At 44.9% G+C, this 70,509-nt stretch overlaps 3 protein-coding genes across 4 annotated transcripts in view; all 3 read left to right on the top strand.

Moving 5' to 3' along the window:
* The window catches only part of CPEB4 (cytoplasmic polyadenylation element binding protein 4), a 42,046-nt gene extending 40,720 nt beyond the window's left edge, over positions 1-1,326 (top strand). For both annotated transcript variants that reach the window (XM_027901217.1, XM_027901226.1), the window contains one exon: positions 1-1,326. This exon is cut by the window's left edge and continues 3,110 nt beyond it. The gene's annotated coding sequence lies outside the window, so the exon portion shown is untranslated.
* An 8,746-nt stretch (positions 1,327-10,072) lies between these two features.
* On the top strand, positions 10,073-16,183 carry CUNH5orf47 (chromosome unknown C5orf47 homolog). Its single transcript, XM_027901204.1, has 5 exons — positions 10,073-10,344; positions 11,258-11,349; positions 12,744-12,846; positions 14,901-14,947; positions 15,321-16,183. The coding sequence occupies exons 1-5, from the start codon at positions 10,116-10,118 to the stop codon at positions 15,345-15,347; spliced, it is 498 nt and encodes a 165-aa protein (XP_027757005.1). The 5' UTR covers positions 10,073-10,115; the 3' UTR covers positions 15,348-16,183.
* A 9,357-nt stretch (positions 16,184-25,540) lies between these two features.
* Positions 25,541-60,571, top strand: NSG2 (neuronal vesicle trafficking associated 2). The gene is made up of 5 exons (XM_027901193.1): positions 25,541-25,671; positions 26,260-26,410; positions 39,491-39,610; positions 56,913-57,023; positions 58,665-60,571. The coding sequence occupies exons 2-5, from the start codon at positions 26,282-26,284 to the stop codon at positions 58,854-58,856; spliced, it is 552 nt and encodes a 183-aa protein (XP_027756994.1). The 5' UTR covers positions 25,541-25,671; positions 26,260-26,281; the 3' UTR covers positions 58,857-60,571.
* Positions 60,572-70,509: the final 9,938 nt, after the last annotated feature.

Genomic DNA, 70,509 nt, shown 5'->3' with positions numbered 1-70,509 from the left:
CCTTTGGTTACACTTCGATTTACAGGGCATAAACAATTATATACATTACTCTGTGCTTCAATAGCGATGACATGTCCTTCTGATTCCATGGGGTTTGTAGTTTTGGGGTTACCATGTAGCTCCAGACGTGATTAACCTGTAATTAGGTACCGGTCGTGGGGTATCCCTTCGATGAGCAGCGGGGTCGGGGAGCGTGGAGTCGGATCCCCCTGGCCTGGCTCTGCCCAGGCCTTTCCAGTGTAGTTACAGAGTAATTACATGGTTATTTTTGCAATGTAAAATAAAGTGTTTCTGATTATTTTATATGTAAAGGAACCCCACTGCCCCGTGCTTTTTGGTATAGTCTCTACTTCTCCATACACAGACCTCTGCAGAATGCAAATTTCAACCTTGCAGTGACTGAATTTAGCGTTTTATAAGGATGCTGTTGGAAAGACTTGATAATTCACCCCTTGTGTTTTTTGAAGAGTTAAAACCTTCTGTTCAAAGGTGATTTAAAACTTGAATGTGATGAATTGTGGCAAGTTAACTTCAAGTTATGTGCAATACCTATTTCAGACTTCTGGAAGATCTTTGCAGTGTAATTCTTTGTTTTTAATTGCAGACATTTAAAAATGTCATTTTCTACTGTTCTAGTAAATCCTCTTTCTTGCTGGTGTTTCTAAAGAAAAGAATCAGAAATCAATCTTTCTACTAATGTAAATTTGAGATTATTTTTAAAAAAAAATGGAATAAAAGGTTTTGGTCATTTGCTTTATTTTATTATCTTATTTTAAAGCTACTGTGATAGCATTGTAAGAATTGGGACAATATTGTATTCAACTGTTTTATTTTTTATATTTTTAAATTTTAAAGTATAATTAGTTTTTATAATTTTCATCAGATTTTTTGTTATATTTTTTGGAAGTGAAACTTTTAGCAAGTGGGTGTCTAGTTTTTACTAATCCCTAATATGTTTTTCCCCCAATGTATTGCTCATATTATCAGAAGGAAAAGTTATTTAAGTATGTCAGTTAATTGTACTACTTGGCTGAATTTCCATATAGTTTTTACTGTGTATGGGGAGGTTGTAGTATTTATTATAGCATTTTAAATAAGGGTAATTCATTTTTTATTAAAGTCATTTTCACGTTTAAGTTCATATTTTTGTATGTTCTACTCTAAGTTATATAACACAAGTTACTTTTTTTAAAGAGTTCATTTGTTGAAGTGCTAGTGAAAATTAATGTTATTAAATAGTTTGCAAATGACTATTTATACCAGTATGCATATAATTTTTAAATATTTGTAATGTGAGATGTTGAATGAATAAAACTTTTAACTCAATGTTTCTGCTTAACCTTTTTATTTTGATCTTCCTGTAGACACTTGTTCCTTTGCAGCTGAAGCTCGTGGGTCCTGGGGAACGTGATTTTGACAGAGGTTATGGTGCATGTGTGGCTGTGTGAGGGGAAAAGGGCTTTAGGGGAAGTTCTGCTACCCTGTTCTGGCCAAAAAAGTGCAGTGAGGTTTCCTTGGGGAGGGGAAGGAGGGTGAGAGATGCCGAGAGCCCTGAACGCTGCACCCAGTCAGTACCAAATCCGTGGGCAGAGCTGCACACCAGGAAGGGCTGCTCTGTGTTGAATCTGAGAACCCTCTCCACGGCTTGGGTCCAGGTGTTGAATGCTAAGTGTTTATTGTGGTGAATTTGGTGCTTGTTGAGTGTTCAGTAGAAACCTTCTGGAAGTTTGGAGAAGCCTTTCAGCAGTTCCAGCACTGCCCTTCCTATTCTTTGCACAGCCTTAAGTGTGTCAGCCTGGCCAGGTAATTGTAGTCGGGTCACTCGTTTGTGCTCAGTGTTCTCTGCAGCTCATCCAGAGAGGTGAAACCCAAAACACAGCTGGGAAATCCAGGTAACTGTGCAGGTGACTGTTCAGTGAGGAGAAAACCCCTGAGGCACCAGGTAATGCCAGAATGGTTTGGGTTGGAAGGGGCCTTAAAGATCATCTCGTTCTAACCCCCTGCCCTGGGCACTAGCCCAGGTTGCTCCAAGCCCCGTCCAACCTGGCCTTGGACACTTCCAGGGATGGGGCAGCCACAGCTTCTCTGGGCAACCTGTGCCAGGGCCTCACCACCCTCACAGGGAAGAATTTCTTCCCAATATCTAATCTAACCCTACTCTCTGTCAGTTTGAAGCCATTCCCCCTTGTCCTGTCACTCCAGGCCCTTGTGAATAGTCTCCAGTTTCCTTGTCAGCTCCCCCTCAGGTACTGGAAGGCCACAATTAGGTCACCCTGAACCCTTCTCTTTTCCAGGACGAACAATCCCAATTCTCTTTAGCATGTCAGTCAGAAACCACCGTGCAGCTGGAACAAGCAGATAACCAGACTGGGGCCAGGGCAGAGCCCAGCAAGGCATGGACAGACAAGGATTCTTTTTTCATTGTCTCATGGTTGTGATCTGATAGATACAGAAGGAGGACAACTGGCATTTTAGAGAGCTTGCTTGTTTCAGTCTTTAATTTAAAATATCTAAATTTAAATATCTGAAAAGCCCTATGAAGTGTTACAGCCTTATGTGTTTGCTCTTCAAGGATAGGAAGCAGGAACTGTGCTGAAAGAATTTAAGAGTTTTGTCACTAATCTCATGTGCCATCAGGAAAGGAATGGTGGTGTAAATGTTAAGTAGATGGTGAGTATCTTTCTTTTGTGTGGGTGCTCCAGGATATGCAGATCTTGCTGCTCTGATGGGATTAGATCTGCCAGAGGCTGATTGCATCACTTGCCGTTGGCTTCAGAGGATTCCCACCTAGGAGCTAATGCCTTTAGAAACTAGTTTTTAATGAGAATGAAAAGTTTCCCTGGTTGCTCGGTGCAGGTACTTCCAATCCCTTAAAATGACTGTTTAAATTGAAAAGCTGGGATGCTTTGGATGAGAAATAGAGGCTGGAGATATCCAGTGAGTCAGGAATTCCTTAGCGCTGCCCTTTGTGCCAGCCAAGGAGCACCAGACAGCATTGACCAACGTGACTTGGCCGGAAAGTGTTATTCCTCCATTCTCTGCATTGGGACTGTTAGGAAATAGTCATAGTTCAGCCTCTCTGATGTGTTAGCAAGTTCCTGACATTGTTTTCAAGTGCAAATGGTGCTTACCAGAGGTTTATCTGATGTTTTTTAACAAGTATGATAGATTTGAAATGTGGTCCTAGAATATGGAGGGTTTAAGTCTCTGGATGCCGCGGTGGTGGAATCAGCAATGTCCTTCACAAACAAGGCATTCCCTCACTGGCTTCAATTCAAAGTGCTGTAAACTTAGAGGTGTTTATCAGGATCCAATATCTGATTTACAGTTGGGGATGTGCATATTCAGTCTAAAATTCTTCAGTTCTGAAGATTGCAAAATACTTTGAGAATGTTTAATAAATGAAATTTTCTTATATAGGCAGAGTCTAAAACATTCAACTCAGTAAGGTGAAATGCCAAATCTCTGGAGCATTCAAAACTCCAGATGATCACTGTTGGTAGTGATGGCTTTGCTGATTCTGAATTGCTGGGAAGTTACTTTCTGGGACAGATGATGTAACAAATCCTCTTTGGGTTCCAGTGTGTCCTGAAGCTATAGATAAATTGTACAGACAGACTCCAGAAGATGGAGGTTTGCCTGCTGGGTGAAATTCCAGAATTTCTACAGTATAGAATCCCAGCTCTTTCAGCAGAAGCTGCCTGAGCGCAGTCACCACCAGCTCTCCCTGGTGCTCCTTGCACTAATTGAGCTGCCACATTCCACTCTGGTTGGAGGTGGATATAACCCATCTCATTCTGATTTAAAGGCAGAGGTGTATCTTCAAGACAGTCTCAGCTGTCAGGTTGTAGCTGGACAGTTTCTTCTGCCAGTCCTGATCTTCCAGCTGCTGTTTATTCGCTCAGCCCCAGCCCAGAGTGCACAGTGCCTGCCTACAGGAAATCTGGGACAAGTAATAGCCTCAGAAAGGATAGATGAGGAAAAACACTGACATCTCTTCCTCTGTGTAAAATAAGCTGATTCAGTCTGTCAGTATAAAAAACAGCCTGTGGGATAAGAATATACTCACAGCTGTCTGTGCAGCCATAGAAATTGGAGGGGGTGAATCAGTGCTCTGAATGCATCACTGAAACTCTTCCTGAATCCTGATGCTCTGATTGATGCCATCAGATATCACCTGTTTTCATGACACAGGAACTACAGTTTCCTGACTTCTTGTACAACTTGCCAGAGAGACCATTTGATACTAAATGTTGATTTATTTGGATATATCTATCACTAAGGGAAGCCTTTCTCAGTCGCCTTGTTTGTCGAGCTTGGGAGACCGTGTTCTGTTAAGGTTCCATCTCAAAATCTGCTGGTCAAAAGTTCTCAGTCCTCCTGGTATATATGAAACATAGAAATATATGAAGTCTCTGTTTGACTGTGCTTCCTGAAATTTATTTCTGGTAAGTCATGAAAGCTGAGATTAAATCCTCTGAACACTGTGCAGGTAAAGGGTAACTCTGAGGACACATTTTGGGGTTCCCGTTATTCTTTATGTTTTAAATGGACTTCGTTTTATTGCTCTCAGCTATGTGGTATTTTTTATTCCAAAACTGTAGCAGGTTGAATTGATTTGCTTTTCATGGGACTGAAGAACATTGTTTTTAAATGGCAGAGTGATGGGGTAGATGCAGTGGACACACAGTGTGTGCCTTAATAACTTAGCCCAGATGTGCAATCTGTGGAAGGGTAGCAATGCACTAGTAGTGCAATGCATTTAAAGAAAAAAGAAGTCTCTGCCAGCCTTCTCCAAGCCAAGGCTTGAAAAAAAAATGTTTACTCATTGTAAATCACCATCTGACAGTGCTGCTGACTCATGGACCAGGATCAGTTTGCTCAGGGATTGTTTAGGCCTTGCTATGCATTAAGTTGTCAGTTTAGCCGAGTGTCACTTTGCAAGACAGTGCTTGTGGCTTTAAGCTCATGCCCAGTGCTGGTTTGGGTTGCAGAATGCTCATGCCAAGTGTTTCTGAATTTTCTGTCAGTGACCTAAATGCAATTTCTTAGGTTTTTGAGGAATTCTCATCATTAAGCAGCAGGCAGTAGCCCCCAGCTTTGCTTCAGCAGGCCAGCTGTGCACAGGCAGATGTTGCTCTGTACACACTGGCAAAATCAACTCAGCTCTTCAGTCAGCAGCAAGAAAATTTGCTCAAGCATTGCTTTTACGGGGGGGGGGGGGGGGTGGCTTTGGAGGAACGTGATGGCAGAACAAAGCAGTGACTGCTTCAATTTTCTCTGCAGAGTGAGCAATCCATGGAGACAGGAGCCCTGCTCAGGTTCCTTTTCTGGCAGCATCCTGATGTCTCTGCGGGTATGGAGGGAGGGAATGTTTGGTATCTGAGTTCTGCAAAGGCCTCAGTGCTATCACAGAGTGGCCTCACGGCTGAGAATCACAGAACTGAGATTGGAAAAGACCTGCAAGGTCATCGAGTCCAACCTGTGACCGATCCCCACCTTGTCACTGAACTTTCTCAGCCATGTGTTCACACAGGGTCTGACTGCACATCCCCCAGAACAGCAGGAGGAACTTTTAATATTTAATTTCATAGTCTCTGCAGCCTAAAATTTGGTAAAGTTTTCCCATCGCTGATTTGGAAACAAAGGATGTCATCACTTAATACCAATAGCTTGCATATTTATGTGGAAAAACAAAACCTGAGCAACTGAAGTCCTTTCCTGCTTTTTGCTTTATCCACTTGACTACAAGCCTTCCCTGGAAATCAGGCTGTTCAATTCTGGTGTTATTTCAGGGCTTGTTTTGTCTTTTTGAGTTTTCCCCATAGTTTCATTTCCAACTGGCGATCTCTGTTTAAATATTGTAACACGAAGTTCTTCTAAGCCAAGGGTTTTGGTCTCATTGACTTGGGTTTTGATTATAAAGCCCATGGATCTTCTCGGTGATTTGGAAATCTCTCCAGGGGAGGCTCAGCCTTTTATGTAACAAACTGAGTTTACAATCTGCTAAATAATTTTATGCACAGTATGAAGAGATGGGAAAATAGGTCTTTCCTTATGAGTGGTGTGGAGGAAGTGATTCCTACGTGTATGGTTTGTAAAGCAGTTGGAGACGTGCAGGTTCAGTGCTGTGAAATCCAGGTGCATTCCAAGGGCAGTTGGCCATTTTTTCTCTCTGCTGCCCAGCCATTGCTCACACAATTAAATGAGAGCCAGGGTAAATGATGAAATTATGCAACTAAGCAGAATCTGAAGGCAAATGCATTGCTTTGACTTACCAGGAGTGGTGACTTTTGTTTTTATAATGACTCCTGGTTACACTAATAAATGGTCCCCAGTGTCTTCTGGAGAGTAACCGCATTCTAATGAAATACCTCAGGCCAGTGACTCTTATTAAATATTCTGTGAAAATGAAAGTGATAGAATGATTGTTTGTGCTACTGCTGAGGATATACTTAACGAGGTTCGAGTGTAGCTGTTGTCAGAATTAGCACACTTTTCATGTGAAAATCCCTGTTCACGGTGTTAGATTCCTATTTCACCTGTATTCACTGTTTGCAGTTGATCAAGATAATGTAACAGTTAATGAGCAATTGGCCTTGCCTGAGTTATATTGAATTTCAGGGTAAATTCTGGTTAGGTGTATGGAAGAAATTCTTCCCTGTGAGGGTGGTGAGGCCCTGGCACAGGCTGTCCAGAGAAGCTGTGGCTGCCCCATCCCTGCAGATGCTCAAGGCCAGGTTGGACAGAGGTTGCAGCAACCTGATCTAGTGGAAGGTGTCCCTGCCCAGGGCAGGGGGGTGGAAATAGATGGGCTTTAAGGTCCCTTCCAACTCAAACCATTCCCTGATTTTATGAATTACGTTGAATCATGTGAGTACTTTGTTGAATTCCACTGCAAAGAATGCTCAGAGAAAAACAAATCTCCAACAGCAGCAGACGGGTGGGGTTTATTCAGGGAATCACTGACTGTGTGTGCAGCAATATCCCATGAGCTCCTTCCTTCCTTCTCCTTGGCATGAGCTGTAGGTTTGCCACCACCAAAACCTGCCTCATTTTAAAACCTTTGTCTGGGTTCACAGATGAAGGCACATACTTGTCCAAAGTAAAACTGAAACAATGGAATTCAGGAACCAACACAAGTTCTGAGCTGGAGGAGCTGACATTGGAATACAAAACAAACTCGATGAGGTGCAGGCTGAAAGCTGGAATCTGAGCTATTTTTAACTAGACAGTTGCAGCTGTGGTGAAAAGCTGAGATGTTTGTTCAGTGATAAATGTAGAGATAGTGGCCAGCTGGTAGTCAATTCACAGGTGTGGAAAGGTGGATGAAGAGCAGCGTGCAGCTAAAATAGCTGAACTTGACAGATCTGCAGATAGATTTTAGGTGACGTTGATTTTTCTGAGTAGCAACAGATCCTAAAAGGGATCTGAGCTGAATTTGCATTTGAGATCAAAGTCCTGGCAATGTGCTGTTGGGAAAAGTGGACAAAATGTGCCACACGAGGCATGTGTGTTTGCATTAGCAGGGTGGAAGCATGTTCCATAAATACAGGTGCTGAGAAAACCACTGATTTGGCAGCTGTGGTGCCCTGACGAGGCTGGAGGAAGGAAGCATCCTGCCAGCTGGGAAAGGCAGCTCCTGCCCGGGAAGATAAAGCAGCAAGTGTCCCTGCAGAGTGTGGGAACAGTCATGGAATGAATACAGGGCTGGATAGGTTTATGTGTGAGTATTCAGTGGGGGGTTGTGGTGTGGACTGAGGTGTATTTCAGCTAAAGGAGGGATTTCTGGGTACAGGATGTGTGAGTGATGGATTTGGGGAAGTTTGTACACCAGGATCTGTTTTTAATGAAGGTTTTGGGTTGCCTCTCTCTGAGTTTAATACTCCCAGACTGAACTCGTTGGCTGCCACTTCACTGGGACAGTTGGTTAGTGCAGGTCTTTGCAGAGGAGGAGGGAAGTTTGGGCTTGGGAATGGGTGGAGTTGAGAATCGTAGAAGCATAGAATATCCAGAGTTGGAGGGGAACAACAGGGATCTTCTAACTCCAACCCCTGGCCCTGCACAGGACACCCCAACAATGCTATCATGTGCCTGAGAGCATTGTCCAAATGCTCCTTGAGTTCTGTCAGCCTTGAGGCTGTGACCACTGCCATGGGGAGCCTGTTCAGTGCCTGATTACCCTCTGGGGGAAGAACGTTTACCTAATATAGGAGGTCATAGTTGATATTTGAGGTCACAGTTGATCTCAAGGCTCCTGACTCGGTGGCTGTGTCATATCTATAACCTCCTTTTTAGTCCGTGCCCTTCGGAGCCTCCAGAGGATGCCCTTTTATAATTGGGAAATAACAAATTACTCAGGCGAACTGTCAGGCTGTGCCTCTGCAAGTTGTTTTTTTCTCCTTTCCAGCTGCATGCACAACATGCCTTTTCATGACAGTGTGTACAATAGCTGGCGATCCAGGGATGCTTGGCAGGACCGTGCCGTGGGATCTCTCCCGGCCCGGCGCTGCGGGACCGGGACAGCGGCGGGTTCCGTGGGAGCGGCCGCCACCTGGCGGGGCCCGCCCGCACTGCACGCGCCGGCCGGGAACACGGGATGTGGGAATCACGGACTCCTTGGGGCTGGGAAACACCTCCGAGATCAGCGAGTTCAACCTGAGACAGATCCTCACCTTGTCAGCCAGCCCAGAGCACCGAGTGCCACGTTCCTTGAACAGCTCCAGGGATGGGGACTCCACTGCCTCCCTGAGCAGCCCCTTCCAATGGCTGACAGCCCTTTCCAGGAAGAAATTCTTCCTGATGTCCAACCTGAACCTCCCCTGGCACAGCTTGAGGCCATTTCCCCTTGACCTGTCCCTTGTTCCCTGGGAGCAGAGCCTGACCCCCACCTGGCTCCCCCCTCCTGTCAGGGAGTTGTAGAAAGCGAGAAGGTCCCCCCTGAGCTTCCTTTTCTCCAGGCTGAGCCCTCCCCCCGCTCCCTCAACTCAAAGGACAGATTCTCCAGACTCTTCCCCAGTTCTCCTGCCCTTCCTGGACACACGCAGGGACCCTCAGCCTCCTCAAAGGCTGGGAAGGACCTCAGTTTGCCTCGTGGTCTCTTTGGATCCATTCCCAAGGGTGACCCATTGTCAGCACCATTCATACTGCTGGTGTTGTTAAAACAATTAGAAAAAAAAAAGTTTTCATAGAATTTATTGTTTCTAATTCACTATGCTGCCCCTCCTCTGGGCAGCCAAGGGTGCTGAAACTCCGGGAAATAATCCAGAGCAGTATTTCAGTGTCAAAGAAAACGCAAGTGGGACTTGATGTAAATTTTTTGCTGTGAGGGTGGTGAGGCCCTGGCACAGGTTACCCAGAGAAGCTGTGGCTGCCCCATCCCTGGAAGTGTTCAAAACCAGGTTGGATGGGGTTTGGAGCAACCTGGTCTAGTGGGAGACGTCCCTGCCCATGGCAGGGGATTGGAATGAAATGATGTTTAAATCTCTTCCAACACAAACCAATCTATGATTCTACGACTTGTGCTTTTAAGTGGTTTCAGAAATCCAGTTGTCGCTGTCCATATCCAGCAAATCCACTGCTGCAGTGGGACACGTCTGTCTCTGCTGACCACCTGCACTGGCTGGGCTGACCACGCTGGGCATCCTCTCCGTGTCACTCAGCTGCTGCTGCCTGAAGGACAACACGACAACAGGTATTTAATGTTTCATTACTGTTCAGCAAGCGGCTGGAGCAGGTGGACTGTCTGGAGTGAAATTCATTCTATCAGGGCAGGATCTGCAGCAGCACCCGCACCAAGGAGGTGCCGCTGGTTCCTCCGCTCTACAGACAAACAATGCGTCAACCAACCTTCAGCCCGGAGTCCGCCTATCACCGGCAGGAATAGATCAATATCTTGCATGAAATATATCCATGCATGGCTTCGGGCAGCAGCACTGTGTGCTAAACCCTAGTACTGGCCGGAGGAAGAGGGACATCCACCTCCGCCAGCCCCGGCTCCCCTCACCGACCCCCCGGCTCCCCTCACCGACCCCCCGGCTCCCCTCACCGACCCCCTGACTCCCCTCACCCCCCGGCTCCGCTCAGTCCCGGCCGCCCCCCCGGCCCCGCCGCAGATGGAGCGCGGCCGCCGCAGCCGCCCACCCGTGTCCCTCGTGTATGTGAACAGCTTCGGCTCGCACCGCTGCGGCTCCGTGATCCGCCTGGGCCGGAGGCCCCGGCAGAGCCCCGGGCAGAGTCCCCCTGGCCCGGCCGGGAGCCCCAGGGCCGCCCCGGAGCCGCAGGACGAGCCCAGCCCCGGCCCGGGGAGCCGCCGTGTGGGGAGAGCCGGCAGCCGCCCCCACGGTGGGTGCCAGAGATCCCGGGCACGGTCAGCACAGGGCTGGGCTTTGGGTATTGTCCCACCGGGGCTTCCCTCGCTCTCTGAGGGGTGGAGGTGGCTCACAAGTATTGTCTTAATTGTCTGAATCAGCAATAATGTGGCAGCAGGAGCAGGGCAGTGATTGTCCCTCTGTGCTGGGCACTGCTGAGGCACCTCAAGTCCTGTGTCCAGTTCTTCCCCAAGGAAGGGCAACAGAGCTGGGGAAGGGTCTGGAGAGTCAATCCTGTGAGGAGCGGCTGAGGGAGCTGGGGGAGCTCAGCCTGGACAAAAGGAGGCTCAGGGTGGACCTTCTCACTCTCTGCAACTCCCTGACGGGACGGTGGAGCCAGGTGGGGGTCAGGCTCTGCTCCCAGGGAACAAGGGGCAGGACAAGAGGAACTGGCCTCAAGCTGTGCCAGGGGAGGTTCAGGTTGGACATCAGGAGGAATTTCTTCCTGGAAGGGGCTGCCCAGGGAGGTGATGGAGTCCTCATCCCTGGAGGTGTTCAAGGAATGACTGGATGTGGCACTCGCTGCTCTGGGCTGGGTGACAAAGTGGTGTTTGATCAAAAGGTTGCACTCGATGATATTGGAGGTGTTTTCCAACCTCAATCATTTTGTGATTCTGTGATTTAATGTGCCCAGCACAGTCGGACTGGGTGTTAAACTTATACTGGTGAAAAATTCAAGAGAATGTACAATCACAGAATGGTTTGAGTTGGAAGGGATCATAAAAATCAGCTCATTCCAACCATCTGCCATGGACAAGGACACCTTTCACTAGACCAGGTTGCTCAGAGCTGCATCCAACCTGGCCTTGAACACTTCCAGTGATCAACCACTTCCTTAGGAATATATTGTAAGTACTCAAAAAATGCTTTCTAATTTCTCTTTCTAGGTGACCAAGAGGCTAAGGCTAAAGCTCACCCCTTTGACTTTCCCATCCCTTCAAAAAATGTTGATAAAGTCATAAAACGAAAGAAGAAAAAGGTATAAAATGGGGGAGCTAAATTAGCTGCCTTGGAATTTGAGAAAACTGCTTCCTCCTTGTTCTGTGTGTTAGAGAGCATGAGGGAGATTAAAAGATGGAATTGGTAGCCTGTTCCTGAAATCCTTACTTACAGAAAAGAAAAAATGGTATTATTTTCCCTCTCTGGAGGCTTTAAAATCCTGGCTCTTATTCAACAAAGCACTTAAGTGTGTGCTTACCTTGAAAAACGAGAGTACGCTGTTGACTTAAAGCCTGTACTGAAATGCTTTGCTGGATTTGGGCCAGGGCGCTGCACACCTTGTGGGTGAAACCCAGCAGGAAAAAGCTCTGCAGCTCCTCTTCCTCTCTTGTTTTAAACAAAGCAATCCCACAGGTTACAAATAAGCGAAGGCAGGAATCAGAGGTATTAACACCGTCCCTGTAGCAATGCAAAATTACTTTCTGCTTCACAGATGTATTTCTGTTCCTGTTCGTTAGTTTTACAAATGCTTGAAATTTTAGAAGGGACATTTATTTAACAGTAACTTGTTATGAGATTTTGTAATGTGTGAAGTACAAGTAAGCAGCCAGAGTAATGTCATAGATACTTCATTTGAAAACAGCAAAATGCTACTGACTGCAGAGGAACAGCTAATAACATCCTAGATCATCACTCTGCTGGTACATCAAATAGTCTGCAAGAAGAATGAGGAATATGTGTTATGTTTTAGCTATAAATGTCCACGAGAAAGGAACTATCTTTAAACTAGATTCACAAATGGGGTCCAGCAAAAGTCCAAACTTCACTGTGTCAACAGCCATTTCTGTTTGTTAGGCCACCTCAGTCTGGGTGCCTTTATCAACAGTTCCAATGCACAAGTTTCAAATGTGCCGACTACAGACAGAGCTTTATGCCTCTAAAATAAAGGGAATCAACATCTATAAAACAGATTAATGTGGATTTGATATGAAATAAGCAACACCACTCTGGAACCTGAGAATGGGGCCTGAGTTATGCTGCTGTTGAGGTATCACATGGGAAAGTTTTTGCTCCTGGAAAAATAATCTTTTTTCCCCACTATAGATAACTTTGAAGAGAGCTTAATGGCTCTGCACACATTTTCATAAGCTTTTCTTATCTAGAAGGGCACTTCACAAGTCCTGGATAAACACAGAGTTCTAGGCAAGAAAGGAGGAAGAGATCTCATGTGGAAATTCGTGGAGGAATTTATGGCTTTGATTTAGAGGCAACTCTTCCAGTATCCCACACATATATCCCCTCTTCACTTCTTCTTTCCAACCCTCAACAAAAAAAAACCCACCTGGGCTTCATAGTCATTGTCTAGAATTTAAAGTTCTGCCCTATAGATGTTTTAATGCAAACTTTTTATATGCTTCACATTTCATCTTTCAGTCCAAAGTCTGGCATAAGGTCTGGAAAGTCATTTCAAAAATGCTTGAAGAAAATGAAAGGTTCAGAAGTCGACTGTTGGCCTGCAGTCAGCTGGATGGAGAAGGTAGGAAATGAACTGAAAATGTTTTATTTTACTAGAAAAATTATTAATACAACTGGTTTGACTCAAGATCCCAAAGTTTAAGGTCCATTCAGCTGTTTGTTTTGGGTAGTAGGTTTTACAACTCACAAATAGAATTCACTGTGTACTTTAGACACTTCCAGCCTTATTTGAAAAGCCCCTTATGTTTCATTGAGGGTCTTATACGTATTAATTTGGAGGAAGGATGGTGGAAGTGTTTGCTGCAATCTGACATTAAAAATATGAACATAAAACATCTGCAAGTTGTACTGAACATGTGAAATGTGCAACTGAACTTAAAGATCGGGCCAAGGCACTACTTGTATGAATAATAATTTATTTTTCCACATAGAAAAATAGTGGCTGGTTTCATACAGACAATAAATAAAGGAGATGCTCCCCAAAGGCTGCTGTAACACAATTTAACATAACCATCGAGCGTGTTCTCACACTGTGCACTGAATTCAGCTGTTTCATTACTGGAAAATGACTCGGGAATTGAAACTGGTGCTGTGCATTCAGCCAACTTCAATTAGAGACATTGTAGTTGCTGCACAATTTAAGATAATACAGTGTATGCTTACAAATGGAATTGGAATTTCTGGCCTCACAGTCTGATGAATTTTTAGGAAAAAGAATATGCTAATCCATGAAGAGTTATCAGGCAAGTTACAAAATGACATGTACACACAACACTTCTGCTTCGCTGGCATTTGTGTTGATGGAAGTTTTCCACACGGAGGCACATATATCCCAAAATGTAGGCCCATTCCTGCCAGTATCTTATTTTGTAGAATGTTAGATTAGATTTCCACCTAGGTGACAACCAAATACTCCCTCAAAAATTTTCTTCTTGAGAACAAAAGAAGTGCAATTCTGGTTCAGAACAGAAATCTCTACCCCAGTGAATGTCCCCTGCAACCTACAGTGGGTGTTACTGGATTAGGAGAAGAAATTGCACAATGTGCTTCAACCATGTATTCTGCACTTATATTGCAAATATTCTGCATTCTGTGGAAAAGCATTTCTTTTGTTGGCTATAATACCAACTCCTGATTAATTCTGGAATTATGACATGCTGGGTGTTCATTCTGTGCTATTCACAGATCATTGCACAAGTGTTTGTGCACAGCTATGAATGTATATGTTGGACAAAAACATATATGTAACACACACACATCTATGGATTTGTAGGATAGTGAATTTCAAAAAAAAAAAATCTTCCTGGATTTTTGTTTGTTTGTTGTCAAGAAAAAGGAGAACAAGGGACAAGGAAAAAGGAGGAGAAATCTTCAACAGGTTATTGCCTCAAACATTTCAAATTATTGAAAAACAAACAAACAAACAAAACCCAAAATTCTGTTTACGGATGATATTCTTACTGTAATGGTTTCTCTGTTTGTTATGGATGCACAATGTGCTGATTAAGCTTGTATTTATAGACGGAGCCTGTTTCCTTTTCAGACACTCATTTCTTTTTTTGAGGGAGAGCATTTTCTTTATACATAATTCCCAGTGACTTAAAAAAACCCGCCAACCAACCATCCAGCCAAACCCTTTCCCCTCTCCACTTACTCTGTCCGTAATTGTAATTGTAATTGTACCTCATTTTTCTGGAGCTTCAGCTGAGAATCTGTTATTAAGCCCTACTTAGGTGAAAAGCATCAAGTCTAATAACTTCTTTCTAATTAGCAGATTTTGCACAACATCAAATCTAGGAGATAATTCTCCTATTGATCTGAATTTTTCATTAATCAAGAAGCAAATGGAATCATATGAGCAGACATTTAGATATGGATCAACAAATTTAAATAAACTGGGTTCATTTTTATTGTTTTTTTTTTTCCCTGGATTAATGACCCTAGAAAATTAATGTTGCATTTTATTGTCTCTATAAATGGGTTTTCTTGAGGACAAAAAAAAAAAAGTCTACTTGAATTCTAATGCTCCCTATTTACTCTTGGAATGTTGAAATTAAGATTAGATTCAATGTGACTGAAAATGATGATTTGCTTCCACATAATGTTCTCCCACAGGCTCTGGTATGAACCAAACTTCACAGAATGGGGCATACCTGGACAGGGTATGTATACAGTCCATTAACTGCCAAGCAGGCTTAAATACTGAAAGAAACAAATTAATATTAAAAAGATGTATTGATCTTGTTTAATGTTATAATAATAAGTGACAGTTGGAAAATTAAATATTATTGACACTGAACTCAATTTTTTTTTTTTCCAAGATTTCAATGGTGTTTGGGGCCTAGAACAGCTCCATCCTCACAGAAAGGACTGTGTGCTTTGCCAAGGCTGGGAGGTGGATTTTGTCTTATTATTGTGCTAAATCCTAAAGTAAAATCTGAGGAATCTGAATATTCTTTATTTGACACACTTTAAATAGAGTTTTTTTCTATTAAAGGAAATGCGCCACTTCTCTTTTGTCACTTTTTTCTTCAGGAGGAGTCCATCTTTGGCTGGGTGTAGCAAGAAAATAAAGAAAGATTCAGTGGAAAAGGAAATATAAAATAGTGAAAGCTCTTATTTTGATCTAGTTCTTCCTGAAGTCAGCAGTGAGTCTGCAAGTGACGGTTCTCTGTTGTTTGGTTGGTGTTTGTGCTTCTGCTGTTTAAGAGGTTTGTTTTTACAGTGGCTTAAACAGCTCTGTTGCAAGATATTTATTTCAAGCCATTAAGTCTAGTGTTTCACTGAGCTATTAGTTTTTGAAAGCTTTTTAATGAGCATAATATTGTGACAGTTTTCTTGCAAAAGAAAAGATACACATTTAGTGTTGTCTCTGTATTTTTATCTTTTATTTTTGTAGCTTGTCAGAATAATAAACACAAATTCAGTAAGGCAGAACTCCACACATGATAGAAACCCTACTTTTTTTTCTTACTGATTTGAATAAATTTGACTTTCTTATATTGAAATATTACACAATAACCCTCTCTGGTTATTCATCCATTTATACATGAATCTCAGCAAGTATTTTGAATATGAAACCAGGTGAATGTTTTCTGTTACTGACTCAGTGTTACTGTTCACTGGGAGGCACACAATGGTATAATCATAATCAGAAGGTGTTGTTTATCTATCTGTCTTCAATAACACAATACAATGTTCTTGTGTTATGCAATTTAGTACTTGAACTCTTGATTGACTGTTAAAGCCTTTAAAACCAGCAAATTGAGTAAATGGAATGTGAAAACTGCATAAAAACAGTTATGTATATGGATTTCATCTCTTGAGCTAAAACGTTCACCTGTCACAATTAGACATCCTTAGTTTCAATAAAGGAATTGTTTTCTCGTGGCATAATATCTTGGTGTTTGCAGATATAAAGACTGGAATGTCAGAGCGTTGAGCTTTAATAACATGCTGGTGATTGTGTCATTAAGCAGCAAAGCATTTGGAAGGGTTTCTTCTCTGTTTTTTAATAGTAAAACTGAAGGTGTATAACTGCAATGTGCCTTTTTGAGCACAGCTCTGGCATCAAGGTTCTTTTTTGGTTTGTGGCTGGGTAATATTCTGATTTTACTTAAAATAGCTGACATTTCAGCTTGGAAAAGGAAATGAGAAGGCAAAGTATTCAATCAAGACGTGGTCATTTTTCTGGCAGAGCAAAAATGTCATAGTTCTTTGGTATTTCAAAAATACGTGTTTGGAGTCACACATGGGGTTTTGGTGTTTGGTTGTGGTTTTTTTTTTTTTTTTTTTTTGACTAAATGAGATGGTTTCCCTGTCCCCACAGTTCTATCAATGAAATATTTGTGTGGGGAGTTTTTAGTTTATAATCCTGGTTTGTAAATTGTAGAGTTGTTGCTCTAACATTTCTTTTCTTGTAAACCACAGCTGCAGATGGTACTTTTACTGGCACAGACTTAAGGGGCCTTGGAAACAGAGCTTTTCTTCCAGATGCATAATTGCTACTTTCACAGGATAGATGAGGTGCATTAACCTGAATCTCTGAATGAAGTTTAGCCAACACATTAATATTCTTTGGATAAATCCAGACCTCTGTCTGTGGGACTATGCTAAATCATTTTTAAAGGAAGAAATTACAAAAGATGAATATGGCCCTAGATTATCCCTATGAATTTACCTCTTGCAGTCCCAAAAGGTCTGTACAGTGATGATGATATAATTAATTGGTTTGCATCTACTAATTGAAAACAACTTTCAGCTGGCAGTACTTTGAAAGGGCTCTTACATTTCACATCTCTTTGGGCCACAACAGCTGTTTGCAGTGTGGCAAAATGCTGATTCAGGTTCCATTTCTAACTTGGGTGATGAAGTGCAGCTTTCTACTGTGGTGACCAGATTGCAAAGGTACAGTTGGGAACAAGGGCAGTCAGAGCAGTTAAACTGCTGAGAAAAGGGTCTGGAGAAGAACCCATCTCAAGCTTTACAAACCAGACAGCCATCCCCATCCATCCTGTGCATTCTTTTTTTAATTCATGTGACCATTGAGTGTAAACTGCAAAAGAAAGTAATTGTAATGTTGCATTAAAATCTCATATATGGTCCAAGTAAGTAACGTGTTCAACAAGGAAAAAAGAAACGGTTGGTTTATACATGAAAAACTTTATTTAAGCCCTCTTTGTTAAAAGAAGTCAGAAATAAATAAGGGAACCTCAGGGCACTGGATTGTACAGTAGAGATTCAGAAAACAACTGTTTCTCCTCTGAAGTCCTTAATCATCACTGCAGAACCAAAAGCAAGTGTCACATCATGCTGTCCTGCTGTGGTTCCTGGGCAGCAGTTGTTGTTCCTTCACATTCTTCAAAACACAGATCAGTCACCTGAAGTTTTTAATAACAAATCTCACTTGGAGTGTGAACTGAAGCAGATGTGCAAATACAGAGGTCACACTTTGTCTTTGCCTTGCTTTCACTGCATAATTTACCTTTCCACAAGGAACACAAACTCTAGCTTATTCTAAAAGTTTGAAATTTTTTCATCTCAACTCTGTGAACAGTTGCCAAGAGATCTGAGGAGGTTTCTTGTGGTACAGAGGAGGGGGGAGGAAATAACCAGGGCACACAGAGGAGCTGAAGGCATTGCTGCTGAATTCTTATTATCCATAAATAATGGTGTCAGTCAGTTGTGTCAAGGTTTAAGGTCTAAAAGTTGCTCTGGGTAAGTGCTTTTTCACCTGTGTTTCATAAATACAAATGACTCTGTATGAAGGTAAGCGATGGAGAATAAGGTCTTTGGGGCTTATATCACTATTCCCTCCTAGATAGGGATTTATTGGTCAAAGTTTAGCTGGAAATAGCACATCTTCTGGGCCTGAAATATTTTGGTTGAAGTTATCCCATTTGGGGAGTTCTTGCCAAACTGAGATCCTCTGGTTCCTGGAGCACTTGGCAGGTCAGCCCAGGCAACTCAGTCTTGGAGTTCTCTGTCCACTGGCACCAAGGAGTCTCCAGGGCGTTGAGGCTTGAAACTCCAGCTGGTGGTCTTGGGCTTCCCCTTCCAACCTGCTGTAAAGCTAAAAGCAAGAAAGTCCTGGGAGCTTGAACTCCACGCTGATTTCCATGTGTGGAAGTGGTAAGAGGCTTGGCTGAAGCAGGGCTGCAGGAGCTCCTGCCCTCCCTGACATGGAGCTGGGACTTTGGGCAGGCTTCCCAGCGTGTCCTCAGCATCCAGGCTGCACGGGAGCCAGAGAGGCTTGGGAGCTCCCACAGCTACTGTGTGGGGCTGGTGTTTGCAGATGCTGCTGCTGTTGCCAGAGGCTATGTCAGTGATCAACCGCAGCCTTGGGAACTTGGGAATTGTGTTTTGGAAGTGTTTGGATGCTTCTGAAGTGACCTTTCTGGGAATTTCCAGTTTGTGGGCATTTTCAAAAGGGTTTGTTTCCTGCTTGATTTGGACCAAAGCCATCAATTCAGATAAAACCTCATTTCCTGCAGACTGGAGGATTGGCTTGGCAGGCCGTTCTTCTGCTCATGCCTCATCTGCTCTGGAGTTGGGATGAAACAGATTCCTCTGCCCTAACAGCTGAGGTTCTGCCGTCCCATGACCACTGAGGTCATCACTACTTGGCCATTACAACGTGTTCAATCACCAAGGTTAATAATATTTCCCTGCTGATTCCTTCAGTGAAAAGATTTCAACTCTTGAGCAAAAGTTGAGAACAGGAGTTGGAGTTTTCAAGATGGTCAGATTTTGGGAAAGTATAAGGTGACCTTTGTCTTCACTGAACATTTACATCCAGTAAATGTCTTTGTCTTTAGGGCCCTCTCTGGTAGTCAATGCTCATGTTTTAACTTCAGAGCTTCTAATACAATTTTGCATGGACTCTGACTGAAGAATAGCCTTCAGCAGGCAGTTGAATTATGGTTTTCTTTTTTTTTTTTTTGTGAGGAAGTGGCTGAAAGCAAACTTTGGGCTTACATGACATTTTGTGTGTGCACTAGGTCCTTAAATATAAAGCAAAACAGGATGAAACTTTGATTTATAGCTCATGTAAATAATTCTCAGTGACATGGGCAGGTTTGTGTATCACGTGTATTTTTATTGCATAAGCACTTATATAACTGTGATGGTAGGAATTTGTATAAAAATCAAAGCAGCCATGCTTGGAGGGGTTTAACATGGGCTTTCCAGCAAACTGAAGTATCAGGAGAGCCTATCACTTAAGTGGAAGTTTACTTTAGGGGGAAAAGAGCAAATTTTATTGAAGTATATTAAATCCACAGTGGATTTTTAATAAATAATCACAGGAAGTTTCTCATTTATTAGTGACAGCATCAGGAGCCTCTGATCTGATGCAGAAAAATCCACGTTTGAAAGCTGCTGCCTAGTGAAAATTAATGTGTGTAGCTGCAGTTTCATTTTGTTGGAAGCAAAAGTTATGGAGGCCCCTAAGGGAGAAGGGTGGATGCCTTGATCCAGGCAGGCTGAAGGTGCTGGGTACTTTGGCACCCCTTAGACTGGGCTGTGTCATGTCTCTTGTGCTGAGCATACAGAGCAGATTAATGAGAGGATCTCCTCTTCTTCCACTAATTTGGAACCCGCACATGTGTTTCATCTGAGTGTCTCAGCTGAACTGTGGATGTTGTGGGGCTGCTTGTGAACATGTCTGATTTCTGTCATCTCCCAGAGCTCATGACAAGAACTCATTTGTGCTCCGACTGTGTGAGATTTATTGCGTTCCTGCAATAAATGGAATGGAGGCAGATTCAGAGCTGTGCAGGAAGGTTCAGCAAGGCACTAACGAATTCTCCTTCTCTTCCAGAATCTTTGTAATCTCTTGTATTTTGAAATGAATCATAAATTAACATGGCTTTTTCTTTTTTTTTCCCCCTGTCCTGCTCTATGATTATTTTCTTGTTCCTAGTGAGTGTGTGACAGGAAGTCAGTGGTGCTGATGTAATTCTGTATAATGGATGAGCTTCTCACAGCAAGGACTATGAGTAGTTAACCCCAGTTTAAAATAGACCTGATAACTTTTTACACCCCTTGATATTCTAAATTCCTTTTCAACTACACAGAAGGTGAAAAATTTCAACCATGATGCTAATTTGTCTGTGGAGTGTTCTGGAAAAGAACACAAATGCCCCCCTCACTTGGCATTTTTGTCCTAAACTAAGCCAAAAATGGGGGATGAGCAGTAAGGAGCAGTTTGGAGCACAGACAGCCAAGGTGGATGATGTTATTCCTAAGGTTTCTCTACCTTGACTATTGGGACTTCCTGAGATTTTGTTCTCACTTGGTGTCTTCAAGTTTTGTAGATGTTTTTCTTAGTAATTCCTACTTCCCATTCACACATTTTGCAATTCTTTCTCTGAAAGCGTGATACAAGCTTTTCAATATATCAAAACAGATGAAAATATTGTTTCTTGTAATGATGAACAGTAACATTATAAGGAAAAATGCATGGTGTGCAGGAAATGTATTTTATGAAGTGAGACTGAATATAAGAGTCTCATAGATCAAGGAGCAGGTAAGTAAAATAATATCCATTAACACAGAATAGAAGTTGATTTATGTGTTCAGGCTTAAAGTAGGGAGAGGCTGAACTCTGCTTTGACTGACATTTTGTTTACAATAGAATTGTAGAATTTACAATACAGTGAAATGTTATACCCAAACCCTCTTACCTTCCATTTTTCCTGTGCTCAACTTCAGTCCCAAATTCTCTACCTTCTCTCCCCCAGCAGCACAGGGGGACAAGGGAATGGGGGCTGTGGTCAGTTTATCACACACTCCTTCCTCCTTGGGGAGGACTCCTCACACTCCTCCTCCCCTGCTCCAGTCCTCCATGAACTCCAATGTGAATCCTTCCTACAGTTCTCCATAGACTGCTCCAGCATGGATCCCTCTGTAGTTCAGGAGGGTTCAGGAACAGGCTGCTCCAGTCTGGGTCACCCATGAGGTCACAACTCCTTGCCAGCAAACCTGCTCCAGTGTGGGCTCCTTTCTCCGTGGGGCCACAGGTCCTGCCAGGACCCTGCTCCAACATGTGCTTCCCATGGGGTCACAGCTTCCTTTGGGCATCCCCCTCCTCCAATATGGGGTCCTCCAGAGGCTGCAGGTGGATCTCTGTACCCCCATGGACCTCCATGGGCTGCAGGGGCACAACTGCCTCACCAGGGTCTGCACCATGGGCTGCAGGGGAATCTCTGCTCTGGCACCTGAAGCACCTCCTGCCCCTCCTTCTCCAGTGCCCTTGGTGTCTGCAGGGTTGTTCCTCTCACATATTCTCACTCCTTTCTCCTGGCTGCAGTTGTGCAGCTTCCCACCCCCCTTCTTAACTCTGTTATCCCAGAGGTGCCACCCCTTGGAGCCGGTCTGTCAGACATGGGGGAAGCTTCCAGCAGCTTCTCACAGAAACCAGCCCTGTAGCACCCTCCCCACCACACAAAGCCAATGCATTAATATATTGTGGGAGACTTATTAAAGGAATAAAGAGAGGCATATATTTTTGTTGACAGAAGAAATATATTGTTTATTCCTCTGGAGTCTCATGTTGCTCATATTGCTGCTGTGTCTTATTGCCTGTCACCGAGCTGTGCTGTGTGGGCGGAAATGTCAGACTCTGTATTGGCTCTGCAAGAAAATCTGTGACTTACTCTGATTTCTCATACTCAGTTGGGTTTGCTTTAATGTTGTCCCTACAGAATGTTCACTTTTGCTGGCAACTTTAGGCATCTCTTTTTTCCATGAAGAATCCTGCTACGTAAATTTACTCCTGGTAGTTTGTTTGTTTGTTTGTGGAAGAGGGATTTTGCAAAGAGGTGTTTTCAAACTGAAATGGGCCACACTGGCCTTAGGTAGTCACAGGGCTGGTTCAGTTTCGTGGAGGAGATGGAAGTCACTGGATGTAAAAGGGAGGCTTTGAGAGTTTCAGTATCTCCCTGTACACCTCCCTCCACCACTCCGCCAAAATTCTCAGAGGGTGCCACTGACACACGTTGCTTAAAATGTGCTTCTACCCTGAAAAGTCGTAAGATAAAAGCAGCATCTGCCCATCTCTTGCAGGTTCTTGCTGCTGGTACTCAGAACTAAAAGCCTTTTAGCAGAAAAGTGGCTCCAAGTGCCAGTGCTGAGTGCTGGGCCTGTTGAGCTGCTTTCTCTGGGTTACATGGAATATCTCCAGCAAAGTTAAGCTCTGTTCAGTTATCAGCAGATTTGCAGCTACATGAAAAGTATTTTACAGTGGTAGCAATGCACAAGAGGGAAGGGAGTTCACCTCATTGCCCCTTAGCTTTGTTACTCTGAAGGTTGTTCAAGTATAACTAACAAAAGTTAATATATTAACTCTGTGAGCTTATCAGTCTGTCCGGTGGAGTAGGGATGTGAAACAAGCAGGTAACCTTATTTACAGCCTTATTTTTCACTGTGTAACCACAGTTTCCATAGGTTTGCACAGGTGATTCTGGAGATTTCACATCAGTGTGTTTGTGAAGTGTTGCTCAAGATCTCAAGTCAAAGGATCTGCTTAGGTGCCACTAGTGTAATATTTAGGCTAAGCGGGATATTCATTGCCAATGTTGGTGTGGATGAAAATGATTTGGTTTTCAGATCACAGATGCATTTGCAAGCTATGAAGGATGTCACTTTGTTTTTCAACAAAGCACTCATTTGGTAATTACCAGATAAAGGTAGAAAACCACAATACGATTTTTATGGAGTTGCAATGCACAGATAACGATAGATCTGCGAATCTCTTTGGATGGTCAGATCACTTCTGATGATATAATCTGTAATATATTGAAACTTTTGTGCTGTCTAGCTTGGATCTGGGAAGTTGATAATGTCTGGGATGAGACTTGGCTTCTGGCATCATTTGCAGAGTATGTGCTTTTGGATTTTCTCAGAGCTTCCCCATTTTGAAGGTCCTAATGATCACTCTGAGCCAGACCATCACAGTGGCATTCATCTCTGTCAGAGCAGGAGAAAAGGACTTTGCAGGGTGTGTAACTTGTTGTGTATCTGCACAGATCCTGGCCCAGATGGGCATGGATGGTTGATTTCTGGTGTTACCACAATATTAGAACATTATATTGTAGTAATTTAATCAATAATTTTTAGTGAAGGGGTTTTTAATGTGATTCCTCAGACCTACAGGGCACAAGTCCAACACTTTCCCATATTTGTGGGATGCAACCTGCCACCTTTCTTTGTAGGCCTCTATACCTGGTCTAGTCTGCAGCAGCCTGGAAATGTAGTTTCAGTGGCAATTTTGTTGAGTCTTGAGCTGAACACACCTCTAATGGATCAGATCTGCGGGAATTCCTGCTACTGAGCTAAAGAAATCTTTCCTGAATGTGAACTCCCAAAAACTAATGACATGATTGATTTTTTTCAGATGATTCTGAGAACATAAAAAAGCTGCCTGACAAAAATTTATAGTGTTCCAAGAAAAAGCTGTTCAAGGTTGAGTTTTATATATGGCAGAGCCTTATTCTTAATCCCAGAAAAACTCCCTTGGATGAAATTTACTGTAGAGTTTTGGTCTTAAGCAGAAATGTGGCAGAGAAAATTCCAACCCATTAAATTCCAAGCATTAAAAACTACCAAAACTATTGGAAACAGGACCTTTAATGGACCATGTCAGGTGATGTTAGTAGCAAGTCATTTTAGCTGCCTCTCAGCTCTTCTCTTTGTCCTGTGAGCAAGATCTACCACTGCATTCAGCACTTCCCCTCGCTCTGCCAAAATATGGCTTTAAATGAGTTTTCACAAGTCAGTTCTAAAAGGCTTTATTACAGAAACAGTTCACGCCTTAAAGGAGTATATTTAGGTCTTGTGAGAGATGCCAAGCTGCAAGCTCTGGAGGCAAATTCTATATTTATAAACAAATCAGGCTAAAGTCATCCCAAAGTATCCTCTGTCTCCAAGTGAAGCGTTCAGCCTCACACTGCAGGGGCTGATGACTGGGGTGATGCTGGTGGTGGGACTGTGATTCTCATGGTGATATGAGACCAGTCTGGCTGCTGGAAACTGGAGGGGAGTCCAGTACAAAGCTGAGCAGGGTGGGGTCTTCGTCCTGTCCTGCTATTCCAGCATTTGAGAATCACAGAATCATTAAGGCTGGAAAAGACTGTCAAAATCATTGAGTCCAAGCAGTAACCCAGCCCTGCCAGTTCCACTCTTAAACCTTAAGTGCCACATCTACATGTTTTTTTAATGCTTCCAGGGATGATGATTCCACCACTGCCCTGGGCAGCCTTTTCCAATGCCTGACCAACCTTGAAGTGAAGAAATTCTTCCTAATATCCATTCTGAAGCTCCCCTGGCACAACTTGAGGGTTTCCTCTTGTCCTGCCTCTTGTTGCCTGGGAGAAGAGACTGATCCCCATGTGGCTCCAAGATCTTTTCAGGTGTTTGAGTGGGCACAAGGGAGAGAGACTGACCTCTGAGTGGGCACTTGGGAGCTGTGACTGAGGGCCGTGAAGTTCATAAGGGCACTGGGGAACCTTCTCTACAGGGACACGGGGCTGTCCAGCCTGGAGAAGGTTGTGTGGAGACCTCACAGCCCCTTCCAGGATCTGAAGGGGCTGACAAGGAAGCTGGAGAAGGACTCTTCATCAGAAACCGGAGTGCCAGGACAAGCAGGAATGGATTCAAAGTGAAAGAGGGGAAATTTAGGTTAGATATAGGGAAGAAATTCTTCCCTATGAGGGTGGTGAGCCCCTGGCACAGGTTGCCCAGAGAAGCTGTGGCTGCCCCATCCCTGGAGGTGTCCAAGGCCAGGTTGGACGGGGCTTAGAGCAGCCTGGTCTGATGGAAGGTGTCCCTGCCCATGGCAGGGGGGTGGAACTGGATGGGCCTTAATGTCCCTTCCATCCCAAACCATTCTGGGATTCTGTGACATCGAGTGACGCCCCAGTGAAGCACACGGTGCCGATGTCACGGGGGGCCAAAGGGAGGCAAGGGGCGTCCTGCCTCCGTGCAGCTGCCCTGGGTCATCTCCACCCTCAGTGCTCTCTGTGCCCAATCTCTGTGCCCGGGCAGCGCTGTGGAAGCGTCCCAGTTCCCACCGGTCCCTGTCCATCCTTTGTGCCATCGGGCCCTTCCCTCACGTCCCCCCACCCCGCTCCCCGGCCCCTCGCGCGGCCTGCAGGGGGCGCCCCAGGCGCGGCGCGCGGCGGGGCCGCCAGGGGGCGCTCGGTGCCGCGGCGGGCGGTGCGGGCGGCGCGGGCTGGGGGGGGGGAACCGCCGCCCCGCCCGCCTTCAGTCGCTGCCGGAGCCGCACCGAGCGCAGGGCGCAGCGCTGTCCCTTCAGCACCGCTCCCCCCGCGGGATCGCCGCACGGCAACCGGCCCCTCCGCCGCCTCTCGCCGCCTGCTTTGCAGTAAGTAGTGCCCGCGGAACCCCCCGCCCCGACCTCCAGCCCCGCCGCCCCTTGGGGGAGCCGGGAGGGGGGACCCCCGAGTGCCCCGGGGTGTGCAGGGGAGGGGCTCGGTACCCTCAAAGAGGCTGCAAAAACTCTGTGTGTGTGTGTGTGTGTGCGTGATCAGAACGACCCCTAGGGTCAGTGGGAGATGGCTCCCCGTCCCTGTGTGCCAGTATTCCCGTGTCCCCTGTTCCCGTGTCCCTATGTCCCCGTGCACGTCCGTGGCAGTGGTGGAGCTTGGTGGCTCTCCCGGTGGTGCTGGTGACATTCCCAGCAGTGCTGGTGGCTCTCCCGGTGGTGCTGGTGACATTCCCAGCAGTGCTGGTGGCTCTCCCGGTGTTGTGGGGTCCGCCGTGTCTGTGCTGACATCTCAGGGGGGCTCAAGGAGCGTGTCTGGGATGTCCGTGTAAGGCAGGTGTGTCGGTGAAGTGAAGTCCCGTTCCCTGGAACCCAGGGACCGATGCACCACCCCAAAGCGAGCAGGGAAAGGCAGGAATCCTCCCTTTCCCGCTGCCCCCGTGACATTGATCACCCTCCTGGTTTTAGGTCTGGAAAGCAAGGTCCAAGGATGGTGAAGCTGGGGAGTAATTTGAACGACAAAAACAACAAACAGCCATCCAACGAAGATGGTTTTCAGACAGTTCCTTTGATCACACCTTTGGAAGTAAATCACCTGCAGTTCCCGGCTCCGGAAAAGGTAAAGCAGAATCAGATGGTGCTCCTGCATGGTTGTGCACACGTATGTGCCCCGTGGTTTTCACTGGGCTCTGGTGATAGGAACTGTGGCATATTTTATTCAATAAATAAAAAGGGGCTATCTTTCATAGTGTGTTACCCATTTTAACATGGCAAATAAGCACCCAACTATCCCCAACTCCTTTCCTCTTCAAACCTTCCCTCTCCTCCCAAATATTCTTAAATACAACTGGAAAAAGCTTGGTGTGTTTCTCTCGCAAGTGCTGGAGAAACAGAGGAGCAATTTACAATGTGTTATTATCAGTGAGATTAATGGCCTGCATTGAGAGTAAGTAATGTGATAACTCTTCTGAAATAAGCAGCTGTTTTAATTATCTCAGTGAAGCTCCGTTTTCTTGTCCGTGGCTTTGCAAAGCTTATTTGGGCACTGAGGATGCTGATTTCTCTGAGGAGAGTGGCTGAGTTCCTGGGGAGCAGCAGCCCAGGGGTTTGTTTGGCCCTGGCAAGGGGACACGGTTGCCCCCTGCCCTCTCAACTCTCTCACACCTGAATGCAGCACTAAGATTCCAGGAATGTGTGCTGGCGATTGGCTGTGGGATGTGGTTGGGATTTTTTGGATGCAGCATGTGCTAGGAAATCTTTTGTCTCTGTTGGTGCAGGGATGATGCACATCAATATAACCTGGTGAGGACATGATGAGACTGTAAAAATCCATATGCCCCAGCAGTCCTTACCAAAACAAAGCCTGTCTGCAATGTAGTTCCCAGATACCACAGAGGTGGAGCCAACTCACCCCAAAGTACAGACAGAATGATTAGATCTCACAGGATAATGGAATAACAGCAAAATTAACACTGATGATTATTGAACATATATCCTGTTTTTACGGTGGTACAAAATGAATTTTCCCTAAATAACATTAGGAGAACATGATGATGGATGTGATAAACCTGCCTAGGTAGACAAACTGTGTTTATTTTATGATAGAGCTGAGTCAACTACATTGACATCCTGGGAACCAGAGCTGTGCCATACAAAGGAGCTGGTTTCATTCTCCATGTGCCTCGTGATGATCAGGTGCAACTTTGCTGCATCCAGGGGAGTTACATTTCCAAAACTGTTGTGAATGAGAGGCTAAACCAGCCCTTACCTGTGACTGATAAATAAGATTAAGCAAAATAATTCGGGCAAAGCAGTATGCTTTGTCATAAATGTCTGAAAACCTGAGAGGAAACTATAGGTGTGTAAAAGTAGCTCCTTTGATGCCACTACAAAGGGCTCACTGAGATCAGCCGGTGTCACACGATGTGAAATTTAAATGACTCGTGGATCAGCTGAGACATGGATTACCCAACAAGAATTCTTTCAGCCTGATAAAGTGGTAATGAGTGTTCTCACGACCACCATCTTCCAATTGCCTGTTGGTGAACAAACACTGGAGTGTATTGGTCTGCTGTGATTCCTTGCTGATTTTTCTGTTTAAACATGCGTACATCAATAATTCACGTGTTGTTAGGTTACATTACCTTCATTAGCATACATTACTGTCAGTGCATCTACTGACATCCATATTTTTCTTTGCTGGAAGAGTGGGATGTATCTCCAGGCGTGCTGAGCGTGATTCAGAACTCATTAGAGTCAGAGGTATTGATTTCTGCAGGCTGTGGTTCAGCTCCTGTGTGCAGCAGGCCTGGAGGTAACGGGCTGGAGATCCCTTCAGTAGGAGGAGAGGTTATTTATGATAAAAGCAAAATAATTCGCAAGCTGTTTCCTTTGCTCTGTGTAGAACAGGTTGTGTAGGGGTGAGCTCACTCCAGGGCAGAGGGGCTGTTTAAAGACCTGCTAATAAGGAGCTGAGCCTCAGGTGAAAAGCTTGGGCAGAGGTTAAGCGAGAGGGGGAAATTGCAGCTTTGTACTTAAGAAAGCAAAGCAGCAGCAGCTGCTGCTGGATTCAGTCAGGCTGTGAGTCTGAGGCGGAGTCGACATGGATTTCAAATATTTCAGGGTGTATTCTTGCTTGGTAGTCAGGGGGCAAGGTTAAAAAAACTACCTAAAATTGACTTTTTTTTCTGTCTGTTCCTGAAACCTGGCAGCAATTGATTTTTAGCCTGGGAGAGCGAGAGCATTTGGTGAGATGTTTTCTGTGCCTCCTGCATGGGGTGCTGCAGGAGTGACCAGAGCTAAACCAGCCCTGGTATTGGGGTCTGTGGGCGACAGCTCAGCAGGGATTTAAAAGCTCACAGGTTTTCTGCAATGCAAACCCAATCCTGCTGACAGCAACCACAGGGAGGCAATGCTGCCGGCCAGCTCCTGCCTCGGCACTCAACAAAGAGCTGGGCATTGTCCTGGCATTCTCCTGTGAGTGAATCCTAAAAAAACCTCCAGCCCTGCTAAATATTCCTCTTTCTGAGCTTCTCTTAGCCCTTAGAGGGGAATCTTCTTTTATGAAACTGTGAGCTCTCGACCTGGATCTAACCTTGGGGCTGGGGCAAGCCGGGGTGCATCAAAACCACGGCAAGGAGGTTTGGGGCTCTGTCCTTGCTTTGGCTTCAGTCTGTCTGGTAAAGGAGGAGTAGTAACAGCTTCAGATAATGATTCAAGAGTGTACAAGATCTGTGCTGAGCAACCCACCTTCTGTTACTGCCAGTGTGCAATAATGCCTTCACCTGCTGTGTATTTGCCAGCTCTGTTCATTTATAGGCTTTTATTTTCTCAGTTGAGTTTTAGACAGCCTATATGCAGGTTGAAGAACATCAAACCTGTGATTTGTCAGATCCTTAAAGCACCCCACAAAGCCTATGGCATTTATGGACTGAAAATTGTTGTTTAAGGACTTTAAATACCTCATTTTCCTTCATTTTAAGGATATTTCTGTAACTTGAGTGACTCTCAGGATTAACCTCTGTAGGTGTTTCACCACAGCTTTCATGATCTCTTTCAAAGTGTTTTCTATGTCTGGCTCCCCTCTCAGAGAAAGGATAGGGAGAAAGAATAAAAATAATGAGGCTTTTGCTTATGTGATATAATCCCTGAAGCCCATCTGTTTTCAGATAGTTCCTTGATTCCAAGAAGTGGGGGGTGACAGGGCAAAACTCTTTCTTAAAGGTGTACTTAAATTTACTCTCTGTCCTTTGGGAGGTGCTTTCCTAACAGGCTTGTTTCTCAAAGCACTGTGAGCTTAGCAGCTCCCTCCGACTTCATCCTTGATGCTGCTGGAAAACTGCAGGCAAGAATTCATGAGGGTTTAATTTGGGAATCTTTTGTTTTTAAATTAAGGGCCACTGGACTATTTCTTTTTCCACCAAAGGAGGATGTGCTGTTCCTCCTGCAGCATCAGCATTCTCGTCCTTCTGTCAGCAGTTGTGTGGCTGCGAGGGGAGAAATGTACCCAGGATTGTAATTTCTCCCCTAGGGTGCTAAACCTGCTGTGTATTTATATTTATTGACTATCTTCAATCATTTCCCTTGTCCCCTGTTCTCTTGCTGGGGCAGAAGGGAGAGACAGGTGCTCTTAAATCATTTTTGCACTGCCTTTTTGCTGAAATCCATCCATGTAACACCAGTAATAGCCCCATCACCAGTGACAAGCCCTTGACTTGGCTTTTTATGTATCTGAATTTCATTCTTCTGATTCAAAAAGAAAAAAAAAAACAAACAAAAAAAAGAAGCCTTTTATCTTTTAGGACCAAAGGGGTAAAGGCGAGCTGTTGCCTTGTTTTCTGACAAAGTGCTTCAGCTGTAATTGTGTCTCTGCAATAATAATGCTAAAAGATGTGCAGCTTTTCAGGGACCATTCTGTTCACTGAAATTTTAAATGAGACCAACAACTGGGAACCCCTTGGTCTCTGGGCTCACTTCAGTGTAATCCAGCAGGAAATGCCTCAGTTCTGGCAGAAAAATCCTAATTTTGCATAACACAAAAGTGCATGGAAGCTATTGTCAGGGCTGGAAAAAACATCCGGCATCTCTTTTGTGGTGAAGGCTGCAGAAGGCTTATCATGTGGTCTATTGTTCTTTATTTTGAATGCATCAGGAGGCTTGAGAATTAATTTCTCTAGTGGCAAATTCCTGCCATCCACCCCAACAAAGAAAAAAAAAAATAGATGTAACTGCTCTCTTCAAATGCCTTTCCCGCCCTGTGCTCCTGCCCCTTGGCTGAGGCCATGCGTTTACACAGAGCAATCAAGAGTTCCTGAAAATCAGGGGGTCCCTTGTGTTCACAGCCTGTCCCTGTTGGTTTAACAGAAAATAATGTTTGGTCCTGGCCAGCTGAGCAGGAATAATTAATAGTAGCTGGATGAGTGCTCTTGTACCTCGGGGACTGCTTGGAGCTGTGTCCTGAAACACTGATGTCAGCCTGGCCAGCCTGAAGGCACATGTGGTCTAGGCACTGTGGGGCTCCTTTCGGGGTGTGTGGAGCTGTTTTTGGGGAGCTGCTGCACGTGGTGGGGCCAGAGGCAGCTCAGCCTTCCCCTCCAACGTCTGGGAGGGCTTTGGATGTAGCCGGGGACAGGCGGCTGTGCTCCTGTTCATCTGTTGGTGAGGCTGGAGGGGTGGGGCAGGGATACTAATGTGGCAGGTGGAGGAAGGAGCAGTGAAAGGGAGGAGGAGGTTGCAAATGGAAAGAAAGCGTGAATAAAAGAAAGGAAGGGAATAAAAGGACAGCATTGCAAATATAAAGGAACAGCCAGGCTGTCTTGTTTTTCCCCACCCTTTCCTTTCTCCACTTGGGATACTCTACCTAATCCCCACAAATACCAAAGTCTGAGCCTTCCTCTCCTGTGACATTGTCCCTCTCCTACACTGCAAATCCATTTGTCCTCTAAATGTGTATTTGAACGTAAACACCACCTCTGCTCGTTAAGCTGTAATAAATATTTGCAGCATCTCACTCTCTGGCAGAGCAATGTTTCTGGGGGAACCTTTTTGATGTTGTTCGCATGTTTTGGACAGCCCTCCTTGTGATTCTTGGCAGTTCACGCTCCTCTCCTTTGGATATCAGTGCTGCTGTTCTGGCTTTCCCCTCACACACCAACCCCTCCGCTCGCAGGTGATCCAGGGCTGTGCCACGATCCAGGCACTTGCTCACAGGCACCTGGGGAAGCATCCAGAGGCCTCCCGTGCATCCAGATAAGGTGTTGCTGCTGCACAGCTTCACTTTGAACATCCCAGGATTTGTGTAGCCTGTGCAGAAATCTCCCTCCTTAACTGCACTGCCATCAGTGTCTGAATGAGGGGCTTTAAAGCTGCCTGGTTTTGTGAGCTCCACTGCCTCTCTTAAACCCAGTTATGTCTGCACTGCAATTCCTGGAGCTGCATTCTGCACAGACAGCAGGAATGGACAGAGGGAAGGTGTGTGAGGATATGGAGGTTTGGCTGAGGCTGTTGCAATCTATTCTTTTCTCTAACATGAAAGCCAGTTGCTTAGGGTGGAAGCATTTCAGCAAGACTGTAAAGTGAACCCCACATACCAGTTACTGACTGGTCTGGAAAGGAGAACTGGGCAGCACCCTTGCCTGGTGTAAATCAGTGCAGTTTAGAGGAAATCAGTGTAGCTCTGCTAATTTACCCCTGCACATTTGCCTTCACTACAGTTGAGAGATTGATTCTTTTGTCTGCTTTGGTAAACCTTCTCCTGGATGAACCTACTGAAATAAATTTTTGTCACCCCTTCCAAACCTCCTGTGGGTTCCTGCTGGTTACGGTCACCTAGGGATTTGCATGGAGACATAGCTGGATAAATTCCAAGCTCCTTTTGTGCTTGGAGCTGTGCCTTTCCCTTCTCAGTTGCCTTCAGCTCCCAGCACAGCCTTTGCATTCTGTGCTGCCTTTCACTGGTGATGCCAGGGCTGATTACATTTGCTGTCTTTGTCCTTTTGTGATGTTCCTTATGCCTGGAATATCCTCCTGGCGCTGATTCAGGAGACTACTTTTTTCCTACCAGCCTCTGTGAAACTCATTTCCAGCATAACACCCATTAGATGAGGGGTAAAAAAGCAGAGTACTGACCCTGGCTTTCTCCACTGACCATGGATTTGATCGAAGGGATCTTTTTCTTAAATTTTCCTCCTTTTCATTTTTTTTTTTCCTTTTTCTGCTTGATATTTCAGGCATGTTATGTATTCAGATAGTGACTGGGATGCTATGGGCACTACCATTACCTACATCCCAAATGCCAATTTTAACACTAACCTTTGGGATCTGCCTGCTGAGATGTGTCCATCCTATAGATTTGAAAGTGTAGCTGTCTTATCCCATGGGAAGGGACACAACCATAATCATTTGGGAAAGTTTTAAAGACCTAATTCTCTGGAAATCTGGGAATTTGCAGCATGGTGATTGCCAGGGAGTCTGAGAATATTGGTTTGTTCACCTTTTCCAGTGTGTCCTGTTTCTAGCAGTAGCCAGGGCAACAGTCAGGAGGTAGTACAGGAGATGCTACATGGAGCTGCTCATGCCTAGCAATGTTTCATCCTAAACCTGCAAAGAAAAGGATTGTTTTAAGCTCTGAAACATGATTTTCCCATCTCTTTTCCTAGATTCCTTTACTGCTAAGTATTTTAACTTAGCAGTATTGTGTACGTCTCATTTGCTCTTTGAAGCTGGCTCTGTGTGAGGATTAGGGCTTGCAGGTCACTGGAGAATTCTGTGTGAGCAGGTAGTGAATTTTGGCTGTTCCTTGGCTTGGAGCACAAGGGGAGAGAACTTTCCTCAGTCACAGTGGGTTTAGTGCCAGACTGGAGGTCACATTTTGCTGTCACCAGACACCTGGGCAGGTGCAGGGGGACTCAGGCTGATGCTCAGTTGGGTAACCAAGGCAAAGGAAACCATGACATTGGTGCCAGTGAGAAGTTTATATTTTTCCTTCTCTCTCTGCAAGGAATGAAGGAAGCTGTGGAAAGGAATGAAGCTGAGTCTTATTTTCATTTAAAAGAGAGCCTGACTAATCCACATGGAATCTGATTGGGGGTGTTACAACCATTTTGTGGGACTACAAAGTCCAGCTTTGAACTAAGAAACCTTTCTCCTTGGTAGCAGAAACACATTTTGTTTATCTCTTCTGTCAATCCGACAGCCACTCCGAGTGAGAGACTCTTCATTATTAATAATCTCAGGAAGTAGTATTTTAAATTTTTATGGCTTGTGCTTTGCAGCACCTGAACCACAATATATTACATGCACCATGGCAGTGAAGTGGGAATTACAGCAGGGCAACATGTCCTTTTCCAAATGAATAATTTAAAGTTTTCACAATGCCTGTTATGTTAAATATTATTACTCATTTCTTCAGGGAAAACCATAGAGCTCAAACGCAAATATAAAGTGGCAATAAATGATGTTACATTTAGCCAGTTGGAGACAAGACCCAGAATTCATATCAGTTCATTTTCTGAAACACTTACTTCATCCCTTTGCAGGAAAATCCTTTTTAAGGTTCCATGCTTAATGCGATATTTTTCCATTTGTCACATTTCACGTCTACTCTGCTCCTTCCTCCTCAAAGCAAATGCTTTTAATATAACCCACTTGGTTAGAAGCTTGCTTTCTTTTTCCTTTCAGCGTCCCAAATCTCTAGATTTCCCAGCACTCTCCTACTGTTTACCTTCTCAAGGTTGTCAGTGATGGATTTCCTGCTGGTGTAGGCTGACTCTCATCTGTTGTTTCTCACCTCAGCACACCTATAATTTTCCAAAGCATCACTACAGAGAAGATGCCTGGTCCTTCATTCATTAAAGCCAAGGAAAGGTTTCCTATTGATTCCAGTCATGGCACTAGCATTAAGCCTGGAATAATAAGTGCATTTAGGTTTAGGACTCAATAAATGTATTAGCAAACAGTATCATTACAAACATCTTGCTTATGTGGAGCAGCGTGATGGATATGGCTTGTGGTCCTGTTGTGTTGGGGTTTTATAACTTTCACAGGCCATTCCCTACAGACTGCTTTGAGCTCTTCCAGAAGAGTGAGGGATTGGAATGAGGAACCAGAAGATGCAAGAAAAGGAATAGAAAATCAAAACCTTTCCAGATAGGGGGAGTTTTATTACATCTGCTGACCTAGGATGGCTGAGAAGGACAATTCTGCAGAGAGCTGCCATGTTCCATAGAGCATTTGACTTCCTTCCCACCCCAGTCACACTTTGCTAGCCCTTAATCCCAAGAAATGTTATATCTGTATGGAAAATCTGCTGGAGCTACTATTATCAGTCATTATTGAAAGCCTGAGAAAGACAGTGCACTGTAAGTAGCAGCGACCTGTGGTCTAAACTCCTGACTCTGCCACCAAATGCTGGTGTGACTCAGCACATTATTGAGGTTCTTTTTTTGTCCTTTTTTTCCCTCCTCCTCCATCAGTAGTATGTTATCCTGGGGTCATGCTGGTGTGCACAGTGCCTTGGGCACTTGACTAAGGATTCCCCAGGATCCCCAGCTATCAGCTGGAACTGGCCGTGGGAGGGTGCCTGAAGCCAGCTGAAGCTCTGATCGGCCAAAGCACTTAAATGCACACTTAACTTTAAATATCCAGCTAATCCTGCTGATGTTAATAGGACTACTTGCATGCTTAAGTGCTTTGCTGAATTGGTAATTAATTAGTTCGAATACCAGATAAACCTGGTTAAGGAGGAAGCTTCAAGGACTGCAGTGTGGAGTCCTGTCATTAGATGTGTCTTTTTGGTGGTCCATGGAAGCCCTTTTCTCTCTTGTGTTCTTACAGTCACTCAGCAAATCTCGTCTCGGAGGCAGCTTTCAAAGAATAGTTTTCTATCAGATGTAGAATAAAGAAAGTCCCAGGTAATTTATTTGTGTCCCCTTTATTGCAGCTGCCATAAACAGCACAGTCTCTGCAACCTAAAGGTAGAGGGTGTCTGGGAAATAGTGTGAAAACTTTTAAGGACAGGTCACAGCAGCAAGTTAATTTGCAGGGAGATCCCCTGAGCTATATTCACCTGGGCTCCATCCCCAGTACAGACTGTAAAGCACTACGGAAGGGCTGGACTAAGCTGGCAGGGAGGCTGCTCTCTTTGGTGGACAATCACAACACACCAAGTGGGGCACAGTTACGAGCTGGTGCTGAATCAGGGCCTAGAGAACAAAACACAAAGGCTGACAAGTGTCCAGAAAGAGTATTTATCCAGCAATCACAAAGGCTCGGACAGTTCAAAGAGCTGTTGGGACTGCTCTTGCTTTTTAGTCTTAATTTGCAGGTTGCTTTAAAAAAAAACCCACAACAATAAATTAAATAAATAATAAAAAAAATAATAATACAATAATTCTCTGCTCCAATAAGCTCACGGTTAGGGACACCGGCCTAGGCCAGCCAGACCCTTCTCACCAGGAGGACTGAATTAAGACAAGCCTGGCAGAGCTGGGAGCAGGAGCTGAGAGCTCAAGGAGACAAGTACAGAGGATGGGCAGAGAGGTGGTTTGTGCAGTGGGAGTGGAGAAAGGGTTAATTGCCTTTTTTGTGAGTATTCTAGAGATTACTTGACCATTTAAGCACCGGTTGGATTCAGTTTATTGTCAGTGCTCAGGAGGTCCGAGCACAGCCAAGCTGCTGCCAGTGCTGGAAGTTGCCCCCTTACGGCAGCTCATTTCCAGCAGTGACAGATCCCCGGGAAGGGAACGAGGAGATGAGCGTTTCTTTCACTTCAGTTTGCTTTGAATTGCAGCCTGCACAGGAGCCCACTGTTATACTCACTTCCACTGGTTTCAGTCCAGAGTGACTGCCCAAGTCAGCAACGCTGCAGAACCCACAAGGAGGGGGGATGGGGATCAGTGTGTTTGCTGTGGCTTGTAATAAACGCCCGGGAGCTCTCCCAGGAAGCCTGTCGTGGTGTGAGATGAATGTACCTTGTTTGCATGGAAACAGTGGGATCCTGGGCTGGGATGGAACAGCTCCGGGGCAGCTGGTGATGAATGAACGCTGATCATTGCGCCGACTGTGGAGTCGGGGGGGGGTTTTATTACTCCACATTCAACGGCAATTTGGGTAGCATTTCTGAAACTTTACTGCCAGGAATTTTTTTCTCACTGACAAAATGGAAAGAAAAGGTGAAGAAGGAGGGATGGCAGAGAACGGTGAGGCGGGGGGGGGGAGAGCAGATCTTTCCCACCCAACTCAAACATAAAACTGGAAAATGAAAACAAATCGGCCAACAAAAATAGTAAAAAACCCCAGTAATGCTAAAAATATAGAAAAGTTTCTTTATAAGATTATTATTCCTTTTCTAAATTTGCACTTTTAACTTTGCAGGAGTTTGCTCAGGGTGATTTATTTAGGCTACAGGGGACTGAGCAAGAGGTGGCTCTGTTCTTCTAAATGTACACCCCATGCCCTCAGCAAAATTGCATTTTTATCATTACTGCCTCAATATTGAATGCTTCCCCCCCCGCTGCAGGTTTTCAGTTTTCTCTTTGACCTTTGTCATTTGATTTCTGTGCTCTCCTTTAAAGAGGAGACCTCACCGACTGCCCTGTCTTTCTTCTGCTGAGTAATTCCACCGGGTGTCTGACAAAGATACTTCTGGAGAGCCGACTTTTAGCTTTTGCAATGCCAAAAGGCATTTAGCAAACGTACTTCTTACCTCTTCTACTAAAGCTCTTTGATACCTCTGCGAATTTCTCTGAAAAACTCTGACCAGCAGGCTGACTCTGGCTCTGTGCACACTCATTTCACTGCTGGCACAGTCAGCAAATTGTGTTTCAAGTAGCTTCTGATCTGGCTGGGGACTGAGCGTGGTTATTTATTCACAGACATGATAGAATTGCTACTGGACCTGAATCTGATGCCTTGTGAAGGGCTGTGTGGGTTTATTTTCAGTCTCATGCTGTATCCCTGCAGACAGCATAATTCAGGCTTTCCTATTTAGAGCATATTGGTTGAATGTAACAACAGTGGAAAAAATACCCATAAGAAAACTGGTGTTGATGGCACAGAATGGAAGAAAATTAATTGTATTTAGAAACAAGTAAGGTTTTAATCTGATTTTCTTTCTTTTATTCTGGCTTTGTGGTCCTTCATTAAGACCCAGTGTTAGAGTTTGTGAGAAAGCCCTCATGTAAATTTAAAAATTATGTCTGCAGCTAAGATTTATACCAAGCAGGAAGCATGAATCTGGGGGAGCTGGATATTGTTTAAAAACAGAATGACCGCAATTTCTAAACACTGGTTGGCAGGTGTTGTTGGCTGCGACTCTGTAATTTTCTGTACTGGGTTTACAAAAGGCCAGCAAGAAGACTGGAAGGCTGGCCAGCTGCATGAGTCCTGAGTGCACTGGCCTCCTTTTGAGGGAGAAAATGAGGTTATTGCTTGTTTGAAACTTGGAGCTGACCCGGGCCAGATGGTCTTGGTTGGAGAGTGAGCTTTGCTTTATTTTGGGCACAGTGTGCTGGACGTGGTGGGCAAAATGGGGTTTGATTCAGTAGTAGGTTCAGAGTAGTGCTAGGATTCATCCCAAACCTGTCAAATCGAGCTTGTCCCCATTTGTCATTTCCCATCATCTGTGTTGTGGCATCTGAAACCCTGAGCTCCAAAATGCTGATATAAATGTATTTGAGTGGTTTTTTGTCCCCTTTTCTTCTCAAGTCTTAATATTGCAAATGCTACTGTAATAAATACTGTTGAGAGGGATTCACTGAAGGATGTAAATATTCATCAGTCTTTAATGATTTGCATTTGAATCCAGAAAATTGGCTTATGACTCCTCACTGGTTTTCTGTCACTCTGATTTTCACATGCATTAAGTGCAGGAGGATTAAATACCTGGGGTTCTCTTTGGTCCAAACCAGACTTTGCTGTCTTCATTTGGAAATAAATCCTTGATTAGCTGGGAACTCAAGCTTGTGCATCGCTTAATCTTTTTCAGTCCTTCACAGCGTTTTTGTTTCTAAGTAAGGGCTTTAGGATCACCCTTGTCACTCTCATCTGGACCAGTCACCACGCCTGGAGTATTTAATTTTCACCAGGCTGCACATCCTGCAGCTCAGAATGGGGGGCCAAAAAGTGGAAGTGTTGGCCCTGGGATCGAGAGCCACGATATTCTTTCCATCCTTTTTGAACCTCCCCAAACCTTGCAAACCACACCAAACCATGGGATGCTTTGTGGACCTTGTCCTGGGTTGGGAATCCTGTGCAGGGGCTCAGCAGGAGTGTCTTCTCCAGGGATGAGCTCCAGGTCTTGGCAAGTGCTGAAGATGAGCCCGTTTTGTCTTCTTTTGCATTTCCCAGCTGGAGTGAGACCATGTGGATCTGCTGGAATGCTCTCCAGACACTCTTTAGCTGCACAGGCTCATGGATGGGTGGTCTTTCAAGATTCTCCTGCCTAATGGGTTGGATACACTCACTCCTCTGAAGGGCTGTTTCTGAGTGCAGCCCTGACTCTCATCCCCTCTGGGAGCAGTTGGAATTAGCTGTTACCTTCACTGTGTTTGCAGTGGGTGCATTTCACCAAAAATACTTAGAGTCTTTCTACATCACTGTTAAATTCAGTGTAGATTGACAATTAAACATAAGTAATTTGACCAAACCCTTTAATAAGCCACTTACAGCTTCTCCACTGTACATGGCATAAACCACTCCGTTTTTATAAGATTAATAGGACCTGGATTAATCAGCAACTGACACAGATCTTCAGGGGAAAACCCAAGGTGATAGTATCAGATTAATATTGATAATCTGGAGCCTGAATGAATGAGACATCAAATGGCTTAAATTTTAATTGGCTTCAGTGGAGCTTGATAGGTCAGAGCTTTTAATTAGTGAAGCTCTTCTTTAGGATGGGCTGTTACTGTGCCTGTTGAACACAATATAAAAATTAAATGCCTAGTCCTAAACAAAAGTGGGTGTCAAACATTTTGCTGTCAGCTATTTTAAGACTCAGTGTGATAAGCTCACTGTCCTAGTTCTGTGTATCTGCCTGACTGTTTATCTGTCGCTCTTATTCCCGAGGCTGTGATGAGTTTGTGTTAATTTATGGTGCTTGTGTAAGTCCAGGGGATGGTTTATATGGAAAACCTTAGATAACAAATCCAAAATGTTTTGTACTGTGGGCAGAAACCTTAAAAGTGTTGATATTTTCCAGGTAATTGTGAAAACAAGAACAGAGTATCAGCCTGACCAGAAGAACAAAGGAAAACTCAGAGTGCCCAAAATTGCTGAATTCACAGTCAGTTTCACTGATGGTGTAACAGAAAGACTAAAGGTAAGAACTGGTTATTCTGCTGCCTTCTGATGCAAATGCCATTCATTGTAAAACAACTGAATCAAAGTGACAGTAAAGACATAACAAATTTAACACTTCACTCATCACCAGGGTCAAAGAGAGGTTTATCTCCTTGAGTATAAAGCTTTTTTTTTGGGATGGGCATGAAAATACCTTCTTAACTACATCTAAAGTGGGAAATGCTTTTCTTTCCCAGAAAAAATTATGAAAATATTTTCCAGCCCAAACTGAAAGTAAAACAAGTTTGAATCTCCTTTCTCCTCAAGCTTTTGTGTTTAGAAAGAATAAAAAAAAATCCCAGTGAATGTTGATTAAAACAATTTGTTTACCTTTTAATTACAACCTTCTTCATGTTTAAAATATTATTTTTAGAGATTTAAAGCCACTTGAGACTGGATAGAAGAAGAGATAATAGAGAAGTATCCAAGCATAACCTGTCCTGTAAGCAATTTTGGTTAACAGGAATTGGAATTTTCTGATGGAAGATGTTTCCTTGAGAGGTTTTCAACAGGCTCTACTCAAACGTGGAAAGAAACTCATGAATTATTGAGTGCCCTCAGTTCCTGTTGACTGCAGCATATTAGAATGGCTCAGTTCCTCCTAAAATTAGACTCCAAGTGTGTAGCTGCCAGTATTATTTTATTGGAAGACCTGATGCTTTTCTTAAACCCAGGAGCATGGCAGTGATAAAAATGTGAGACCTAATTTTACATTTTCAAAGTCATAGGAAACACCAGTGATTTGAGTAGAAAACACAGAAAGTAGGCAATGCCTGGTTATAGTCCTGCTCCTTGGAAAGCTTGGATTTGGCTTAGCAATTTTGATGAAAGGATGTAATTCTCAATAATTAACAGGAATTGACTCAAGGTACTGAATAGTCTTTCATTTGGCCAAATTGTTCTTAGTTGCAAGAAATAAAGAAGTTTATTATAATTATTTTCTAGTAATTTAGAAGAAAACCATCACTTTTAAAATTGCATTGTGATACAGAAAAAATTGTTCTCATTCATTCTTGATAAGCTTCAAGATAAGGTTTGTTCAGCTTATTACAAGGAGAAATGCTTAGCTGCTCTCTCCTGAAACAGAACTGTACCATTTCTGGTTTTTCCAGAAACTCACTTACATGTCCTTCACAAGGACAATTCTTTTGCTTTTATCCAGCATACTTAAAGCCATAATTTATTCTTTAAAAGTGTGTGAATAAATGTTTATAGGTTTGTTTGGTTTTTTTTTAGTAGATTTCACATGTTTTGATTTAAATTTACTTACCAGGGGCTTACATGCTGTTGATTTTTACTGAATTCTTCACTGATCTATTGTGTGTGTACTATCAATTTACCACCAGTGGTAACTCTCCGTTGGTGTCACTAGTAAAGGGAACAGTGAATTAACCACAGTTAAATCCCAGTCTTGGAAAGAAACCACAGCAGCAGTTTTCCAATGTGAGCAACACATAAATCAAAGCCAGACACAATGTGCCTGAGAAACAACAGTAAATGTAGAGTCTCCTGGAAATGATCTGTTGGTTTGGGAGCTCCAGTAAATGGCATTGTTGATGTTGTAAGTAGTGGTGCCTCACTGGGTGTTTAAAACTCAGCCCTGCAGCCCTGTTATTTAAAGAAAGCAATTAAGAACATCTCATCCTTACACACTGAGTTAATATACAGCTCATCCACTGCTGTGGATAAATCTCATTTCTTCTGCTTCTTCTATAGACTATCTTATTTTCCCTATTCTTGAAATGCCCAACTTGCTGTTGTGTTCAGACCTGTCCTTTCGTGTGTTTTTTCCTCTCCCCTTCCTGTTTTGGGTGCAGATCTCCCACCGCTCTCTCCCAGAGGCTCCAGCTGGGAGCGCAGCCCTGGCAGAGGTGTGAGCTGCTCCCCATCCCTGCACGCTGGGAGCTGCCAGTGGGAGCTGGACCTCTTCCTCTGCAGCCTGGCAGCAGTTTCATTTTTAAGCTATTTCCTTTCCCTAAAGTCCATATGATTTTCATTCTCTGCTCTTCAATGTCAACTTATTAATCAGTCAGCCTCCCATCTAATACTGGATAAGACTATAAGCTTCTCCCTGCCTGCTTTTCATAAGGCTTCCATGTATCCCATTAAGTTTGTAGTATTATTTCCTGACAAAAATGAGCTGGGAGAATAGGTAATATTTATTAGCTTTTGTACTTTTTTTTTTTTTAAATTGAACCACATTTTTGTACCAATCCATATTGTTAGTGAAGTTATTAAAAAATCATGCCCTCTGGTTGTAAGCTGGCCTATTAACTGGTACTGATGAAATCATTTTACATTTGCTTTTTGGAAGAGGGAATCATAGTAAATACTTAACTTTTTTGATCTCTGTTTGGCTACACTTTTTAAAAGCTTTAAAAAAGATGATAGAGCTGTGATCATCAAACTTTCTTTTTTTGGCTGGTTGCTTTGTATAGGCTTCTAAGTGTGTGGTGTGTTGGAAATACCATCCACAACGTCTTGCTAACACGCTGAGTAAAATTATGAGCTGGGCTGTTGGTGTCTGTACACTGGCAGAAGCAGAGAAATCATCCCATTCATTTCTGCAAGAGAGAGAATTTCACAGAATTTCACAGAATCACTGAGGTTGGAAAAGACCTCCAAGATCAATGAGTCCAACCTGCGACTGATCCCCATCTTGTCAGCCAGCCCAGAGCACTGGGTGCCACGTCCAGTTGTTTCTTGGACATCTCCAGGGACAGTGACTCCACTACCTCCCCGGGCAGCCCCTTCCAATGCCTGACAACCCTTTCCATGGAGAAATTCTTCCTGATGTCCAACCTGAACCTCCCCTGGCCCAGCGTGAGGCCGTTTCCTCCTGTCCTCTCACTGGTAGCCCAAGACCAGAGCCTGCCCCCCACCTGACTCCAGCCTCCTGTCAGGTAGAAAATGCTGGAGGGAAAGGCCAACAGTCCATCCAAGTGTAGATGAAGTACAGATGGTCCACTGGTTTGGTACATTCCAGATGTGTGAGACTGTATGGGAAATGATGGCCCCAAGGCTGACAGAGCTCGAGGAGTGTTTGGACAATGCTCTCAGGGACAAGGTGGGATTGTTGGGGTGTCCTATGCAGGGCCAGGAGTTGGACTAACTGATCCTTGTGGGTCGCTTCCAATTCAGGATATTCTGTGATTCTGTGTTATAGAAGAACAGGATATCTGGGGGAAATTTTGGGACCATGTGAACATGGCAGCAAAATCCACAGATGCCATTTATTCTTCCTTTTGGGTATCTTTTATTGAAGAGAGTAATGAATTATTAGACAACTTTCTCCCATGAACAAGCCAAAGCCAAAATTTAAGCTTATGCATGCATATTTTTCAACCATCCAGAATAGCACAGATCTGAGCTCTTTAATTATCATAAAGAAGAGACTGTCCCTAGGCAACGGTTCTTATTCCACACTAGCTCTTCCAGGAATTTGAGATAGCTCCTGCATCTTGTCACATCCCCTAATAGATGAGATTATGATTCTCTATAGCTCAGCACACAGTGTCCTGAAATTTTGACCAATTAGGCTGATTCTTCAGCTGGATGAGTCACCCCATGCATACTTTATAACAAGTGTTTAAATAGTTGTGTGTAGATGGCTTACAAGAAACTGATGTTAAAATAGCATTATGGTTGAGCCATCCATACATAAAAGAAATTTCTTTTATTGTTTTACTTCTCCACAGAGAAGCAAAGACAACAATTTTCTAAGCTGACTGACAGTGATTTATAGACCTTGCCTTCTCCAGAGTGTTTATACCTTTAGAGTGTGTTCCTCTCACAAGTTTTTGAACTGCAAAGATCTTTGCAGTCACGCTGTATACCAAGGCTTCCCAGTCTGAAGGGGAATGGTGCCTGGTGTTTGCCTTTCATTCTGCTTGCTTTGAAGGCAGCTCATGTTCCTATTCTTTTCCATCCAGTGATGACACCGGGGTGCTTTAGAGAAGGTCTGCAAATGTGATGACTCTCTCTATGATTCCTTTGTGGGATGACAGGTCTAACCCTTTGCATCTGAGGTAGGGCTTACTGCTTCTTTTCACCAGTGATACCCTATTTTACAGCTTATAAGAACAGTCTCTCATATGTGAGTATCATCATTCCTGTGAATTTCTGCCCTTATTTCTTTCTCTCAGTACTGAAAAGAGATCAAATGCTCCTTTGCTTTTCAAGCCGATTATCCATCAAATGGAGTCGTGTTACTTCTGGAGAAGAGGATTTCCAGGGACTCCTTTTCTCTTCCAGCCAGTCCAGATAACACAGAAATCAACCAGAAGCATTTTATTTATTCAAATAGCACCAAAAGAGGTACTGGAGTGGTCTTTCAGTGTAGACTTAAGGAGTGTTGGGTTAACATGAGTAACTGCTGGTCCATTTACACAAATTGGTCTCGGTTTTGCACATGCAACCAGTCTGAGCCCTTTATCACTAAATGCCACAGAACTATTCATTGTTTTCAGGGAGACAATGATTTAGTGACTGTTAGCTGGGTGATAGTTACCTACTGTAGTTACCTCATTTCTCAAGTTTTCAACAGTTCTTTCCTTTTCATGGATCATTTTACTTAAGAAAGTTGAAGTTTTCAGTCTTTCAGAGTTGGAATAATTAAACTCTCTACTTGCCTTTAACAGAACAAGTTGGGAGTGGGTGTATGGGGGAGAAGTTGAGATATTTAAGATGTTTTCTTACAAGCAATTTATCTACCTGGAAAAATCATCTGCAAGTATTGATCATTATTTCTCTGAAGAAGGCTGGGAACTTCATTCTTGCTGCAAGTTGGCAAGATGCATTTTCAGAGTTGCTGGCTGTGTGATCTGTTCCTGTTGAGTGTGCAATGACAATCTATTTCTTATCATTAGATCAGCCCTCTCCTCCCTCCACCCTGAAACTGCTCTGACACATGCAGATCCAGGAACCAGTGGATGTAATTATTCCCCAAACTTTTTATCAGGTTCTTAAAATATAGCAGAACCCACTCCAGTGTTGCTGTTATTGAAATGCTCACACCGAAACAATTATTCTCCTCTGACCTAATGTGAAGGATTTAGAAGAAAACTGGTTTGTGTTCAGCCCCACCCTACAAACCAGACATTGATGCAATGATTGTTCATTATCAAAACCAAGCCAATATCTGAAACACTTGGCTCCTGACTGATAAAGGTTTTTCTGGGCCAGGGCCAGGCCTTGATTTCCTGTTGGTAGCAGCTTTGCAAACTGGAAGATGCTTCCTTTACTTCCCCCACTGGAAGGTGACCCAGCAAATTCCCAGGGAATTCATCTAGTTCTTGCGGAAGGATTCTCATATGACATTTTAGAGGAAAGGAAGGTCCTAGGCACGTGTGGAGGAAGGTGGGGAGCAGGTCTGGATCATGTTCTTCCCGAAGGTGGGATCTGGGACACAAGCACAAGGAGTCTTGCACGGTGCCTTGTGCACTGTGGTGAGGAATTGCTGTGTGACCTCTGGCCTGCCAAATGCCTGCACTTGAGCATGGCTGTAGGAAACACCTCCTTTCCCTCAATCCATGCATTTCTCTGCCTGTTTCCAACAGGCACATCACTGCAGCTATGTAGGTGGCAACTGCTCCTTGCTCTGCTACCCACTCACACAGAGCCCCAACCGTGGCATTCCTCTCTTCCTGCTCCTACTTCCCAAACTCCCCTTCCATGCCCTGGTTCCTGCAGACTTCTCCATGTTCTGTTTTCACCTGTAGACTACTGTTGTGTTCTGACAGTTCTTCCTCTAACCTGCAAAGAAACAAATCCCAGGAAAAAAGGTGTGGGGCTTTTCACGGTGCCCATTCAACAGCCAAATAAATGTAAAGTCTCCCGTAATTGTCGAGTTACCACAGGGCAGGAGTAACTCATGGAGAAAGGACTCCTCTGAGTATGAGCAGGACAATTTTCCGTACTGCTTTTTAATACTAACAATAACAGTGTTACCATGGCAACTGCCACATCACATCGGTTATCTGGGAGATGCAGAGTGGCTGCTGAAGGATCCCATTACACTCACTAATGTGAGTGGTGCTCCAGGGAGAGAACATGGGCTCATGCACAGAGATTTTTCTCACTTTCATGATAATTGCTGCTGTGGCTGAGATGTTGTTTCCAGGCTGCACAGCACTCGGATGAGCCAATGTGGGAGAAAAAGGGACAAAGCAGAGGAGGAAAGCCAGAAAGGTGGCAGGCACAGGGGAGCAGTGGCAGTAGCGCTGGGGCTGGTACAGTGCTTCCCTGTTGAAACTTGCATTTAGAGAGGGGCTTGGAGAGGTGTCAGTATGAAAGGGGTAATTTGAGTCTCCTGGGAGTGATTTGGAGGCTTATTCCCTCCCTCTGGGAGTTCTCAACTGTCATCAGAAACCTCCTTTCCCGTGGGCTCGGAAGCAGTGGGCGTGTTCTTTCAGGGGTGTCAGGCAGCTCTCACTGCACCAAAGCCTTCTCCAGGCAGTGGTAGAGTCATTTGTGTCTGGAGCCCAAGCTTTGCCTTATCTTTGGAGGCTGAATATTTCCCAGTGCAGAGGGTCACAGTTTCTCCTTTCTGAAAAAAAAACCCAAACGCTGCTCATCCTTGCCTGGCCTTGTGTCTGCTTCTCTCTAATGCAAACTCACACCTGTCTGGATTCAGACTCTCACTTGTGGTGGGTATGTAAGTGAGAAATGTTGCTCATCATCCTTCTGCCTGAGCTCAGAAATCATTCCTCTCCTCTGGTTGTAATGGGAAGGGAAGAGAACAGGTCATATCTGTCCCAGTTGGCCTGCCAGGCTGCGTGGAGGCAGATTGATGGAGCAGTTTGTGATCATCAGTGGCACTTTGGAGCTGTGAGGGTGAACTGAACGCGGATTTGTGGCTCAGCTGCCAGAGAACAGACATTTCTGATCACATCTCCAGGTATGACACTGTAAACTCCTCAAGGTTCCCCCTGTGGGGTTTGTAAGAGTTCCCAGCTGATACCTGGCTTTCTGGTACAGGAAAGGTCCCAAGAATGTTGTGTCCACGTCTAAAACATAAACAAGAAAAGTGTATTTTGATGTAACTACAGTGCTCTATACAACTGGCTTAGGGACCATATGACAGAGCAAAGAAAATCCCAAAACATGGATTTTATATGAAATGGATCATTCCTTAGAGTGCATTCTTATTTTATATTAGATTTTACAAAAAACACACACAGACATACTTTTTTGCAAAGTCAGGAAAACCCTCTGAAATATATTTTATTTCTGCCATCTGCAAGCACTACCAGAGTAATCAGCTGAAGAGATTTTTTTGTGGTTTTGTTTTTTGTTGTGGGGTTTTTTTTCATTTAATTGATTTTTGGAGAGAAGAAGAAAGTTGTTACACGGAAAATGTCTGAGAATGGAAGTCACAGAGAATATTCCCATGCCTATGGGTTTGTGGGGTAGACCTGCTGGAAACCCTACTTGTTGGGTAATTTTCTTGTCAGGATTTGAGGTGGAAAGAAAGATGCTTAATCCTGCTCTGGCTAAAGGGACTAAACAAGATAGAGGAGGAGGAGGAAAGAGTTTTCAGCTGGTGAAACCAAGGCAAAGTTTATTGACTGTCGTGAAGTGTATTTTGAAGTGCATTTGTAGCCAAACCACAGAATGCTAAAGAAATAAATAGTCAGGGAAGTGAAATACTTTACTTATACATATTTTTCCATGTAATGTTTCACTCTCTATTTCTAAAGCAGCACAGGCTGTGACTGAATGTTAAACAAACCTGAGCTCCCTCTTGTTGGTGCTTGCAGATGTATTAAGCCTGTTGGGTCAGATCCACAGCTAATGGAACTGGCCTCGTGCCTTTGAAGGCATCGTAATCAGCTCGCTTGTTCATTTTTGCTGTTTGCTTTTAAAAGAGTAGAGCTTGTAAGTCATTTGCAGCAATAAATCTTCATATTTCTAATTCAAAATGGAAAGGCTTTTAATTCCCCAGTTACCCAGGGGACACTTTCCTCGCCAAGTCCTCACTTTGTCCTCGTGTGAAGCACCCACGTAGTAAGTTTTTTAAGAGAAATGGGTGTACTAGACCATGAATGCAGGCATATTATTAGCTCTGTTTCCTACCCATGATGGTAGACATAGATGCTGAAATACAGGTGAATTTGTTGGCCCTCTTGAAGGAACAAACTTCCAAGTGATTTCTTTTTTTAACCACAAGACTGCACTGAACAAAGGTGTTTTAATTTGTGCAAGCCTGACCTTTGATTTTATTTTATTGATGTCCAAGGGACTGGGGAGTAGTTGGGGAAAGATAACTTGTGCCCTGGCATATAAAGAGCTTAAATTATTCTGGGCAGTTTTAAATCCAGTCTTGTGTGGTTGATGGTTCATGAGGAAAATGGAAAATCAAACTATAAGGAAATGATGGGAGAGGCAAATACACAGAAAACAGGGCTGGAGGATAAAGCCATTACATCAGTACTCAAGTCTGAAAGGTTTGTTTTGAAAATTGCCCTGCCTGTGGAAGAAGATAATTTCACAAAGCAAACTTTTCCCTAGAGCCAGCCTGATCCTTGGCTGTGGGATGGTGTTGGGGTTTGGGTGGTTTTGTCCCAGAACAAGCCAAGATTTGGGGAACTTAGTTGCTTGCAGCTTTTGGTGGCTGCTGGGGTGTCTGTGAGGGCCAGTGGGGAGTGAGCTGTGGAGCTGGACTTGGGGGGTGTCAGGTGTCAAAAAAACCTGGCAGAGCAATGAACACAAGGTCGGGTGTGTTGCTCTGTGCTAATCCCTGAACCCATTCTTATTCAGGGCTCCTTAATGCTTTCCCCACACCAATTCCAACATGAGGGAAAAAGGAGAGGGGGAGAATTTTGCATGCAGGAGACTCTTCAGGGGGTTGAGTCTTGCAAGCACTTTACTGATGACTTGATTTATCTTGTATTCCTGTTAATGCATTTAAAAAAGGCCCTTGATGAGCAGAGGTATCCGTGGTCATGTCCCACGTGGAGTGACTGGAGGAAGTGTCACAGCCAAGGCGTTGCACTTTGCAGTGGGAAATGGCAGCATGTCCCTCTGGAGGGGTTGGAGATGATGTTTCTGTCTGCTGCAGTCCCACTAATTGCAAAACCATCGCAAATTAGTGATCTGGGAGGAAGCATCTCCCAGCATTGCTCATCTCCTGAAATGGTATGTCAGGTGTTCTTAGGTCTGTGGGTTTGGGAAGAAAAGCACATTTATGTGCCGTGTTCTTGGGTCCCCCCACTTTTAATTTGGGGTGTTTGCTGCTTTTCTTTTGAAGGTGGCAGAGTCAGACATAGAATCATAGAATGGCCTGGGTTGGAAGGCACCCTAACGATCATTTAGTTCCAGAGGGAAGGCCTAGGACAGTTGAAAAAGAAAGAAAAAGACCTTTAAACACCTGTATGGTCTGCAAAAATGTCATGTATTTATTTGGTGTTCCTAAAACCAAAATTATTCCATCCCACTATACCAGCCTATTTGATGAAGGAATTTTTTAATGGCATTAAATGACAGAAAAGAGAAAGCAAACCAAACAGAGCTTTTTATTTACCTAAGTGGAAATTCACTAATATTCATTGGCAAAAGCATCCTTATTGAAAGTGACATTTAGAACTTCCATAAGGAATGGGGGCTTGGAAACCGAGCCATGAATTTTCCATTCAAGGGGTTTGACTTGGCACAGAAAGACGTCATGCAGACCGCAGCTGGCACCAGACACAGTTAAAAAGATCTGAGGCTATTAGTGCCTAAACAGCCACTAGAAATTATATTACATGATGGAGACTGGCTAATATAATTGAGCCAGCTAGTTATTGTGTGCATAATTTAATTATTTGACAAATTGCTTAGAAACACGGTGTTCCCGTTCCACACTCGTGCTGCACTCACAGCTTTGCAAGGCACAGAGCAGAGGAATTGCTGGTGGGTACGTGGTTATCTCGGGAAATAGACATTTCTTTTTAAGATTAACAAAGTTGGAGAGGTTCACTGGTGGTGTCATGGTGGGGTGGTGTGTGTCGAGAAAGGTAGAGCCAAGTGGGACATGGCTGGGAGAGCAAACTGGCTTGGAGACAGCCAGTTCTGTTTCAAGTGCGTACCTCTGGGTTGCTCAGAGCTCCATCCAACCTGACCTTGAACACTTCCAGGGATGGGGCAGCTGCAGCTTCTCTGGGCAACCTGTGCCAGGGCCTCACCACCCTCACAGGGAAGAATTTTTTTTCTAATGTACAATCTGCTCTCTGTCAGTGTGAAGCCATTCCCCCTTGTCCTGTCACTCCAGGCCCTTGTAAATAGTCTCTCTCCATCTCTCTCGTGGGCCCCTTTCAGGTACTTGAAGGCCATGATTAGATCACCCCAAAGCTTCTCTTCTCCAGGCTGGACAATCCCAGTTCTCTTAGCCTTTCCTCACAGCAGAGCTGCTCCATCCCTCTGATCATCTCGGTGCCTCCTCTGGACTCACTCCAAGTGCTGTCCCAGCTGGGCCCTCAGGGCTGGAGGCAGCGCTGCAGGGGGGTCTCACTGAGCGGGGCAGAGGGACAGGATCCCCCTCCCTGCTGCCCACGCTGCGGGATCAGCCCAGACGCAGATGTGAGATGTTTCTAATCCCATCCTCATGGATGGTGTTCAGTGTCCTCATGAAAATTGGGGCCAAATTGTTTTATGGCTATGAATTCTAAGATACAGGACCAGAAAAACCCACCCACTGTAAAACTTCATGTAAGAAACCTTGCAGCACTAAGGAGCATTTTCCCATAGCCCTGAACATTTAGATACATGACTAAGGACATTTCCCTGTCACAAAGCATCTCCTTAAAATGCTTCTTGAGAATCTGGACACCATCTGGAATAAAGCTGTGCTGTAATAATAAAGGACAAATCCTACATCTTCTTGAACAGTCCTAAGCAAATCTGAAGACCCAATTGTGTCATTTTTTCTCAGTCAGCCTTTCAGAATTTCAGAGACGAAGCTGTTGCCAGAAGATCAGCAAAATCAGCAACTTATTACAAAAACATTTTTAACAATGGGGAGTGAAATGTCACGTTTAAAGAAGTGCAGTCAAATAATTTTTACTGTCAGGATGCATCAGGGTTTGTAACAGGGTGCTGGGCGAGGCACCACGCCAGTTCTCTGGATTGGAACAGTGGAGCAGCTCTTCCTGAGGTGTATTTCAGACTCCTCATCCCCCTGCTCGATCCATCTGAGTGTCCTGTCAGCCTGTGGCTCCCCACCTGCTGACATACCTGAGTTTTCTTGGAATAGCAACCTGCATTCAAATGATGGCGTGGTTCACACTTGGATTTCATCCTGGAATACAGATGGGAGGTGGCCAGGATAGCTGGATCCAGGAGCTTGGAGGTGCTCCTGAGTCTTTCACTTCAGCTGTAGCTTTCCTGTCAAGATCCAACGGTGTCAATCTTACATCCGATTATCAGCTGGAAGTAGTTCTGGGATGAAGGGGAGAAAATTATGCTCCTGAGTTTTCCACTGTCAAGCAGAAATCCTTAAAATGGACTCAGGAGTGTATGGATGTCTGTTGGGATGCCCTTGGGTGATTCTGTGTTTTTTTAATCCTTGAATGCAAGTTAGCTGGGTTGTCAGTGGAGTGAGAGGCTTCCAGGAGTGATGGCATTGCCATAAGCTGTAGGAAGAGCCTTGTTGCCAAGCACAGCTCTTGTGCTTTTCTCTGAAATAACCTTGACAGGATTTCTGCCAATTTTGTTCATAACAAATTTTGCCTCATTCTTTGCCTTTCTTATTCTACAAAGAGAAAATTAAAACCAAGAGAGTTTTTGCAACTGAATTGCCTAATAAAGGTCAGACAATTTCCCAATACCCGGCAACATTGAAGGTATCTTGTGGAACAAGAAGTGGCATCAGCAGTGGAATCCTTTCCTGACAAACTGGAATTTTGTGAAGAGGGTGAGACTGCAGTGCAGGAATGGACAGAGGCGCCAGACACCTCTGAGGTCCCTTATTCACATTACAGCTGCTGAGACTAGGAAAACAGTGCAGAATTTTGTAGGGATTTTTCCATAGTAAATGATCTTTACCTGGAAGTTAAACTGATCTCCTTCACAGTAACACCCAACTCTGCACCCTGAGAGCATTAGGTTTTCTCTGGGTGCTGCTGGCCTGGCTGCTTTTCCTGTGGCAGCAGTGCTTTTCCTGGTTGTGGCATCTTCTTGGCTCTACTCCTGTTTTGAGTGTATGTAAGTGTATAGATTGCGTGCTCTGAGCGGTGGGAAAGGTGTCCAGAGTCAAACAGTCCTTTGCCAGGCTTAGAAAAAAAAATCGTGCCTGATATCTGAGAAGTGACCTGAACATGGAATAGGTAATCTGTGCTGTTTCAGACAGACTGATGGAGATCACATCCTCTGGTTGTATCCTGAGAATTGCTCCCCTTAGGTGGCAGATGGAGGGTGGTTTCAAACCCCTGGGCACCTGGGGTTTGCCTGATCCACAAACAGCAGGTGGTACGTGTTGAGTTCCTCCAGAGCTGCACTGAATGCAGTGCTTCTCCCCCCAAAGACAGGTAAGCACAGTGATTTTCCAAAGGAATTTTACACAGCAGAGGATAAGGCTGCTGCCTGAGTACGAACGGTGATGGGTTTGAGCTTTAGCAGTGGAGCATGAGGATTGCAGTTGTCCCAAACCAGGTGATCACCTCATGGAGAAACCATTTGTAGTGACCCAGAGGCAGAACCAGAGCAATGAACACTGGAAGTGCTCAAAGGGCACTCTGGGATATGGTTTGTTGGTGCTGGTTAATGGTTGGACTGAATGATTTCAGAGGTCTTTCCAACCTTAATAGAGAAAGGTTGTTTACAAGGACATGCAGGGACAGGACAAGGAGCTGTGGCTTCAAAATCAAGAGAGAAAGAAGAAAGTGAGTAGGGTTAGATTGGATATTAGGAAAAAATTCCTCCCTGGGAGGGTGGTGAGACACTGGCATCAGTTGCCCAGAGAAGCTGTGGCTGCCCCAGCCCTGGAAGTGTCCAAGGCCAGGCTGGACAGGGCTTGGAGCAACCTGGTCTATTGGAAGGTTTTCCTGCCTATGGCAGGGTTTGGAACTGGATGATCTTTAAGGTCCCTTCCAACACAATGATTCTATGATAAGGAATAAAAATGTAAAACCCTTGCAATGGAAAAGGCTATTAAATAAATGCCCTGCTGTTTGGATGTGGCTTTGTTGCCTGGTTGGCTTTTAAATACGGCTTTGCATTGTGGCAAGAGAGGGAAAAAGGGAATCTTTGATGAAAAAAAGTCTTGGGCAGTTATGAAATCAAAGGGATCAGGAAGGATGCTTCCATGGGCAGCATGAAAGCCTGGTTAGCTGAATTAGATATATCTCCCTGGCACAAAACTTAGTGACAACTGATGTCCTGTTGCCTGATGAGGATGGATCTTTTTATTCATCCGTGCTGTTGTGATAATGCAACGTGTTCTTCGTCTGTGGGGAAGGAGGGGAGGAACTAAGCCCAGTGTGCTGCTGTTGATGGGACGTTGATGGGAGGTTGACATCATTGTTCATGGATGTTAAGGGCCTCTTTCCACATTTTGGGGAGTATGGGGAGTTTTTTGGTGTGATAATGATGTTCTCTGTTCCAGCAGACACTCCCCTCTTAAGGGAACCTTTGGGAATCATGTAAGATTTTGAGAAGAGGGCAGGCAAATCCCCCCCCTTCTTTTACCCACTCGAGCAGTGACACATGACAGATTCATGCCTGCAGCACTTCTAGGTTTTATCTGCTCACTAAATTTTATTTCCCCTCTGTGAGTGTTTATATTGCTTAGAGACTGCCAAGGTTCGTGTTAATCATAAAAAAAAAAAAAAAAGTGGAGGTTTATTAGGTATTGCAGCTCTGTGATTCTTTGGTTTTTGAATGTTAATGAAGCTTTGTATGCTCTGGAATAGCTGGAGAGGTGGATCTTAGCTCTGGCATGGCAAAATATCTGGGGGTGGATTTTTCTTCCCTTTCCTCTGGGTTTTAACATCTTACATGGCATTTCATCCAGAGCAATTTTACACTATTTATCATCATGTGTAATATTGTCACGCTGTAATTTTGCAAGTGTATGAGAGGCAGGAGGAGGGTGAGGATAGGCCCAATTACACCCTGGAGGGAGGGGAGGGCTCCGTGGAAGGACCTGCTCCTGGGACAGAATGAATTGGATGTCAGCACTTTGCCAGAGCAGAGCGACAGAACAGAGGGGAGTTTATTCTTTTTTAGGGACTCGGTGGGCAGACAAGGGGAAAGAAACCCCTCAAATTGCAGTTCTGATGGTCATTTCCATAGGGTGTCAATGTATGTGGGATTCAGCAAAAGAACAGACATTCATCCTCACTCCAGACAGTGCAGTTCTGTCTTCTGCTGAAGGCTGCATTTCAAGCAACGTTTCTTTTCTCATTGTACATTGTTTTTGGGGCAGAGTAGCCAAACTGGAGAGCTGAGCATTTCTTTTTTTTCCCTGAGTTTCTAGCCAGGGCTGCCCCTGAGCATTGGCTTTGGTAGAACAAGATGTTCTTCTGGCTTTAGTACCTCCAGACTGACCTCAGAGGAGACTCATGTCATTGTCGTCGTTGTTTTGGTACCTGCATTGCAATTAGAGGAAGTACCAGGCCTGACACACTCCCCTCTTAAATAGAGAAGTGTTGATGGACAATTCTATGCTCTTCCACATTGGTCTGCCAGAGCAGGGGTGTGGTGGCTCTTTATAGGGAGGGGCCTTTTTCCTGTTGGAAAAAAGTAGTGCTGGCATTCTTAATCCATAAAATCTCTTCTTTTGACTATACTTTTTGAAAGTGACTTTTAACAATTTTTTAGGTGTAATATTACTACTTCTGGGGATGAGAACTCGTGAAATTACATTTCCATCTCCCTTGAATCCAGTTAGGACTTCTCCCTCTTTATCACCATGAAAAGAGACATGACTTCCCCAGCTTGGGAACCCAAAACTGCCATAAAGGTCTGAAATACTTCTTTTCAACCCTGTGGGCACTGGTAGAGGGGAGGTGGATCCCAAATTTTCTTGGTCAGACTATAGTGCCATTCATACAACTGTACTCCTTTTCCACCAGATCTCTCTCCAACACTCCAGGACTCTCTTACACATGTTCCCTTACAAGATCCAGCAGTAAGTGCTTCTCCCTCTGCAGCTGCCTTTTGCTTAATTGACCCATTTTGCAGCAGATTAGGCCCCAAGGAGGAGGTTAATACAAGCAGTAATTCTAAAAGGCAGTTTGAGGCTTCAGTGAACTGTTCATCATCGGAAAAGCTTGTTAGCCCCAATCTTCTTACCTTTTTACACTTTATAATACTCTGACTTAACAATGAACTTAGGAATCTCTCCTGCTAGATAGTCTCCACACCTCTCTCTTTCCTGAGGGTTGACCTGGATATGGTGGGTAAGATTTAACACGTGCATACAGATTTACCTTCTCTCTTCCTTTTTGTCTTAAAACAAGAACTGTAGCCCTGGACCTTCCAGTAATAGTCCCAGTGTGCTGTGTGCAGGGTAGGAATACATCTCACCAGGCAGTTCATCTGTCTGTGGGATTGGTGACAAGTCTCTTTTCCTGCCCTGCAAGCAATTACAGTGGCCCCTTGAGTCCGTGCAGGATTGCTCATCCCACTGCTGCCAGCACTGCAGCTGCTGTAATGATCGAGGGGGAGAATTAGAGCAAACTTCAATGTGAACCAATATTAAGCTATCAGTACATATTTATTGATACAATATTACATAATATTATTGTTATAAAGATAACATTATATTGGGGAATTCTGAGATGTGGCCAGCTTGCTGTTTGTTAGCTGCTGTTCCTGACAAGCTTGTCCACTGCACTGCAGGAATTATCACTGTGTTTTCCCCACTTCCTACCATCCCCTCTCTTATACATTAGTAAGGAACATCTTCTGCCTGTACCTACTATTCAGTTTCCTTGAGCACCCAAACACCGAAAAATACAGAAGATCGTGGCATAGCTGTGACAACCACAGGGTGGATGAAACCCGAATGACTGGATGGAGCTGAAAAACACGTGGCTTTTCCTTGCTGGGGAGTAAATGATCCCGATTGCCTTTAGTGCAGGTCGCTGCTGATACTGGGATGTGGGCATGATTTGGGGGATGAGTACACATACGGAATTGTGGCAGCATTCCTGCAGGCAGGGGCATTAGGCAGGGTCAGGCACACAGTCCCTGCCACGTCCTGCCACTGAGGTTCTCTTGGTGGATGGGTTTTGGTGAGACCAGGGAAAATTTGCCGTGCTGGGCTTGGGCTTCTCGTGCCATGGTGAAAAGTGGGATGGTGAAGCAAACAGATTGAGCCTGTGGGTAGGAAAAACATCCTGCAAAATCCGTGCTGCTGGTGCAGCCGCTTCTAATTTAGGCAGTGGAAGTCCAGAGCCATTTATGCTGCATTTGCAGAATTCTGGGACCAAGAAAGCTTTGGGGAAGGGAAGAACCTGAGTGTTTTACAGACCCTTGCTCAGTCCTTAGGGAACAGACAGCAAAGATCAAGGGTCAGGGCCTCAGTCAAGACACTGAATGGGGACAGAAAACTTGCTGTTGAATGAACTATTTGGGAGGGACCTGGAAGGGCTGGAGAGAAGGGAGCTGCAGCAAAGAAACAGAATGGTACAGCAAGGTAACCTGCTGGGAATGAGGAGAGGGGGAGTTCTTGAGCCCCAGAGCGCTACCTCCAGCACCAGCATCTGCTCTTGGACATGCTTTGGGATTTCCATGCTGGGTTTTGTCAATGGTTGGGATATTGTCCTTTTACAGCTTTCTGCAAGGCACAATTTATCCTTGTTTAATCACCCAGAAGGCACAAAGGGATATGTGCTATAAAGGCCTCATTCTTCGTCTCTGCTCACCTGCTCTGTCTCAGCAAAGCAGGATCTTCCGTGGTTATAAGGCAGTTTAATCCACACAGACCAGACCCAAATGAGGATTCTGGCTGCTGGGGGGTCCTGTTGGGCCAGCAGATGATGCCGCTGGTGGAACAGCTAAGAGCATGGGAACACAAAGCCACTGAGGACACCAAATGCTTCAGCAAAATCCATACATTTGCAAGGGGTTAAACACAGGAATGTGCAATCCTGAAAGTCTGTGAGGGGATGGGAATGAAGTGAGAATTCAGGGCTATTGGATCCAGCATTCATTCAATTACCATGCTTAGTTAAGTACTGCACAGTGCAGTGAAGGCTGCAGTCTGTTAGAATGTCTGTTCCTATAAGTCATTTAATTATGAGGTTGCTCATATGCCATTTTAACATATGTAGAGTAACATTATCCCTCTTTTGTAGGTCACTATTCTCATCAGCCTGGCTCTTGCGTTCCTTGCCTGCATAGTGTTTCTTGTGGTGTACAAAGCCTTTACTTATGACCACAGTTGCCCAGATGGATTTGTTTATAAGGTAAGAAACATCAGATGGATGAATTGCCCGAGCTAATGACAGGCTCTAATTGACTACATGGTTACAGTCCAGTCTGCTTTTTTTGACCAGGCCAAACAGAACATTTGGCAAGAACGTGCTGAAATGGAAAAAGTGTTATGGGAAATGTGGATGTGCATCTGCCTCCATCAGCTACTGTTACACTGTAATTGTTGGGATTAGCATTTGGTGAACACTGCAGACAGATGTTCAGGAACAATCCCTCATATTTGTGAATGGATTTATTGCAGCTGGAATCCTGCGTTTGCTTCCCACACTTTTAAGTAGCTGAGGTTTACTGGTGTACATTTTAATGCAAAGCAAACTCCTGGAGTGCTGACACATGCGTCCTTTGTGAAAGAAATCCCGATTTGCCCAGATATAGTTCATTTTTAGGTACTTTCAAGGCTCTATCAAGAACAAAACCATGTAACAATTGCTAAACCCCCACTGCCCAGTGATTTTATATTGAATATTCACAGAGAACTATTTGCCTGGTCTGTTGAGATTAAAAAAAAAAAAAAAAGGTTTGCAAAATAAGTCACTGACTCCTCACTGTGAATAAACTCATAAAGTCACAGGAGTCTTGACCACACTGGGGATGATCTGTAGGCTGGAAAATAGAGTAAGATGTTGGTGTATTAGTCATTGTGAATTATTCACTTAGGTTATAGAAAAAGGGAGAATTGGGATTGTTCAGCCTGGAAAAGAAAAAGCTTTGGGGTAACCTAATTGCAGCTTTCCAGTACCTGAAGGGAGACTACAGGAAAGATGGAGAGAGACTATTTACAGGGGCATGTAGTGACAGGACAAGGGGGAATGGCTTCAAACTGACAGAGAGCAAGGTTAGATTGGATATTAGGAAAAAATTCCTCCCCTATGAAAGTGGTGAGGCCCTGGCACAGGCTGCCCAGAGAAGTTGTGGATGCCCCTTTCCTGGAAGTGTCCAAGGCCAGGTTGGATGGGGCTTGGAGCAACCTGGTCTAGTGGGAGGTGTCCCTGCCCATGGCAGGGGTTTGGAACTGGATGATCTTTAAGGTCCCTTCCAATCCAAACCATTCTGTGGTTCTATGATAAAATGAAGTTTGGACAGTGATGAATTTCTGAATCAGATTCAAACTAGCACTTGTGAGCAAAGCTGTGCTTGCTGTGCTTGCTGCCATCCCTGACCAAGGTGCTCATCTCACAGGTCAGGAGAACACCCTGCAACAGAGCAGCTCATAAGCTGCTTGCTCAGCCTCTTCCTGTCCTGTGCTTGTCAGAGGATTAATTCTGGACTTGAATCTACAGAGCTTTTGGTCCAGCACATGAGCAGAGCTGCTCAGCCAGCCCTGCCTGGCCCCCTGCAAGGGGCCTCAGTCTCTGTGCTTGTCAGTAACACACCAAACCCTCCCTACACAGTCCCCATTTCCCATCCAGGGCTGGAACCACCCTGCCATCAGGGTTGCCAATAGCAACAGGTTTTGAAGGCTGCTGCCCGACTTGGTGCATTCCCAGGGGGCACCAAAAGGCAGCTGCAGCAGGTCTGAGTCAAACATCCTCCAGGCAAACAGCCAGCCATGAGATTTTTGGAAAGAGGCTGGTGAGGTCACTCTGCTTCTCTTGCTCTCTCCCCCTTCCCAGCACAAGCGCTGCATCCCGGCCTCGCTGGACGCCTACTACTCCGCACAGGATTCCAACTCCCGGGGCAGGTTCTACACCGTCATCAGCCACTACAGCATGGCCAAGCAGACCAGCTCCCGGGCCGTATCGCCCTGGATGTCCTCGGGATCCGCAAACCACGAAGCCAAGGCTGCCAAGACAGAAGGTCATTAAAGGGAACGAGTGGTGGTGGGCAAAGAGGGCGGGTGCGGGGACAACACCGTGTCTATACTGCTCTAGCTGAGCGTGCTGTGCCAGCAGCACGGCAGGAATAAATAAAACCCGAGTGCAGGAGTCATCTTAATGGATATTTCTTTTCGTGCGTTGTTCTCGTTGATTTGTAACCGAGTCGAGCTCTTGTACAAAGGCATGTTTGATGTTGACTGTACCTTAACGATGTAAAAATATTTTTAAATCATTGCTTAACTATTTGTTAGAAAAATAAATTAAAAAACAAAAAAAGCAAATTAGGTAAACAGCCAGAGAGGATAAAAGCAGCAAAGAGAATCATGCAAAGTTTTGTCATCGCTGGAAAGCTGCGACAGAGGCTCAACGTGCAGTGAAGGAAGAACTGAAATCCTTTCGAGAGGGGGTGGAAGGAACTCGGTACAAAGACATTGTGATGTTGTTTAGTTGCCAAAGGGGGGATATTTTGCTGTCAAATTGAATTTAGCGTCAGTGTTCATTTGCTGATAGAGAAATACAGGCGTTCCCTCATCCCCCTGTTGCACGTGCAAACACACATGTGCCCACACCCCTGTACAGCGACCAGAAAGATATCAGCATTCCTAATGAGCCACCACAGTGCTGGTGATCCTGGCTGGGCTCTGAGGCTGAAATCCAAGTTGCTGTTTGGACATGGAGCAGGATGGAAGCAGGCAGAGGCTGCTGCAGTGAAATCGTGAATATGCTTTTGAGCACAGGACTCAGTCAGGAGAACAGGCTTCTGCTGCTTCTGGCATGCATTTCCTGCACGACCTCTGGCAATTCCATGAGGCTTTGGGACCTCTCTCCTGAGGGTCACCAAGAGACAAAGAAATGCCCTTATGATTTGAGGAGCCTCTCAAAAGTGGTGGTAGTATAGAACAGGATTAAGCCTCTGACTTTCAGCTCCTAATTTTCTCTCACCCATGAAATGGGATGCTCCTGCTTCCTCCTTCAGCTTCAGATACTTCAGCATTTAATGTCATTCCAGGTCACCAGGGAGGGGTGGCTGTAGCTCTCAGAGTACACGGGTCTATCTGCTTGCAAACACAGACCAGATCCCAAGCTTAATCCAGTCCAGAGCACCATAAACCATCTTCTCCCACAAATTTAGTGGAGACTGGTGGGATTTTAAGAAACCCCAAGGATTCTCCTTTTTCCAGAGCTGCAAGCCTTTGCTGCAGAGCAGCCCTGCTCCTCAGGAGCACAGGCAGGGAGAGCTGGGCAGCAGGAGCAGAGTGCATAGGTTCACATTTGACTAAGGCTGCTTTTTCAGATTCATGGCTAGACTGGGATGGAAATTAGGAACTGGCCCCTTTTCCCCCCGCATTGGGCAGTTTTGTCCTCATTGTCACATACGTAGACAGTAGGCAGTGTATGAGGGCAGAACTCCTCAGTCCTAACAGGCATCATGATAAATAACTGTATAGTGTAGCTAAAAATGTAGTGCCAAATGCCATCGTCTGATCTCCTCTCCTCCCTTCCCTTTCCACCTGTAAATTCATTTCTCAAAATGTACAAACCACCCCCTCCACCAACAACCCAAACTCCAGCAAAACCACTGAACAGTTTATAATTTTGTGGTGTATTTTTTGTCAGTAGGTAGCAGAGACTGAAGTATTTTTTGGTGTAATTCTTGAACTTTTCTGACGGGATTAAAATAAAGCTAGATGTGACTGAGCGTCTCCATGGCTCCAGCAGGTTTTTTTGGCTCCTCGTGCCCTGGGCTGGGAGGTGGGAGGTGGTGGGAGGTCTGTGTGGTCACCAGAACAGAGGTGACTCTGGCCTTCAGGAGGCATATTCTTGAGGCATTTTCATTCTCTGTGTTCCAGCCCGTTTTTCAATTGCAAATAGAAAAATAGTAATGAAGCTGATCTTCTGCTGATGATTTTTGGCTTTACAGTGGACTTCCCTTCTTTCCCATTTTAAAACCAGTGGGTGATAGGAACTTTGCCTGGGAGCAGTGTCTCCTTTGCCATCTGCTCCCGGTGCTGCTCCACAGGAAGGGCTCTTAGAAAAAGGAGCACTGCAGGGAAGTCCAGCTGAAAAAGAGCCATGGCTGAACTTTGGAAAAGTTGAGCTCTGTATCCAAACTCTGCAGCTTGGTTTGTAACAAAACCACAACTGTATTCATCTCACATGGTTTAGAAAGCAGATTGCATTTCCTCAAATCCTTCAACTCTTCGAAATGGAATGATACCCTGGCATTAAATTGACTCATTCCCAAAGGCTAAAGAACATTTTATAAAACCTTTGGATGGCTTTCCTTCCAAATAAAAAAAAAAGTGTATTCAGAGTTGTGAAATTGAACTAGCAAAGGAGAGGAATCACTCTGGTGTTAGAGGTCACCGCTGAGTACTTGTAAAATGTATTAAAAAGGATCCAGTGCTTTGCAGGATTGAGTCACTGGATAATTTGACCATGGGCTTCTATTGCCATTTTTCCCAGTAATACTCTAACTGTGTGTTTACTTTCATCTAAAAAACCCAGGAATCAAATAATTTGAAATAAGAGGTTCTAGTTATTATTAGATAAGCAAGTCAGTGGGGATAACCATTCCTATTTAATAAGGGAAAGATCAAAACCTGTACGGAGCAGAATGAAAATAAAAAAAAGACCCAAGAAAGACTCATGGGAGAGCAAAAGAAACCAAACAGCTCAACTCCAGCTGCAAATTCCATGACAGTGAATGTTCTTATTACAGTTTCTGTACAAACTGCAGTAGAGCTTCCAAGATCAACCATGTATTTTAATCACAGTAACGGAGAGAGAGAGAGAGAAAATTGGAATTGTAGTACATCATATTATTATTTCAGTCTTTAAAGCCTCCTTCAAGGTTGATCATATGTTTCAATGCTGATTAAAGTACTGTGTTGGTGATAGCACAGACTCATTCTGGTTGTCATCTCTCTGTGGAGTCTAAAGCTCTTGATGGGCTCTAGAGAACAGTGTTTGTGTGAGCTGGTGTCTGGGTGAGCTCAGCTCTGAGTGGTGCTGATGAACAAGAGCCTTCCCTGTGCTTTTGCCGACATTTATGTGATGGCCAAGTCCATCAGCTCCAACCTCTCCATCTGTGACTGGCCCTGGTGAACCAGGAGTCTCTCTGGGCAATCTTCTCCATTATATTGGAGTGCCAAAGTGGGTTCAGAGTATGAATTCCCCACTTGTGGGGGAATTCACACCCACCCCTGCATGACTGTCAACTCTTCCACTCCCAGTGGTCCACAATCTTGTGGGGAAAGGGCATCCTGAACAGGCAGCAATCCCGTGGAATGACTGGCAGAACATGTGGAAAAAAACCTCCCAACTTTACTAAAGGTGTGGTGATGCCATGGTGGTAACTCAGCTGCCCCCAGTCTCGGCTTGGGAAGTGAAGGAAGACAAACTATGGCTGTTGGAGCCTGGAAAAGATTGGAAGCAAGAGAGAACGAGATTGCCATCAGCCAAGGTATGGAAGCAAGAGCTGCCTTTCTGCTGTAACCCAGTGACCCTAAAATGCTGCATCCTGCTTGACTGATACAGACTGTCCTGTTTCGGAAAAGCAGCCCATTGTTGCTCCAAACCTCTGCTGACTGCAGGGCCCTGAGGGGAACTCCAGTCACCTTGGGCTGCCTGCAAGGACAGGGTAAGGAAAGGAGGTGCCAATATCAGGACCCCAGGGCCGGTGGGGCTCACTGGCAAAGCCAGGGTTTTGGAGGCGACCTGGGGCTTTGGCTCTAAAGACAGCTCAAGGCACTGCCAGAGCCTCTGGTTCCAGATCAGAAAAGTAACAGTCCCTGTCCCTTTACATGGGATTTTTTATTCCCTTTATCCCCCTCCGTGCTTGCCAGCTGTTTCTGGTTTGTAATAATACTTCCAGTGATAAGTGTAAGGGTCGTGCACTGAACTGTCTACAATCACATTTTATACGATTAGTCAGGGGTTTTCCAAAGCACCCTAATTATTACAGTCAAACCGGATTAAGCTATTCCTCTAATAGATTTTCAGTTCCTGTAAAATAGGCCAGGGAAAATGACTTGTAGGAGGGGATGGGGGGAAGAAAAGGCTCTTTCCTCCCATCTCTTTGGCCTTTGGTTTTTTTAAAATGCCAGCAGTGGCAGGGGCATTACAGGGATCCTACGGGGAACTCTGGGTGAGTGCCCAGCCAAGCTGGGGGTCTTTGTCACTCAGCTCCCCTGCTCACCTGGACTGGTGCCCTTTAAGGGGCAAAAGAGGTAAAATCCTTTTGTTTGAGAATGTTACTTTACTCAGGAGGGTGGATGACAAGTCATTTGAAAGGCTGGGGGTTGCTCCCTCTTGAAAAATAATCCATGGCAAGCACGGGAAGGATGGGAAGTGCAGTGGTGTTATGCCTGAACCGCTCCTAGCCGGGAAAGGCTGGGCAGGATTAGTGCTGAAGAGGCTTTTGTCCTGCAGCAGCCAGATGATGATTGGGGAAAAGAGAGAGAGAGGACATGGAAAAGCCTCTTAACAGCAGGTTACACAGTTCATCCTGGCTTGACCAGTGCCCTGACATGACGGGATTGCCTGAGCCTGATCCCACTGCCACAGCAGGACCCATCTGCTGGGGATGTGGGATGTGCATCACGTCCCTCCACCGAGGGCTCCGGAGAGGGGGCAGAAACAACCTGCCCTGTGGTTTCACTGGCTGATAACACAGAGCGTGAGCACCACTAGGGTGAGCAGGAAGGAAAACGCTGCAAACTGAGCAGCCAGTGGTGAAATATTTGCACCACATGGGCAGTGGAGTTTCAGACGAATGAAGGTGTGGAGGTGACAGTCAAGGATGGATGGTGACATTTTCCTCACCACTCCCCAGCCCTCCTCCATCAGCAGGGCTTGGGGAAGGCCAGTGTTTGCCAGCTGCAAATGGCCAAGGAGAACCAGCCCTTTGCAGTCCTGGGGGCTACAAAGAGCCATAGTGATGCTATGAGGGGCTGCGAGGTCACAGTGAGCCCAGCTCTCCTCTGGAGCCTGCAGGTCCAGGCCAGCAGGTTGCTCTAAGTGGCTGCACAGTGGGAGGATTTGCTGGAGGAGCAATCCCAGTAGGAATTCCAGCTTTGCCAGCGGCTTCCCAGCCACTGCTGAACGTGGTGGTGGCACTTGGTTCCCGCAGGGGCTGGTTCTGGGGGTCCACATGGCCTATGGACAGCCCCAAAATTCAAGCTCCCAAGCCCTGCAGTCACTAAATACCTTCTCCATATCACACCTGGAGCAGGGCCAGCGCAGGTTGCCTGTCCTTGGGTGGTGGAAGCAGCTGCAGCAGCCCAGGGTTCTGCGAAACACTCACTTGCTCCCAGCCCCTCCAGTTGTGGCCACATTTCAGTGGTGGGTAAATTGATTTCTGTGTATGTTTTGTATGCCAGGTTATTGCAATTACTCTTCAGGATCCTTTGGGATGAAAGGCTATTATAGAGATGAAAGCTCATTAACAATAAATATAAAGGGTCAAAACTCCCCATAAAAATGTATTAGAAACAGATTCTAGTTTGGAAATGTAAATATAGCATTTGGCAGCGGTCCGGACTGGCTAGTCTGGTGTGCAAGACAGCTTAATCCACTGGGAAGATGGGGCTATTTTTACAACAACCATTTGAATTACTGTGTGAATTATGGAGTTTTGGCTCACTGGAAAAACAACTGCTGCCTACCATCAATTAAAAAAAAAAGGAATTGTTTCAGGGTGCAGGGAGGAGGAATAAGATGATTTCTTCTGCTAAAAGTAGAATTTTTGTAGTAGAGCTGGAGAATCTTTGGGAATTTACAAGTATAAATACTAAAGAAAAAGAAATATAGGTGAAGGGAATTTGGAAATTACAGTGTTAGGAATGAACAACTCCCCCTTCCCCCATCTTTTCCAGATATGTTTTCATAAATTCAGTCCAGGATGTGGTCGTTGTCCACCCAACACATGGCTGGGGGGAGGCACCGTGGTTGTTTCTGTGCTCCTGCCACAGGAGCGGATCCCTGGGGATGGCAGCAGTTTGGGGATAAGGAATGCTCCACACGTTTCAGCAGGCCCAGCGTTCAGGGTGGCGATGGCTACGAGCAGGTTGCAGGGTGCAGAAGCTCATCTGAGTGGAGTTTTAGTTTGAGGCCTCAAGTAATGGGTGTTTCAGGGGAACTTTTTTCCTCCATCTGATCCCCAGGCTGAAGGTCTAGAAAAGAACAACAGAGGGAGAGAAGTGGGTTTATGATTTTTGCTGAGGAAGAGGCATTGTCAGCAGAAGTGACTCCCATGGGGCTTCGGCATCACTCCAGTTCATGGATGTGTTGCAGTCACTTAAAGATGTACCATTCCCTCCTTACTCCATGTTATCCCTGGAGAAGGCATTTTTCTGAGGGTTTTGATCAACTGGCATAATCACTGAGACCCTAAGATGAGTAATTAGGATGTTAAACTCTTTGATTCTTACAAATTACATTAATCTCTGCATGATCCACATCCACCCTCTCCCCCTCCTTGCAACCTACCCCACAATCTGCTCACTTCTGTCTTGACCTTGCTTAAAAAAATATCAGTGAAGCTTTTTCTTAAAAAAAAACAACAACTAAGACATGCAACTTTAACCTCCTCAAACTAAATAAACAAAAAAGGGAAGAAAAATCTATTCCATGCCTTATTCAGTTCCAGGTTTATTGCTTTTCCCTGCTGCATTCAATCTGCACAGCAGTGACTGCCTGTAAAAAAGGGATGCCTGGTTGTCTCTTCAGCCCTTTTATTTCCAGTAATATTTTGGCATGTATATGATGGAGAAGCTGTTGATGTTTGTGCAGGAACATATTAATAGCAGAATCATAGAATCACGGATTGGTTTGGGATGGAACGGACCCCAAAGACCATCTTGTTCCACCCCCCTGCCATGGGCAGGGACACCTTCCACTAGACCAGGTTGCTCCCAGCCCCGTCCAACCTGGCCTTGGACACCTCCAGGGATGGAGCAGGGGAGTGTGAAGGCTAAAAATCATATATATTCCTATATATATCATTAATATTATTATCTCTTCAAGGCACATACAGCCATAATCCACCTGCCAGAATTAATTCTGATTCAGTGGGGGTTTACTGCTATAAAGGAAATGGGCTTTCTATGGGGCCTGTGTATGTTTTTAGCTTCCCAGAGGAAAACATGACAGTCTTAACTGAACTCAGGGTTTCCCTGTGCAACCTCTGTGAACACATTGCCAAAAGGCAGTGCCTCAGAACAAGGGACTGAAGAGGTGGGAGGGTACCTGCACAGAGGGGAAATAACTCACCCAAGGGCTGAGTGATTCCTGAATACAGTAGGACTGGGGAGAAAACAGAGCCTGAACCAGCCACTGGGCAGTGAAAAGTCCTCCTGGAGGTGAACTGGTTTTAAAGCCCAGAGGATTTGCAGCTGTACAAAAAGGACTCCCTGCTCGATGCCCCAGGGGAGTTGTGCAGTGAGAGGCACTGTGTGCCCACACCTCTCGTTTTTTCAGGGAGTCTCAGCAAGGGTTTATTTATTTCAGTTCTTTTCTCCAGTAAATGGCAGTGACTGTGGTGGTCAAATACTGTAAAGAGAGAACAAACTCTGCAGGGACAATGGGCCCCACGTACCCGAGGTCATGGTGTGTCCCTGGGCAAGAAGAGAATGGAAGTGTCAGTTCAGAAAGCAAAGGGTATCCAGGATTGTTTTCCTTGGTCATCACCCTGCCAGCACAGCTAACATTGCACCTGATTAAAATGCACAGAACACAATTATTTGAGGGCAATGGCAGCTTTTCAGCTCCTGACTTGGCAAATCCTCTGCTCTTCCAGTACCTTTTGCCGTCCCGTTTGTTCCTCGGGGGAACTTTGTTTCATCCTTTCTGTTCAGAACAAATGAAAAAGTCTGTGTGAGCCACGGGTTGCCACCAGCTCCAGCACAGTGCACACAGCATTGGCAAAGCGTCACTGCCTGTGCAAGGGGTCTGGGAATGCTGCAGTTCCCAAGGCATCCCAGGACCTGTGTGGAAACGTGTGGAAACGTGTGGGGCTGGACACTCACTCCTGCACCATCAGCCTGGTTTCCCCTCCCTTCTTTCCCCCCTCCCTCCCTCTAAAGAGGGCACAGCTATGAAAAAAGGTTCTATATAATGCTCAGACAGCAGAGTCCTCTGTTATCCAACTCCATCTCAAATCCCACCAAAATCAGGCCCTCGGTGAGATCCCTGTGAACAAAACCCAGAGCTCCAAGAAGGGGGAGAAAGGCTGTTCTGAGAATCTGAGTGGCAGCTTCGACTGTCTGTGTTTAAACCTGCCTCCTTTCTGCCACGGGTAATAAAATTGTACCTGGGGGACCCTTTAAAATCGACATAAGACAGCAAGATGCAGAAGAGTGGTGGTAAGGGGGAAGTTTATGGGAGAGAAAGAGATGTGACTGGAGAACAACCACAGGATGGTATTTAGAGCTTTATGTCTCAGGACTCCATACACTGGTCAATACAGCCTGAGCAGTGATTACAGAGCAGAGCAGGCACAGCCCTGCACTGAGGGGATGTCTGGGAACAGCTGCTGTCAGCAGAGCCCCCATGCCCAGGAAAGGGGAGGATCAGGCAGTCCCCAGTTAGGAAGAGATCTAACAATTATTAAACATATAAATCAGAAAAGAAATTGTGTCCCACCCAACCAGTTGCCTTTATTTTGATGCTGTTGGAGTTCTACTTTCTGTGTCCTTGAGGCTCAACTCTAAAGCCTGAGAACTTCAACAGGGCAACCTGGTTGGGTGGTGGGAACCTCAGGTGTGATGTGTGTGGGTATTTAATCTCAGGTCTGAACTCAGCCCACTCTCTTCTTTGCCTGGATTCTGCCTTTAGGAAGGGCTTCTCCCTCTCCTTAACCTGACATGAGCTCTTAAGTCCTGAGACAGGAATAAAAAAAGTCAATTTGTGCCATTTGTAAGTGAGGAATGCTGGTGACCCAACAGCCTTTGGCTGGGTGGCTCTGAGTACATTTGCTGCCTCCCATGGGATTACAGACATTTAAATGATGGTGTACTAATTTTCTGGTGTTTTTTATTTTCTTCTTTTTTTTTTTTTTTTTTTTTTTTTTTTTTTTTTTTTTTTTTTTTTTTTTACCAAATGGCAATTGTCATTCTTTGCTTATTAGGAGCTGCTGAGGCAGGGAGGTGTCCTGCAGTGTGGACAGTGCAGTGCATTGAAGTGACATCAGCTTAAGCTGTGGTGTCTATTTAAAACCAAACAGTACCAATAGACTCCTGAAATGCACCAAGGCTGTAGTGAGGGTGCTTTTATCTGGATCTGCTGTGGGTAATTTCATCACTCACAGAAGTTTGAATCTCTCTGTAATCGCTTGTGCCAGGACTAAAAGAGACAACCTAATGACTCTCAGGGAGAGAATGTTACAATATGTAATTGGGCAGAAAGATGAGAGAAAGTTAGCTGGTGTGGTGAGCTGCTGTCCTGGGATCCCTGATTAGCTACGATGCATCTTTTGTCTGGGAGCTGCCTGCAGAGAGAAATAAACCTCATCACAGCCATTTAGGGAAACAGCCTGATGCCACAGTCGTTCTTGATTGGTGAAGAAAAACACCTCGACGTTAAAGGAAGAGGTAAAGGCTCGTGCTGCCAGAGGGGATTATTGTTTCTGGCTCTCAGGGACTGTAAGACCCTTTGGAAAGGCTGGGTGGGAACAGAAGCAGGAACTGGAGGTCAGCAGAGCCCATGGCTGATCCCCCTCCATCCACAGCAGTGGGATCCTCAGGGTGCCAGTGGGGGATAGAAAATTTCATTTTGAATTGTACTTCTGTGGGCTGATAGAAGACCACTCAATTCAGCTTCCACTGGAAAGAAGAACATTGTAATTGAGATTAAATGCTCCTTCTGTTTTCTTTTCTTTCTTTTTTTCTTCCTTTTTTTCCAATTTATTTTCCTCCCTAGCTGCAGCACAGTTTCATTTGTTTCTCCAGACATCACTTCTGTGCTGCCCTTCCCTTGTTTCTCAAGTCTGTTCTTCTCCTTTCCCCGTTATCAGGACTTTATACAGCCCAAGGAACACAAGGCAAAGGGCTCCTGTCAGTCCCAACCAGGCAGCCTCCTGGTCACCAATTCCTTCAAACACATGGAATGAGAAAACACAAACACAAAATCTGTGGCTCATCCAGATCCCACGGGGTTCACTGCCCTGGAGGGGGCTGGGTGCTCTGATTAGGGGTTTTCATAATGCCAGGCACAGGGATACCATCTTTTCCCTGGTGAAGATCAGGAGTAACCTGCGGAATGTCTCACCTGAGACTGGATTTTCTTAATTTTGATTTAATTTTTTACTATTTGTGAGACATGAAATAAATCCATGAGGCTGCACCTTGAGACCATTTCTATTTTCATTTAAACCCACATGGCCCCTGTCCAGGCTGAAGGATGCATCACTTTAGTTCTGAGAGCTGGTGAGGGCTGCTCATGGCAAGAAGCTGAAGGAGAGGGATCTCTCACTTATCTTTCAGCCTGGGATCCCATCCATTTGGACCACCAGCCACAAGAACAAGCTTGGCTCCAGAACTGAAAAAAAATCAGATTTAAACCTCTCTTACCTTTATATCATTTTGCACTGACTGTAAAGTCTGGCTGGAAGGGGGTGAGGGAAGCGTAGGGGAGCTTTTGTTGTTGCAGTAAGACAAAGAGGTGTGTTAATGGCTCCCTGCTCAGGCTGTGTGCTGCTGGGAGATAACAGCAGACATATAGGCATTATCGGATTAATTATCAATGTAATGAGTGTGTACTATAAAAAGGACCAGACACTCTATAACCCAGAACGACGTGAGCACCTGCTGACAAATGGCTCTGTGGAGAAATAAGAGGATGTGACTGTCTGATCCCCCTGGATACAGATTTTGCCAAGGCTATCAAAGGGATCCCAAACTAATCCCACCTCCAAATTGCTCTGATGGCAAATGGGTGGGTGGTGACTGCTGAGGCATGAGAGGAGTGCTGGTGCCCAGGGATTTTCGGTGACGGTCCTTACACACTCCAGCAGCTGGCTCGGTGCTGCTTCCTAATTTGCATTCAGCCTGGCAGCTCCTGAGGAGTTTCCTTTCCTTGCGTGAAGGCAAAACCCACTGGGAGCTTTATGGAAAACAGGGATCAGTCCCACCCCTCTGAGTCCCCGTGGCTGGTGGGGCAGGAGTGCCTGCCCACTTCTGCAGATGCCATCATTCCATAGAACTGTAGAATCATGGAATGGTTTGCACTGGAAGGGGCCTTAAAGATCATCTTTTTCAACCCCCCTGCCATGGGCAGGGACATCTTCCACTATCCCAGGTTGCTCCAGGCTCCATCCAACCTGTCCTTGAACACTTCCAGGTTATGGGGCAGCCACAGCTCCTCTGGGCAATCTATGCCACGGCCTCACCAACCTCACAAGGAAGAATTTTCTTTCACCAGGAAATGGGGATTTTTCTCCAAGAAACCTCACTGTAAATCCAGGCAATTACCCCACAGCTGTCCTCAGTTCTGAAGGGGGTATCCAGATTTTCAGAAGACCTGAACAGCCACAATCAGGCATGATGTCATGGGGGAACTGAACTCTTTGGAATGAGCTTTCCCGTATCTCCATGCCAGTGGGGAGAGTCTCAGCTTCCTGAGGAGCTACTGGTCACTGTGC

This window comes from Empidonax traillii, unplaced genomic scaffold, assembly GCF_003031625.1.
Source record: "Empidonax traillii isolate 1590-97213 ecotype Southwest subspecies unplaced genomic scaffold, ASM303162v1 scaffold22:size5013007, whole genome shotgun sequence".
NCBI classification, from domain to species: domain Eukaryota; kingdom Metazoa; phylum Chordata; class Aves; order Passeriformes; family Tyrannidae; genus Empidonax; species Empidonax traillii.
The sequence above is the reverse complement of the archived record's forward strand: the minus strand, read 5'-3'. Positions and strand labels throughout refer to the sequence as shown.

What these genes read in the sequence shown, in the direction of transcription:
- CUNH5orf47 (XM_027901204.1), top strand. Translation starts at nt 10,116, where the DNA reads ATGGAGCGCGGCCGCCGCAGCCGCCCACCCGTGTCCCTCGTGTATGTG. An exon ending in CAGTCAGCTGGATGGAGAAG is followed by an intron (nt 12,847 to 14,900) that starts GTAGGAAATGAA and finishes GTTCTCCCACAG; the next exon opens with GCTCTGGTATGAACCAAACT. An exon ending in ATGGGGCATACCTGGACAGG is followed by an intron (nt 14,948 to 15,320) that starts GTATGTATACAG and finishes TTTTTTCTTCAG; the next exon opens with GAGGAGTCCATCTTTGGCTG.
- NSG2 (XM_027901193.1), top strand. Translation starts at nt 26,282, where the DNA reads ATGGTGAAGCTGGGGAGTAATTTGAACGACAAAAACAACAAACAGCCA. An exon ending in AGTTCCCGGCTCCGGAAAAG is followed by an intron (nt 26,411 to 39,490) that starts GTAAAGCAGAAT and finishes GATATTTTCCAG; the next exon opens with GTAATTGTGAAAACAAGAAC. An exon ending in GTGTAACAGAAAGACTAAAG is followed by an intron (nt 39,611 to 56,912) that starts GTAAGAACTGGT and finishes CCTCTTTTGTAG; the next exon opens with GTCACTATTCTCATCAGCCT.